Source organism: Cygnus olor, chromosome 14, assembly GCF_009769625.2.
Source record: "Cygnus olor isolate bCygOlo1 chromosome 14, bCygOlo1.pri.v2, whole genome shotgun sequence".
Classification (NCBI taxonomy): domain Eukaryota; kingdom Metazoa; phylum Chordata; class Aves; order Anseriformes; family Anatidae; genus Cygnus; species Cygnus olor.
In genome coordinates this window covers 8,878,578-8,933,912 of record NC_049182.1, presented here as the reverse complement: position 1 = coordinate 8,933,912, position 55,335 = coordinate 8,878,578, and the positions used below count along the sequence as shown (strand labels likewise).

The 55,335-nt window shown below is 45.4% G+C and overlaps 5 protein-coding genes across 5 annotated transcripts; all 5 read left to right on the top strand.

Annotated features, from left to right (window-relative positions):
• The first annotated feature begins 1,447 nt into the window (after positions 1 to 1,447).
• On the top strand, positions 1,448 to 14,010 carry LOC121077740 (ovoinhibitor-like). Its single transcript, XM_040573196.1, has 16 exons — positions 1,448 to 3,587; positions 4,374 to 4,393; positions 5,237 to 5,373; positions 5,559 to 5,619; positions 5,732 to 5,865; positions 6,298 to 6,358; positions 7,357 to 7,493; positions 7,961 to 8,021; positions 8,900 to 9,036; positions 9,482 to 9,542; positions 10,675 to 10,808; positions 10,891 to 10,951; positions 12,222 to 12,358; positions 12,757 to 12,817; positions 13,167 to 13,282; positions 13,819 to 14,010. The coding sequence occupies exons 1-16, from the start codon at positions 3,392 to 3,394 to the stop codon at positions 13,862 to 13,864; spliced, it is 1,560 nt and encodes a 519-aa protein (XP_040429130.1). The 5' UTR covers positions 1,448 to 3,391; the 3' UTR covers positions 13,865 to 14,010.
• Positions 14,011 to 20,939: 6,929 nt separating this feature from the next.
• Positions 20,940 to 30,863, top strand: LOC121078056 (ovomucoid-like). The gene is made up of 9 exons (XM_040573775.1): positions 20,940 to 21,189; positions 25,322 to 25,448; positions 26,429 to 26,448; positions 27,172 to 27,308; positions 27,843 to 27,900; positions 28,194 to 28,330; positions 29,041 to 29,101; positions 30,109 to 30,218; positions 30,682 to 30,863. The coding sequence occupies exons 1-9, from the start codon at positions 21,025 to 21,027 to the stop codon at positions 30,725 to 30,727; spliced, it is 861 nt and encodes a 286-aa protein (XP_040429709.1). The 5' UTR covers positions 20,940 to 21,024; the 3' UTR covers positions 30,728 to 30,863.
• A 1,561-nt stretch (positions 30,864 to 32,424) lies between these two features.
• Positions 32,425 to 34,732, top strand: LOC121078028 (ovomucoid-like). Its single transcript, XM_040573723.1, has 4 exons — positions 32,425 to 32,571; positions 33,412 to 33,428; positions 33,908 to 34,023; positions 34,533 to 34,732. The coding sequence occupies exons 1-4, from the start codon at positions 32,517 to 32,519 to the stop codon at positions 34,576 to 34,578; spliced, it is 234 nt and encodes a 77-aa protein (XP_040429657.1). The 5' UTR covers positions 32,425 to 32,516; the 3' UTR covers positions 34,579 to 34,732.
• Positions 34,733 to 38,871: 4,139 nt separating this feature from the next.
• LOC121078026 (ovomucoid-like) lies at positions 38,872 to 44,335 on the top strand. The gene is made up of 8 exons (XM_040573721.1): positions 38,872 to 39,831; positions 40,629 to 40,651; positions 41,227 to 41,351; positions 41,618 to 41,663; positions 42,543 to 42,670; positions 42,802 to 42,847; positions 43,548 to 43,678; positions 44,165 to 44,335. Exons 1-8 carry the CDS (start codon positions 39,675 to 39,677, stop codon positions 44,208 to 44,210), a joined length of 702 nt encoding a protein of 233 aa, XP_040429655.1. The 5' UTR covers positions 38,872 to 39,674; the 3' UTR covers positions 44,211 to 44,335.
• Positions 44,336 to 47,566: 3,231 nt separating this feature from the next.
• LOC121077851 (serine protease inhibitor Kazal-type 6-like) lies at positions 47,567 to 51,690 on the top strand. Its single transcript, XM_040573443.1, has 4 exons — positions 47,567 to 47,714; positions 49,765 to 49,790; positions 50,616 to 50,728; positions 51,515 to 51,690. The coding sequence occupies exons 1-4, from the start codon at positions 47,657 to 47,659 to the stop codon at positions 51,558 to 51,560; spliced, it is 243 nt and encodes an 80-aa protein (XP_040429377.1). The 5' UTR covers positions 47,567 to 47,656; the 3' UTR covers positions 51,561 to 51,690.
• The last annotated feature ends 3,645 nt before the right edge of the window (positions 51,691 to 55,335 follow it).

Sequence of the window (55,335 nt, the reverse complement as noted above, 5' to 3'; positions counted from 1 at the left end):
CTGGCAATAAGGGTTTATTAATCAGATTACAAAACTGCTAAGAAGGCCCACGACGGTGACTTGCTAAATCTGCCTTTGCTGTTGTTAGTGAGCCTACCAGAGGTAGCAATGGCAACTCTTTCTTGCTTTCAGCAGCCCTCCTTCCTGTCATTCAGCCTCCCTTTGCCGATCAGTCTGAGGTCTTACGGGCTCCAGCAGCACCATACGCAGCAGAGCTCCAGGTGGGACTCCATGTGAGTGATGCCACTTGTTATTTCTGTGGGGGTCCTGGGGAGGAGGACGCAAAAGCTCAAGAGGTGTTATGAATATATTGCCCTCTCCTTTATTTTGCTCTTGGTTACCCTTGGTGTTGACCTCTAATGCTGTAATGAGACTAAAAGAGCTCTCGATGAACCTGGAAAGGTACTAATACTCTGGGATGTCTTCAGTTTGCTGTAAATTGAATGTTATTAAGGGTGTCTTACTGCCAATGGGCACGGCCCCCGTGTGGTTCACAGCATTTCCTGAAGCTTTGCAGGACTGGCATTACAAATTGGCAGCTCTAGGCTGCTCACGAGTCTCCTGCCTTCTCACACAGTGTTTCCTCGAGTTCTCCTAAACATTGTCGGGGTTTTGAGCTCAACTGCTCCCTGCAGGGGCCTTGAGCCACTTGCTTTTTTTTGCCTGGAAAGTGTCAGGTACTTACATATCCCCAAGGGACATGCAAATGCTGCTCTGGCTTTATGCTGAGGACTGTTGACTCTGGCAGAACCTTTCGCAGACCTTGTACTCCTGTGCTGTTTCCCAATCCCCCGCAGCCTGTCCTTTTGGAGCCTGGCAGCGCTGCCCACCACCTCCTGTGGCCACCACAGCGGCAGGGCCTGTGCATGGTGGCAGGGCCTCTGCACGAGCCTCATGCCAGTCACGTAGGAGGGCCTTCTGCTGTAGAGCTATTTCTTCTGACTGCCTGGGTGTCCCCCTGATGCTGAACCCCTCCAAACAACTCCTGCATATGGGTTTCACCCTTATCTCCCTTGATTATTATAGGCTGTGCTCCATGGCCCACCTGCTTTGCCTCAGGGACTGGTGAATGGGCCCTCCTCTCTTTAGGATTCCTATTTAGCACCCATTAGCACATGCCTCCTGTCCTGCAAAGGTCTCCCTGGTACATGGAGCTCTTGTCCAGGCCCTTGGACCTGCCCTGCTCCAGTCTGCTGCAGGGGACATCCTGCTGGCCAGCCATCCAACCAGGACTGCAGCACAAGACAGGGAGCTGGAAGAGATCTCCAAAACTTTTCTCAAAATGAAGGTATGACCAACTCCACTTGAGTGGGTCACTCGAAACAGTAAGATGTAGATGCAACTTGTTGCAAGTTAAAAAAAAAAAAACAAAACACACATGAAAATTCACACTTTCCCTTGATGCTGAAGGTCCTAAAAGAAATACCTCAGTGTTAGCACAGGTGTATTGACATCTGCACACTTGGTTTGTGGATGGGAAACAGAAAAAAAATTCTGCATATATTTCTGAAAAACAGATGGGTTGGCTTCATTGCCTTCTGGCCTCAAAGGGGTCACATCCTTTCTTGGCCCATGTGAGTGAACGAGCACTGCATTGCAGCTGAGGTGGGGGGCAGCAGACATGGGCTACTGCTGAAGTGTTGTTTTCTAGATTCCAGTTCCTCCTCTAGATCACCGACAGGTGTTTTTTATTCTGTCCCTTTAATCCATCTCCTATTGCAAACATTCCCCGAATTTAATAACTTAGCTGGAAGACAATTGCTGTGATCTTGACAGAACATGCTGAGTCAATCTATTTTAACTGCAGATTTGGTTTGCAGATAATGTCTCCTTGCCGATAAGGTTCAGGTGTCATCTTTGTGGACATTGGCAGGGATTTGCTTGACCGTGACAGCTTTTACGGAGTCTGGCAATTAAGTTGTCAAGTTGCATTTTCCTCTGACAGGCAGCATTAATTGATGATAGACTTGGCTTCAATAAGCACTGAGAAAGATGGATATGGTGATCAGGATGAATAGAGAGCCTTGTACTTGAGAGCTGTGTTGGTCCAAAGCTCTGGAGTCCTTGACACTTGGTGTTGTTGAGATAAGGGACAGGGCAGGAGATATCTAGGCTGAATTTCGGGGAAGTAACGAAAGCAAGATATATGAATAGAGACCTCTGTAACATCACTAGGCATCAACATAGCTGGAAATGTTGGTATCTGGGGAGACTTTAACTTTGTAGATGCACACTGCAAACTACTAATGTTAGCAGAGCTCCTGGATATGAGGACCAAACAGAATTTTTGATTAAGTAATCCCCCAAATCATGTTATTGTGGATTTGCTTTTCAAGTGAGAAGGGTGTTGATGTCCTCCTCTTAGAAAAATAATACTGGGATGATTCAACCTGAGCTCACTCTGTTTAAATCATGCCAAAAATAGATCTGTAAATAAGGATTTTTACTACTGAGTACAGAATATGAAAGATTAAAACTTAAAAACTTGGAAAATCTAGGATCCCAACTGAGGAGACTTGTTTTGAGACCAATCTATAGAATTGACAAAAATCTGCTTAAATAAAGGAGAAAAACATGTTCAGGACTGATCTAAGCTGTGTTACTTTAATGCTGGGCAAACCTTCAGTTGAAGCTTGAAGAAAACAAGACATGAAGTGTAAAGGAATGATTAATGTACACTATGAATGTGCCGGAAGGTAATCGTGTATGGGCTAATATCAATCTTTACAAAGTTGGCTGACTTCCTAGATAAAGGAAGTACAGTAGATCTAGTCTATCCAGACAGCAAAAGCGTTTGACCTGTTACCCTGTGGGATGGTGTCATTTAGGCTTGGCGAGGTGGGTCAGGAACGGGCAACGGGGGAGGTGGTAGTGTGTGAACAGAGGGTACCACAGGAGTTATCAGTGAACAGCCAAAAAGATGGATTTGGGACCAAACTTCATGGTTTTGTTCCTTGCCTTAATACAGAGAAAGTTGGTACATGGAGTAGATCTCTGCTGAGTTTTTTTTTAAAGGCAGAAGAACAGGATTTCTCCCAGAGAGAATGGGGTAACCTTCTGGGCTGCAAGTGCCTGGGCTCAAACTGACATGGAATGTAGCGATGAAGAGTGCAAAATCATGCTCCAAGGTGAAATAATGAGAGTTTTGGCTACCAGCTAGGAGCTTGGTCGAAAACTACAGCGGAGGAGAAAAACCTAATTGCATTTATTCAGTCGTAGGGTAAATGAGAGCCTTCAATGTGCTGGGGCAGATCCGGGAGTGGAGGGGCCCTGGCATGCTCTCCACTTGCTGGCTCCCCTCAAGCCACACAAAAGGCCCCTTCCTGGCATACGTGCCCACGTCAATCATTAGCTAGAAATCCAGAGCTGGGTAAATACATTTTGGTTTCCCATGCTGATGACAGATTGGGTGTTACATCATAAGGTGGGACCATTTGATATGACAGTTCGCTATATATTCCCACTCCTACCTGTGCCCTTCCTCTCCCACACCGAGAGCGAGTGGGCTGTAGTGGCACTGCTGCTGTCTGCCATGAAGACCACCGGGCTCTTTGTGAGAGCGGCTGTAGCCCTCTGCTGCTTCTTAGGTGAGTGTTTCCTGTCCTATTGCATAGGTTGCTTTAGCTGAACCAGTGGCTGGGTGATCAGCAAAAGTACTGTGGTCTTGTAATGTGCAGGAGAGCCTTATTACATGAAAGAATATTCTTCCTGAGAGTGTAGCAAATAATTAGACTGAAAGATCCAGGTTTCAGCAAACCTCATGCAGATGACTGCTTTCATCTTGGTTTATAGGAGGAAATTGCTGAGGCAGCAGTCTTAGTGCAGGGCAGGAGCTTGCATGTGGAACTACTGGGTTTAAGGGCAAAGCAAAGCTGTTTGCAATGGCATCCATGTCGGTGTGAGCAACATAAGCGCAAACTTTAATGGCTAGAATCGCTCTGTAAACTTTACTGTGCCGTTCCCGGTAACTGAGAAGTTTGTGTCTTGGGATGGATAGTGTTGGTGATCAACAGCCATCTTAAATGCACATCTGAGCTTCTGGAAATCAAATACAAAATCTTTTAGAAGAGGTTAAACTCAGAGTGCAGAATTGAAAATGCCTATATCGCTTCCCTGTAATGTCTTAGGAACCGATTAATACATGTGGTCTCCCCCCTTCTATCTGCCATCAAAAGTGGAATGAAACTTTATTTAGTAACTTTTAATTCATCTTATGACCACTTACTAACATAATGTAAGACTACATTTTCTTAAACGCAATAAACCAATCAACAAGTCACTGAATTTAATTGTTTCATAGGAAGATTTGCATGTCATCTCTGCACATCAATATAAATGTATTTTTTTCTTTTCTCTCTCTACTTTTCTTTTAGATATTACCTTTGGAATTGAGGTGAGTTACAGATTTTTCCATTTATTCTGTTCTATTCTGAGCTTCTGGTAAAATAGAAACAGTATATAATTACCTGATGAGCAAGTGGATTAAATCTAATGAAATCCTGGCTGTTCAAATAATATTTCCCAGTGCATGATTGAATGATATTGCCAAATCATGAGAAAGTAAAACACCCCCCCATTTATACTATTTTCAGTTCATTAAGTAAAATGAAGAAAGCAAGAAGTAATTATACAATCCTATTATAATAACTCTTAAATATAATCGAGTTACTCTGAGTCAAAGGGCAGTATATTACCTCGTCAAGAGGAAAGCTGTCTTAAGACGATATGCTTGAAAGCATCAAAGACCATGATTCTGATATTTTTTTTCTATATGGTAAGACCCACACTATTGTGTTCTTTTCTATCCTTATATTGGGTTGAGGAAAACGGCAGGATCTGCATGATGGATTTGTCTGCAGGTTCTTCCCACGCAGTTACGAGACTCCTGTAACTCACCAGAGACTGTAGCATGATTGGAAACGATCAGGTTTTGAGCTGAGGGGCTCTGGAGTACGGCCAGGCTCCCAATTACCAGATGCCTTCATTAGGCACCGTCTCTCCCACAGCTGTCCTTCCTCCATGTCGTGCCTCCACCAGCCCCCAGCAGGAAGGTGTAATCAAAAACTTCTGTAGAGAAGTTTCCCTGCTCTTGACAGCTTGAGCAGGTTCAAAATGATACCTCTGGGTTTCCTCCCGGCTGGAGCTGTGGGCACTGCTGCAGGAGGTGGGAGGCTGTGTGGCTTGTCCTTTCTGGGCAGGAGCTGACCTTGGGGACGATGTTGTGCTGCTTTCACAGGTTGACTGCAGCCAGTATTCCAGCAGCATCAGCAAGGATGGGACCCTCTGGGTGGCCTGCCCAAGGAACCTGCAGCCAGTCTGCGGCACCGATGGCTCCACGTACAGCAACGAGTGTGGGATCTGCCTCCACAACAGGTGAGCTTTGCTGGAAACTCCGCGGAAGCGGCAAGGTAGGGGACTTGGGGTAAGGGTGGCAGCTCCGTCCCCCAAAGGTGGGCTGTGCAGAGGAACATGTGAGTTAGCACCAAGGTGTTGACACTGCCAGCCGGGTGGTGACGACTGCTCTGCACAATTCCTGACACAGGTCTACTTTCTTCTAGGGAGCACAGGACAAACATTGAGAAGGACTATGATGGAGAGTGCAGGCCAGATCATGTTACGGTATGCGCAACAGTAAGACAATGTCTTGCTCTGCTGTTGTCCATAAAGACTTACTTTTATTTAATTCTTTTTTTTATTATTATTTTTTTCTCTATTCCTGCTATTTTTACAGATTGATTGCGCCAAATACAGACAAACTGCAAAAGGTGGTAGTGTCCTGGTAGCCTGCCCAAGGATTCTGCAACCAGTCTGTGGCTCAGATAGCTTCACTTATGACAACGAATGTGGGATTTGCGCCTATAACGCGTAAGTCTTTTCTGCAGAACATCCTTCTGGATAATTAGCAATAGCTAAGGCTTTTGGAAACACTTCTGTAAAACACCAGGCTTTCTTAAGGCAGGTGTCTTGGTGAGTCTCTTTGAAGCTGGCTGCTTGTAATTCTCCAGCCAACTTCAGTTTTCTTCCCCATTCTCTCTCTGTGCTCATGAGGGGGATCACAAAAGAGCCAGAGCAGAACCATGAACAGATCAAATTGTTGCTCCTAATACCATGTGATATGGAAATACCATGCATTTTCTGCTCAGCAAGTGGTTGCTACTATCTGTGGGGTGCATCCAGACAACTCAGCCAGTTGCTGTGTTCTTTGTGGTGGGTGGGGCCTTTCTTGTCCCAGTGGCTAGAGGGAGACAGGAAAAGTTATTCTCAAGGCTCCCTAACCAAAGAACCTCTTTCTTCCAGAGAACATCACACCAACATTACCAAAATGCATGATGGAGAATGCAAGCTGGATATTGTCTCAGTAAGTGCAATAGAAATCAAAATCTCTCTCTTAGGGCTGTTTTACAGAGAGAATCCCAGTGATTTCTCTAGGAAACTGCAAGAGGATGGTATGACAGGACTTTTAAGGGTCCCAGTCCATCCTCTGGCTTTCTGCCCAGTGCGGATGTTTTTTGCATCCTCCCTGTCCCAAAGAGAGGGTCATTCCATATATTCCACATCAAAGGGACAGAAGAGGAGGCCCAAGATTTTCCTGGCATTGTGCTGTACAGGTTGGCAGTTTTCTCTCTGGAGATTCCTCCCTTTGCATTTCCACCCTTTGCAACAAGCATTCAAAATTCCCGTACTGGTTGCTTTCACAGACATAGTGAGATTCATAAGAGCAATGAGCGTACATATTTATAGGGTATAGCTCATTGTGTATTTATACAGGGCCAAGAGGCAAGTGCCTCAGGAAGAAATGCTTATATATTTCAGCACAAAAACTTGGAGATGCAGAAAGTTCATTCTCCAACTGACAGATAGCCGTTCTTTAGCCCTTCAAATCCCATGCTTAACTACAGGGAATTAGAATTAATAAGTAATCACGGCGCTGGAGAACTGGAGAGAAAACTAACACAAACCAAAACAATATTAGTCAGATTTCTAGCGAGTGAAAAATGTTTTCACGACCATTTTGTTTATGAGAAGGGATCCTACTATTTCATACATGTTCCTCTGCCTGAAGAATTCATTCTCCAAGATAGGTCCTTTTTCTCAGCTCCTAAAGAATTAGGATAATATTCAGCCTATTTCTGATACAGTTTAATTTAAGTGTGTCAGGGCTTTGTTCTGTCACAGAAACTACGATGGCTGTGTTTTATTTTTTTATTTTTTTATTTTTTTATTTTTTTATTTTTTTATTTTTTTATTTTTTTATTTTTTTTTCCATTCAGGTGGGATACCGAACGAAAAGGTTTTGCACTGACTTTTCCCACATAGCTAAGGCTCCACCGGGGCTAACTCTCCTTATTTTGGCAGATTGACTGCGGTAAATACCCATCAACAGTCGCTGAAGATGGCAGAAAATTAATAGCCTGTCCAAGGATCCTGAATCCGGTTTGTGGCACAGATGGCTTCACGTATGATAACGAGTGCGGGATCTGCGCCCACAACGTGTAAGTGCCATACGTACCCCACTCCTTCAAAGTGGCCAGCAGTGCTTCACAGTACTGGGAACCTCCCTTCTACGTTGCTGCCTATGCCTATGTCTTAAAGTGTGTTTAAAAAACAGATTATTTGGGGGTTTATAGTGAGTTTCCTTCTGTGACACCCTCTTCGTTCTCATTAGAGGAAACCTGCAAGAGTCAGAACATGGCTCCTTGGATCAGACTAGTAGGCTGGGCAGTGACTGAGCAGAGGAAGGAATAGTTCAGAATATTGCTTTAAATTAGATGTTATGAGAAGACGTGAGGAGCTTGTTAATGAGCAGAGTAATGCAGCTATCTTGATACAACCTTGTAGAGAGGCTGAAGCCCTGTTTTTTTAGGTATCTGCTTTAAGCTATGTCTGGTTCATTTTGCATGTGAGTGTGACTGAGAGTTTAAGCTTTTACTTACTCAACTTGATTATCTCTCTCTTCCAGAGAGCAGAGGACCCATGTCAGCAAGAAGCACAACGGAAAATGCAAGCAGGAGGTTCCTGATGTGAGTATACAATATAAGGCATATTTCTCCCCTTGTCTCTACCTACTGATGTATTTTCTGAGGCTACCTCTACTCTGAAAGTGAGCAGGCTTGAAGCCTGGCTCTCTCTACAAGTCCTTTAAGTCTTGTCAGCCCCTCTTGTTAAGGATGCCTACATATTCCAGTCCATCCTGATGCAGGTGTCCTTTGGGTCCTCCTTGCCTGCACAGCCCTGGCATATGAGAGCTATACACAGAGTTTACATTATGAATTGGTACCTACACCAACTTTTGCATTGAGGATGTATTCTAGTATATGGAGCACACCTGAAGTTCTGTACTGAGACAGTGAGTCCCAGAGCTGGCATCTAGGACATGCTAATGCGTGTACGACACACAAACAACATGGAACGTGGTCAGTGGAGGTTTAGAGCCTCCTTTGAAGATGACCTCCAAATGCATCACCAGCAAAGTCCATCTTGCTTTACTATTTTGTTTGCCTTTTTTTGTTTGTTTTGATAGTGCAGAATGAAAAAGAGACTATTTATTTATTTATTTATTTACTTATTTATTTGCTTTTCTGGCATATCTTGCAAACAGTTTTGGTCAAAATGTAACCTCCTTGGGTCAGAAGTGAAGTTGAATGGCATTTGGGATTGACTGAGCTACTTGCCCTAGTGATTTGGCATCTTGCAGACTATACAGTGCTGTGTAGTTCCTCCTGGGAATGAGAGGATTCATGCAGAACTGACTCATGCTGGTTCTGAGAGAACTGAAGTACAGCACAAATGTTGTTTCAGCATCCCAGTGTAAAAGATACAGAGACAAGCAGGAGATGATGCTAGGGTTTGTCTTGGAGAACAAAGGTTTCCCTAGGGCCAACACTCCTGCTTTTTGCAGATTGACTGCAGTCAATACCCAGCAAGAACATTTAATGGTGGTAAACGTATGGTACGCTGCCCACGGATCCTGCTCCCAGTCTGTGGCACAGACGGATTTACTTATGACAACGAGTGTGGCATCTGTGCCCATAACGTGTAAGTACTGCAGATAGGATTTACTTTTGGAGTGACTAGCCATGGTTAGTACTCCAGGTGGCTTCCCTTTTGATACTGGCATGTCTGCGTGTCTCTTTCTGTTCCTTTTTCAAACTCCTGAAGCTCTGTCACCTCTGTTTCCTTTCCTGATGTGCTGTCTGTGCTCCTCAGGGAGCTGTGGGAGAGCCAGCCACCAGCCTGAGCACCCTGTGAGGGCTGTGGGATTTGGGCAGAGGAAAAAGTGGATGGGACTGCTATGAGTAGATCTTAATGGTCTGTTACTGCTTAGGATTATGTTTGGTAATGATGGGTGGAAGCTGGTTAATTAAGCTGTCAGATGCCTCCTCTAACATATGCGCTGGTTAAGATTTTGATCCGCTCTGTGACTGCTGGGTGCCACAGGGCTCAGCCGGTAAGCAAGCTAACACTGGCCTCTCCCTTTCAGACAATATGGGACTGACGTTAGGAAAAACCACGATGGACGATGCAAGGAGAAGAGCGTTCCAGTAAGTGTAAATAGAAGTAGAATGAGTGCTTTCTCCTGCACTGCCCAGTCTCCAGGAGGAGCTGGGGGGTGCTTGTGCCTTGTGCTGGTGCTGCAGTGCTCCCTACCCATTTGCAGCAGCTGCGGCCAAGGGGCTGTACGTTTGGGCAACAGAGAAGGGGAATAGGCCAGGGCTTGGGAAACAAAAGGTCTCTGAACAGAAACTACCAAAGGCAGCCCAAGAACCATGCAGACCATTTTAGCACAGTAGGAGAGGACAGAAAGCTGTGTTAGATGTCTGTGTTTTCATTCAGTGCTAGGATTTCCACTGCAGTAGACAGGCTAAAAAATCCTTGTGCTGTGGTCAGCCAAGAAAAATCTGCTTCCAGGTATGCATACAGAAATAGCTGTATAAACATGCACAGTAACAATATGTGCTGATAACATCTCAGCACATTTATTCTGCTTATGCAGAGCAGCTATAAAACACTGAAAATAACTTCATGCGTCCCCAGGGAATGAGATATATTTTCTATAGTAAAGACATGATGTTATAATGCTGTCTTTGCTATAATTTGCTCTTGGACTGTGTGGGAAATATGGGTAATAAGAGAGACTACACTGGGGAAAATATGCAAAATGACTGTGAAGTGTCAGATGTTTAGCTAGTGTAGACTGACTTCCACAGTCATCAACAGATATTTGCCTATTTATCCTCAAATATTTGAACTGGTTGTAAAGATTTTTGCAACAGGAGCTGGTAAAACAGTTTCTTGTTGCTGTTTTCAAAATGCTGAAACAAAACCTCAGGTTTCGTTCAGCCAGGCTGGACCTAATGTCAAACTGGACCTAATGACAAACTTCTTGAATCAGATTCCTTTGGTCAAATGCTTGTTTTGAAACTTATAAACATCCTAGTCTAGGATAACTATCTTTTTGGTCCACTATTCCTTTCTTCCCTCTGTTAGCAGGCAATACCAAACCCAGCTACAATTACATAATTCATTTCTAATGGAAGACCAAACTTAAAACCAACCCTGATTTTCCTCTGGCAGAAGCTTTCAAAATCTGGAGGACCAGAGCCGGCAGACTGTAGCTGAGGCACGTTCCCAGCTCCCAGCAGCTGGCCCAGCATTGTTACTTTATCTCCCCAGCTTGATTGCTCTGCATACCTGAGAGATACCCCAAGCGGCGAAGCCATTGCAGCCTGCCCCTTCGTCCTGCAGGAGGTCTGTGGGACCGATGGTGTCACCTACAGCAACGACTGCGCGCTGTGTGCCCACAACATGTAAGCCCTGCAGGTCACCCTCTCAGAGATCACCAAAGTTGCTTGTTGAGCTTTTAAAACTCTGCTTTCTCTCTTTTTCCAGTGAATTTCGAACCAGCGTTGCCAAGAGGCATGATGGAAGGTGTGTAGAGGAAGTTCCCCAGGTAAGTGGGACCCAAAGAAAAATAAGAGCTTGAGGGGGTGCTTATTGCCTAATTGTAGGAGTGCTGGTTGGTTTTCATGGTGTAGCCTCCACTGGGTTATGCAGCTTCTGCTGCCCTTTTTCCTGTGGGTGAACACCACCCCCCGGCAGCAGGAACGCTGTGCACTTCCTGCAGTCTGTCATGGAACGAAAGAGAAGAGGACAGGTGAGGAATGATTTATGAAACAGGTAGCATAAATGACTTAAAGCATTACAAGGAAAAATTTGCTTTCCCACAGCAGTCTATCATAGCCACTGCAGGAACTTAGCAGTCTGTTTTGGCAGTATGGGAAGGGGACGCAGGTGACCCCAGCTACCTGGTGTCTTCTAGATACTCTTGCTTTGCAAAAGGATGTGCTGCAAAAATTAGAAAATTACCCACCTTTTGAGTTCCCATACCTAATGTACCAGAGGATTCAAACTTCTCTGAGGTGTTTTTTCTTTTTTTTTGTGTGTGCATGTGTGTAAATACAATATAATCCAGTGTATACCAACAGTGAATCTTGTAAAAATACCAGATTAAATATATTTGGCCAGCTATAAACTATTTACACTCACTGGGGAATAGAAAAACAAAGCCATCTCATTATCATGTGTTTGAAAGAGTCAACATCCTGAGTCAGATATTTCATTTCTATACAAACAGACTATGAAATGTCATTCCTTTGTTTCCTGGGTACGGTCTGTGCTCAGGCCGGGTGAGATACATAAATCAGTGAGGAAGACCTCACACTGGAGAAACTGGGACTGCTAAAACACAAGGCCAGTTCTTCAACTGGTGTAAATCATTTTTAACTGCTGTCAGTCCTTCTGGCAGATTTCAACACTCAGAGCCAGCCCCTTGCAACAAAAGGCCTGTCAGCACATCTCCTCTCAATTCTTGTGGGACGTGAAACACTCCTTGGTCACATTCAGCTTCTCTTGCAGGAAGTGCATAAATCATACCATTTTGATTTGTTGATTATTTATGAGCTTCATTTTGCAATATCCCAGTAGGTTCAGCAAGGTATAAGGGCATCATGATAAATACAGAGCTGAATGAGTGATGTGCACCTTCAAGCCTTGATTCAGTCTTCTCCAGCATAAGGCTATGAAATGAAATTGCTAGTTTTCAATGAAGAATGAGTTAATAAATAACCATAATCTGTCCTGTGGCAGATCCTAAAAGGCAGAGGCATAAACAGGGGTTTGTGTCTGGGCACCATGGCACATTTGCTGTCTTTGTTTCACAGCTTGACTGCAGCAAGTACCCAACTTCCACGCTGAAGGATGGCAGACAGCTGATGGCCTGCACCATGATCTACGATCCCGTCTGTGCTACTAACGGTGTCACTTATGCCAGCGAGTGCACACTGTGTTCCCACAACCTGTAAGTACTTGCCCTTCTCCTGGGGGGACCCACAGTGGCTGTGGCTGGACCACGTCCTTGAGGGCTGAGTAATGCACAAGGACTCTATCTGAAACACCGTGCTGGATGGGTCCCCTCTGTCTACCCTGTTGCCCTGTTTGCCATGGTTGGCATTTGAGATGGGCATTTAGCAAGGCCCATTGCCCGCAGAACTCCACAAAGAGTGTTCATTGACTGGGAGACCATTATTCCAAAAGATACACCCCCGCTCCGTAAAGGCACACTCTTGCTAATGCTATGCAGCTAATGCTAAGCTAATATTTCTGAAAATCTGTGTGCTATGCAGAAACAAGGCTGTGCTCTTGCACCATGGTTCTAACAGTAAAGGTTGCCTCTAATGTTTTCCCTCATTCTTCCAGGGAGCATCGGACCAATCTTGGCAAAAGAAAGAATGGACGCTGTGAAGAGGATGTTACAAAAGTGAGTGGGAAAAGATGGGGACAAAGAGCAAGGTCCAGTATCTGTTACAGTCATGGGGAGCTGTCCCCTGCTTTGGGTCACAAACCAGAGGAGCAGCATGCAGCCCTTGGGAATTTCACATTGGTCATAGAACAGCTGCTCTCCATCCCATCGCTCTGTAACAGTGCGGGGAAAGGATGTGGCAGTGGGTAGGAATAGTATGAGGTCACATCTGCCACCAGGAGGGAGCTGAGTTGGTTATTCTCATAATTTTCCAGGCAGTTTCATTTCTCAGTGGGGTGTCATTGCTCGTGCTGGGGGGACATGGTTTGCTCTCAGGCAGAGTCTCATGTCCTCTTTGTGTGTGCAGGATTTTTGCCGTGGCTTCACAGAAATCTCTCCCATCTGCACCATGGAATATATGCCCCACTGTGGCTCTGATGGCATAACATACAGCAACAAATGCACTTTCTGCAATGCATACCTGTACGTATAGAAGTAAAACCCTTCCTCTCCGCATTTAATTCCTGTACCTGCTACAAATGTAGGGCTGTTTTTGTAAGGCATTTTTGACTAAGTGCTTACGGGTGTGTGGAGGACATTTCTGGTGCACCATGACTTCTGCAAGGAGGTGGGGTGTTTGCTTTTTAAAGGAAAATGCAAAGCACTCACTTCTGGCAATCTGTGTGTGGCTTCCTGTTGTGTGGTGTTTTTTTTTTTTTTTTTTTTTTTTTTTTTTTTAACTTCAAAGACAGTTTGCTTAGTTTCACCAGCATGCAGTTTGTCCCACAAGCTCATCAGAGCATGAGAGAAGTACTTCACCAAACTAGCTGGATATTATCAAATGTTTAAAACCTGTCATCTTTCCTTTAATGATAATAATGAAAGTAAATATTTGGGCTTTTGAGACTGTTCTTTACCTTCTGTCAACATTAAGCCAACATTTGGGCTAGTGAAGAGAGAAACAGGGCTTCAGCACTGAATATAGTCTGTGTCTAATCCTTCTCTCCTCTTTTCACCAGGACGAGCAACAGGACTCTCAACCTCATGAGCAGGTCCTCATGCTAACTCTGCAGTGGAGTCCAGCACAGGAAGACAAACTGCCTTGCACATGACTTTTCATGGGCTGATCTTCCCCAACAGCTTTCCTTCAGCTTGTTTTGTCTCCTTAAGCTCCTGAAACACGTTTTGGTCAATAAACTCACTTGGCAACATTTATATGTCTTCGTGCTTTGTTTCATACCTTTTCACCCTTTTCCTCCCCAGCATGGTACTTGCACTGGTGCTCATTGATTCATCTGTTGATGTTCTGCTCTACCAAACAATGTGGGTAAAGATTTTCCTGCCAGGTGTCCATGCCATTCCCCCTCCAAAGAGGGACCTGGGCTCCCTTTGAATCTCTCTGGCATTTCCTTATGCCTCACAGTCTCTTTTCACCTAAGTTTTAACATCCCGGTGTGACCTGATCGTGTGCTCCATCTCTTTAGTCACTGCAGGGAGACGTTCACCTCAAGGGTGGCATGGTCCATCTCCTCCACAGGGCAATGTCTAAGGTGGGGTGGATGGTTTGCTCTCAAAAAGAGTGTTCTTTTGCTGTTGGCTAGAAAGGGAAACTCACGGAGTAGCTGACAGGTGCCCCTGACCTGGCTCCTGCTGCCTCCACTGCCTGTGCAGCCTGTCTTGTGGAAGAGGCAGCAACTGCTGTCACAGGAGGTGATCCCAGCCTGTCTCCACTGAACTGACCTCAGTGCCATGTGCTGTGTAAGATACAAGCTCCAGGAGGGGAATATCAAGCTTCTTTCAGGGTCGCAGAGCAGGAGTGTCAACGCATGAAGTAAATACCTTGATTTGTTGATGTTACTGGACAGCCTCAGTCCTGGTGCCTGAATCGCCCATGCAGTGGGGAACAGGTTGCAGTAAATCACTGCAGCCACCTGCCTTCTAAAGCCATTTGGGAAGGAAAAGGATGCAGGGGATTGCCTGTGACCAGATTTAACTGAATATGTAGCAAGTTGCAGGAAAGCATTTCTGCACGACAATTTTTTCCACCTACTTTTTTCAGACCAAGGAGCTTGGTATGCAGTGGTACAATTGCTGTCACTTGGGTCTGTGTGGATGTCGGGGGGGTAAGAGGACCTGGGGGCCACCCCCACCAGCTCCACTCTGGTTCCCTCAGCCTAGGGCTATTGAAATTCCAATGTTTGGGGGTTAAAGGATTTATTTTGGGCTATAGCTAAAGCCTCCCTCCTTCAATGTCCCATTGTAGTTTACCAGAGAAACACAATTATTTGGACCAGTTTGGAAAGTCACTCTTTGAATTGTCAGGCTAGATTAATAGGGCAAAGGCAAATGTTCCTGACTTGGAGATACTGTGGGTATTGTATCAGGGAATGAGGCCATAGTACCTCCATGCTATTAGATTCCATGCTGGCATGTACTTTTCAAGATGATTTGTAACTAACAATGGCTTATTGTGCTTTTCTTGAGTCTGTGTCCTAATGTAAACGTTCCTTTAGTTTATATAACCTTCTTGCCATTTGCTGTTAAGGTGTTTTTGCAGAACATATGTTGCTTTAATCTAGTTTAACTGTTACTTGGTTATCCTGAGGGATAAGACCTGAACAAAGTTTTTGTGGATTTGGCAGGCTTTCACTTGGACTTAGCTCCGATACTGGCTTTTGCAGGCCTTTTCGGTAAAGCAGTCAGGATCCAACTGAATGACATTAGTCAGGCACAGACGTGCAAAATCCTTCTCTGTGGAGCTCATTGTTTGATGACACCAAAGGCAAACATGAACTCAGAGAGGCACAAAGTTGAGGAGAAGTCAGGGCAATCCAGGGCAGAAGCCAAAGTGGTCATTAGACACAGTTGCCATGCAGTATTTGCCAGTAGGCTTTGTATAAAAGTACAAAATGGAATAAACCACAAAAAAATGGCAAAAGCCTGATACTGGAGTTTAAATACTCACCCAGGCTCAGGGGGTGTTTTATGAAGCAATATCACTCTATAAAAGTAGGACAGCTGCCGTCTCATGGACAGAGATGTTTTCTGTGCTGCACTGCTGTTTTTCAGCTGTTCCAGGATCACTTACTGAGGGTCTGTTAGTTAAATGATTTCTTTTTGTTTCGTGGTGATACAGAAGCAACGGCCAGGCAGAGAAGAGCACATTCAAGAGGAAACATTGAATTTTGGCGGCCTGGGAGAGAGGTAGAACAATACCAGGTCAACAGAGTCATGAAGAGACCTGAAAGATGGTTTTAAGGTACTTGGCTGACTTGGCTGGATGAGTGCTTGGCCATTGATAGCCAGAGGTTCCTGTGCTGGGGAGCACCAAGAGCTCATTTCCTGAGCTCAGTGCTCAGAAGCCTGTGAGATCAGAAGGAGCAACCTTCTCCAGCCCGAGGGCGATGGGCTGCTCGGCCTCCCGCCTCTTGCTTCTCAGATGTGCGATGCTGCAGACCCTGAGTCTGACTTTCTTACTCACCTGGGGCAAAAGCCTGGGCAGTTTCAGAGCGGTCAGGTTACTCTCAAAGACCTTTCAATTGTCAAGCTAAGCTTTTATTTATGTATGTATTTATTAAACTTGGAAAGAGGTGCTAAAGGATCAGATGCAAGGGCAGGGTTTAGTGAACTCTTATTTTTGCACTCTTTTCATGAACAGCAATAGTTGCAGGTGTAGCCTCATGCGCTCAGGCAAGGATACAGTGAAGGAAAAAAAAAAAAAACTGACTTCCCAGTGCCTGTTGCAAGTGCAACATCAGGCACCTAAAATTTGCTGCTAAAACACAGCAGGTCTGGCTCTGCACAGCGCCTCACAGCTGCTCTGGCTCTGGGGACCAAGGTCCTGAGCAGCACTGGAGCTGATGAACTCCCATGTATTTCACACTGAGAATGGTCCGACCTCAGGAATCGTGACTTGTAAATGCATATTGCAGAGGCGATATTGTAAAATTATAAATGTTTTCTCCCCTTCCTTATTTGTCAAAGTTATCTTTATAGCCTTATCAATGTTTTCTGAGACTGTAGTCATTTTTCTTACAACAAAAAAGAGGAGGAAGAATGAGGGGAATCATTTAATTTCTTGATTGATAAGTGGGATTTAGAAAACAGTACTTAACATAGTCTTTTTATATTGAGCTGTAAGATATTTTTGATCATTTATCAGCATGGTGTATATCAGCACTCACCCATCTGACTTGAAAAAAACCCTTTTCACTGACAGTCTCTGTACCTAAACATCATTCAAACTCTTTACCAAAAAAAGCTATAGGTTTCAAAACTGTTTGCTGATAATCTGCCTTGTTTTAGCTTTTCTTCCATATGTTGCATTTGCTAGAGGCGTGTGGATGGGCCTAAATTCTCTGTTGCTGATCGTGAGGGGTGCTTGAGAATGACGCAGCTCATCCCACTGATTTTTTAAACTGTTCTCCCGGCACAAAAATATTTCAATGATGTTGTTTTTACTACTTTTATATCGCTATATGTTCCTCAGGTAAAGGAAATTCAGAAATAATTATACAAACTCAGTGCATCAGTTGCAAAGGTCTACTTAACTGTCTGCTAGTAAAGGAAATAATTTGGGGGACTGAAAAAATGTTTCCTCAGCCCTTTATACTTAAAAGTACATATTCTGGTATACATTTATTTTGTCCATCAGCATGTTGACACTCAGAAACATTCGTTCTCTTGCTGTTATCATTTGATACAACTGTATTTGATTCCTTGCCATGCTCTGGACTCCGGTTGCATGCTCTCCACCGATCAAGATGTAGATAAGAAAAAAGCAGCACAGGGAGGGAGCTGATCTCCAGCTGGCACATAGCCACTCAGCCTGGGAGGGCTTTCCAGATTTCCACCAGCTGAGGTGCAGCCCCGTAAGTTTAAACACACTGTGAATTTGCAAACAAAGAGAGTTCACATAGCGTATTCCTTTCTGCCTGTTTTTCACTCATAGAAGCAAAACTTTAATTCCCTTCAATTCCTCTGAAGAATGAGGAATATTTGGAAATGTATTGCTTGAAACTTGTTTTGTCTGTTCCCTTTAAGGCTGAGCCACAAGGACACTGCTGAGGATGGCAGTCGGGGCCCCCTGGCCAAGCGCCGGACCAGGACCAGATCTGTGGCACAGATGGTTTCACTTACATCAATGAATGTGGGATCCGTGCCTATAATGTGTCAGCTCGATAGAAAGAGCATGCCTTCCGAGTGACAGTCCCCTAGCCCCTGGCTTCTCCCCATGCTTTTCCGATTCATTCTCCTTTTCTCCATCTTCACTTGCTGTTTTTGCTCAGGGGGATATCATGAAGATTTAGAAGAGAAAACAAAATAGCCGGAGTGGAAATCCAAATGATGCAGCTTATTCAGCTGTCATAGTTTTGTTGACTGATAGGATTATAGCAGAGATGCTCAAACGACTTCATTGTCAGTGGTTAACTCAAATGAACTCTCCTCCACTTGCATCATTTGGGGGTTTATCTACATTCCCAGCATCCATCTCCCTTTGGGAAAATGGGCACACTGGGTCTCTAATGGCAGACTTTCCCTCCTTCAGAGAATGCGGGACGTGCAGTGACAAGAAACATCAGGGGGCTCGGGCACAGCAGTAATCCCAGCGAATAAGAACGGACGCGAAGCACGAGGCAGCCCGAACTCCCATTGCCGTCCATGGCAGCATCCCAAATGATGTCAGCCGGATGCTGAGCAGGCAGCGTACGAATGGACATAAGCGATGCGTATACCTTCTGTTGACATTTCGTTTGGCAGTGATTTAATGCTAGCTTCCTAACACTGCTATTCTCCACAGGCTGTGCTCAAATATATGAAGAGAAGGATGGCAAAAAGATGCAAAATACGAGACAAGTCACAGAACTGTTTCTTTGCTATAGAAGCATGCACAAACAGCCTCCTCTGACAGCATCAGGAGAGCACAGCGTAACCTTTTTCAAGGCCAGAAAAGGAAACTCCCCAAACCTCTGCAGATACCAGTGCATTCAGCTCTCCTGATACCATAATTTTTGTCAGGTTGCAAACGGGGCACAGTGCCAAGCCAGCGGGTGCAAGGGCCATAGCATCATACACAGCACAGCAGTCACCACACACCTAGTAAGTCAGTATCTGCATTACATTGCTAATGCAATCGTTCAGAGGTGGTAAAAGACCTGCTACGTACTTCTTGTTCATAACCGTACCGTAGTAAAAGCCCCTAATTCAGCAACATGCTCCTTTCTGCCAGCACCAATGGCACTTCAGTTGTCCAGCTGCAAAGAATCAGCCAGTGGTCTCATTAAAACCCAGCTCTGTAGAATAAATTAAATTGTTCCTCTTTCTTTTGATGTTATCGATGAGGGAAGAAGTATCTGGTGGTTATGGTCCTGATGGTCTGCCAGCCATAGAAACCCTCTCCATCCAGCTCCTCCTGTTCCAGACAAGTGTCCTGCTTACAGCACCATGGTGCATGCTATCTCTCATTTTCATCTCCTTCTCTTTCCCACCAGGGAGAGCTGTGTATTTTCATTCTTAGCCACTCTGGAGAATATGAAATTGATATTGCACCCTGTCCCTCAGAAAGAAAATCCCTTGTTGCTTCTTTATTTACAAGAGCCTTCTTAAAAAGCAAACCATCATTCATCCCAAATCCAGAGGTTCCCAGTTTTCTTTCCACAAATGAAAGCAACCACCTTCATTTGTCTTTTTAGATGTTGTTACTCATAGAATTTTCGCTAGTTTTTTGGCTGAGATCCAGCAGCATATTTCTGTCTGATGCTCTCCTTGCTTCTGCTCTGCATTGCATCTGCCTGTGGTTTCCAATGGAAAGAAAACTTTGCCTATTCTGTGCATAAACTTCTGCCCCTCTAGCTCCCCGAAGGCGGGCAGAACCCCAGCTCACCCTGTGCTGAGCCTGCCTGAAGCAGGACCCAGGTCCTGGTCCAAGGGGCCACAGGTGGTGGGAGGGTCTCACTAGCAGAACGGGGCTGATCCCAAAGACTTGAGTCTAAGGCTTTGGCCATTTATTCAGTGAGTAAAGTTCCTCAGTCACCTACAAGCCCAGGTAGGACTCAGAAAAATATTTATTCCAGTGCTTCTGTTCCTCTGCTCAAGAACATCGCTTGTTTGCAGCCAGTCCTCCCCAAAATGCACGGACTTGGTGTGTAACTTACCAAGCAGAGGGAGATGTAAACACCAAAGGTTAATTACCCTCCTGTCAGAAACGCTTCGTGGTCCATAGACATTGCTGTCAATCTTATGAAACAGAACCAAGGGCAGGAAGCACTGAAGGCATGTTCCTATGATAAATTAATGAGACTTGGCAGATCGCTGTGAAGAGATGATCCCTGTGCTTCATGGGAGGCTGTAACCTGCCTCTCCAGCCAGCTTTGCCATCGCCTTCATGTGGTGGTCCTATCCAGGACACCTAGGTCTCTGCAAGCAAGCTGTGGGATGCAGCTGTGCAGGGATCGAGAGATCTTCCCTGAGGCCTTTAGTATTCCTCTTTGCTGCTCGGTAACACGTAGCAATTACTCATCCCAACCATACTGAATTGCTTCTTCCAGCCCTGCTAGCTAGTCAATAAATATATCTTATTTTTGCCTATAAGTCTCTCATGGCAACACCACTCTTTGGTGACTTATGTAGCTGTTTCAAATCCAAGGGACACAGCCACGATCCCCCTGCTGCATGCTGTTCTGGGGACACATGCTGCTAGATGACTGGTAGCACAAAAATGCCTCATCTGCTGCCCTTTAGAGACGTGTTCAACTATTCCCCTGGTTTACATAACCTCGGAGCAATTTACTTTCATGGCAGAACACACTTATTCACTCTATTTTAACTATGCATTGAGCTATAAATAATGTCTCCATGCAGATAAGAATCGATTTTTTTTTTTTTTATAATCTTTGGAAAAATATTTCCCCAGACCCCAGCTCCTGAAGGAGACTTTTGCAGCCTGAGCAGTGAAGCTGCCACGTTGGCTGTCTCCTGGTGGGCAGCACCACTCCCAGGCTGGCTGCTGCTCCCCCCAGCCGCCTCCTCAGTGTTACTGCTTGGGCTGTGGCGAAGACGAAATGAAGCACACAGCTGAGATCACTGAAGTGTCATGAAAACTGATTAAACCAATGATTTCCACTTCCTCTGGCCAGATGTAGGATAACATCTGCATTACCTCCAAGCCACCTTCCCTAGAGTATATTTACTCCAAAGAGTAACAGCCTGAGCCATTGCCTAGCCAAATGTCCTGCTGCTTATTGCCTTCCTTTTCTGCTGCTTGTTCCAGCGTTTTGCCTCCATTCACACAAGTAACACTTGCCCAATGGCATGGAGCCCTGACCTGCTGTCCTCATCACCCAGAAACCTGCCCAGAGCTGAAGCATAGCATGAGCTGGTGGGGAGTAAAGGTACGTCTTCAGAGCTGGTGGTTCTGAGATCTGTGTCTGCACCAGGCTGCAGTGCTGCAGCAAAGGGGTTGCTATTTTGGCAAATGATTTTTTTTTTTTTGGTGCAGATAATTTTTCTGTAGGTTTGAAGGCTGATGCTCTGCTGCAAAAATGTTGTGATGGCAGGAGGTCTGGGCTATAGCAGCAGTAGAGAGACTTTAGAATCATTGAGAAGTAATAATATTCTTGAATTTGAATAATTTTGTGGAGTTTGTTTGTTTGCTTTTTAACAAATATTGTAAACTACTCTTTTTGATATGCACACTATTTCTGGCCGTTCCCTGTAAAAATATGCTGGGAGCTCTTCGTACCTCTTACCCATGGCCTTTAGCAGAAATTGTAGGAAAGCTCTGAGGCTGTTCTGGGCTGTAGAGAGATTTTATGTTCCTTCATTAAGAAAAATCACCCACAGGAGAGAACACTTGTTTAAGTATTGTACACATAAAATAACACAGGTTGAAAAGGCTCTCTGGAGTTCTCTAGCCTGACCCCTGCTCAAAGCAGGGCCAAATCCAAAGTCAGCTCAGGATGCTCAAGACCTTCCTTGATCAGTCATGGCTTGAATATCACCGAAGAAGGAGACTCCTGTCTGGTTCCTGCACCACTGCTTGCCCACCCTCGTGGTGAAAGATGTTTCCTTGTATTCAGTTAGAATGTTGTCTTTCTTCTGGGCAGCTTCGAGGAGACTCTGGCTCCATCTTCTGTATAACCCTGTTAAGGAGCTGCAGATAGCAATGAGATCCCCACAGCCTCCTCTTCTCTGCGCTGAAGAAAGCCGGCTCCTCCAGCCTCCCCTGCATGCCCTGTGCTCCAGCCCCTGACCAGCCTGGTGGCCTACGCTGGCCACGTTCCCACTTGTCAACATCTGTCCTCGCAGTGGGGCAAGGTACATTTAATTCATCACATAAGTAATGTGAAACCATGTTAGCATTCACCTGCAGGGTACAAAGTTCTGCCCAGGGTCCTGTTAGTTCAGGAAAACATTCAGTGGTGTTACCTGAATCAAACTCTATTTAATAAGTTCTTAAACACATGAATATGTTTTCATAGTGATATGTTTTAATTATATCGATGACTTTATTCGCTTTATTGCTTTGCTCAAACAGCACCTTCAGGCACTAGGTGAGAGACAGATCTTCCATTTGTTCTGTATTGATTTCTCCAGACGTGTGGCTCAGTTCAAATGGTTACTGGCCACTCTGTGGCCAAAAGAAAGACAAAGACGGAAACTGCAGTTTGAGTTGTATTTAGCAGGCATTTTGGAGTGATTAGAGACAATTTCACAAAACAGCTACAACTAATCATTGTTATTTCCGCTTTTTACAGCGGATTGCTGATGAAAATAATGTGACAGAACCCGTGAATGTTTGGAAAAGTGTAGTTAAATCATTTGTCATTCATCTATTAGCGTATTACTTGCACTGAGTGGTCACATAAGTGCTGAGAAAATGCCCTAACTTCAGTTACAGTCTTCCAGAGAATATGACCTCAATGTTAATAAGAAATCATAATGGGAACTGTAAAACAAGAAATTCCTTGCATAGAAGGGAGAGGATGTTGCATAATGGCCAGATCCTGCCCTGCTCTCAGTCTGCTGATCCTCTGGAGTTCATAACCTTAAGATGTGACCCTGTCTTTACTTACAGTTCTCTGCCCTTGTGATGGCTTCTGTACACCCGAGGATTTCCCTTTAGCCAAACAGCCATTAGCCATATGCTGTACCTGACTTTGAGGACTAAAAGACTGTAATTCAGTGAACTGCAGCACAAGATCAGTGGCAGGATTGCAGATGAAATCCTTTCTATCTGTATTTCCAGGGGTAGCTATGAACAACCCACGTTATAGAATGATCTTAACCAACCGTGGGGTTTTTTCCCACGCTGTTACCAAAGGCAGGACAAGCTGGAGCCCTAGATGGGGAGGCTGCAGATATTGGCTGTGAGTCTGCTCCACGTGCTGATAGCGGGTGGTTTCTGGGTGGTGTTTTTGTGCCTTGTACCTGAGCGGCTCAAGAGAGAGCGGTGCTCCCCAGTCAGCTTTAATTCAGTAGATTGCAGTCTCCCTGGTGTGTCTGTGGGCTGAGCAGTGAGCCAGCGAAGGAATTGATCTGCTGAGTAACAGACAGGCATTGCTGTGGGCTGAGGAAACCTGCTGGTGGCTCAGGGCCAGGAAGAGCCAGATCCAGTGCTGAACCCGGGGCACTTGCAGTGGAAAATTTTTTTTCTGTGGTGTGTGCAGGCAATGCACAGCAGCCTTTGGCAGGCAGGTGCTCTCCACCCATCGGGAGAGAGGTCTGTCCTGCCTTGGGGAGCAGCCCTGTCTGGGGCAGGGAGCAGGCTGGAGCACAGCACAGCACTGCATGGGCATGAGGCAACCTGCTGGAAGCTGCCAGGTCTGGCCAGGAAGGATGGTGAGGACAGCTCACAGTGGTCTCACTGCATTGTTAGAGAAGGCAGTGCTGAAACTCGTATTTGGCCCAGAAAGGTGGACCTCCCTCCAGCTGTGCAACCATCAGCTTATGCAGGCAACGAGCAACAGGAGCCTTGGTGTGCTCCTCTAGGTACTAAGGGGAAAAGTCTCTGGTTCCCAGAGATGCGTTCCACAAGACACATAAGGACAATATATCTTGACGATGTGCCAAATCTCTCTGAAATATTCATGCATGCTTCCTGTAATTTATAGAAGCAAACCCAGCAGAAAAAAATGTAATGCTTCTCTCTCTAAGGAAACCCATCTTTTCATGTAGAAATGTAATCTACATATTCACACATCCGTGCTGTGGCATCCTTAACGTGCCAGTGCCCAGTATATGTGATTCCATGCACTATACTGTGATTTGTACATTTAAAGATCAAAGCATACCCTTTAGACTACTGCAATGCATCAGACACCAACATGGTTCCTCAGGCTTGCTTTCAGCGATTTCAGATGAATTTTGGCTGATTAATGGGTGCTGCCTTATTTGTTCAACGGAGCACCTGTAAAGCATCTCTTGCTCTGCATCTCCCACAATGCTGAAGTCCCTGTGGCAAAATACAATGGGTGTCCTTGCTATTCTGGACCTGTCAAAGGAAGCATGGTGAGAAATTTGAGGTTAAGGGCTGCAAAACTAAGCCTGCTAAAACAGCAGGGGTCCAGAGCTCCTCCCAGGAAGGAGCCACTTGAAGAAAGGTGGTGCGAAGGCTGGACGTGTGAGACAGACAGAAAAATTGGGACAGGCTCTATGTTTTTAGTATCACTTTCTGAAATGTCTGTAGGGGGAGAGGATCTACTGTACTTTCAGGCATAGCTGGTGCCTTAATGTAAACAAGTTCCCCAAACTTCAGAGTTGTTTGTTCTTAAGACTGCTTGGCAGAACACTTTGAATCAATTCATTTAACTGTGACTAGGTCTGTAAATAAGTGCTCCCTCCTGATAAGGTTCAAGTGACATTTTTAGTGGTGTTTCACAGAATTTAACCTGCTTTCAAGTCTTCTACTGAGCTCTTCTATTCTTAGGTGGTGAAACTGCCAAGCCCTTTCCATTATCAAATCAATGTTAAATACCATTAACTTCACAGGTTAGATGTGGTCCTGCCGGCCTCACCTGGCAATGGTTAATCAGTTCTGCTGGTGGCAAAGCCTTGCTGACCTGTGTTCATACCTAGTGGTGAATATCGAGGAATGCAGAAATTCATGTTGTACCCTCTGATACTGAGTAGGAAGCAGAGCTTTGTAGCCTGAGCTGCAGACAGGGTGGTCCTGAGCCTCCGCTGCTCGCTGCTGGGAGATGTCACTGCAGAAATGAATGAAAGAACTGCAGCTTGCTCTCCTCAATATTTTGTGCTACTTAGGTTTCTACTGCAGTCTTAAAGAACTTTTTTTTGGTCTAAAAGGCTGTTTGTTTGGTTTTGACCAATGAGAGCATGTGACACTTGTCTCAAGCTATTAACCGAATGTCCAGCCAAAATCAATTGCCTAGGAGACGCAGACCATTACCTGGAGGTCAAGACCTCAATAAATATTACCGGCCTCATTGTACCAGTGACAGATTCAGCTGGTTGCTTCATGTTACAGCTGAACAGTTTAGACACTGCGTTTGTATATATTTGCAGCCCGCCTCGGAGAGACCATCTCAGGAGCAGAGCACCAGCGGGCAGCCTGTGGACTCAGGCAGTACTTCCACCACGACCATGGCAGGCATCTTTGTGCTGTTGTCTTTAGTGCTTTGCTGCTTCCCAGGTGAGTAACTCTCAGGGTGCCGCAGAGGCTTTGTACCTGAGAGTCCTGGCTATCTCTAAGAGAATAGGATAGTGGCCATCAAATAGATTCTCCCACAAAAAGCCAGGCTGCCTCGATGCACTGGCATCTCACAGGATGCAGGAGTAGATTTCACGATGGTGTTAAATGGATCACTGTTGTAGCTAGGTGTCTGGAGTTCTGTGCTCCTAACAGATGTTATTGCACGTTTTACACTCTTGGCACTGTTACAGTGCTTACACTTGTTGTACAATTATAAAGAGTGGATAAATGTTTGAAACACAGCCGCAATGAGGTGGTCAGACCTCCAGCAACTAGTCACAAAAATATTGTAATGGTACAGGCAAGTTCTGTGTAGAAACCTGGCAGCTTTCCTGCAATGCTTTTGCTGCTAATGGAGAAACAAGAGATGCAAACAAGCCCGAGTCTGATGTTCTCCTTATGTATTTACATCTCATGAAATTACAAAATCAAAGACAAGTGGTGTTTTTTTTTTTTTACACTCGGCTTCTTTAGATTGTATATCCCTGACAACAGATGCTGTATATGTTTGCTTATCCTGTACGTGACTATTTGCATTTGCATTTATCTGTATTGATTCAGGTTTCTTTTCAGATATGCAATAGCTGTTTTCTAGGGTCAGAACGGATGTGTAAAAAGATAAGGAAGGAAAAGCTATTCTTTTTTCAATTAATAAGTCTACCTATCTCTTTAAAAGAAAAAAAAAAGAACTAAGCTATTCAAAAACACCTTTAATCAGTCAGCAATAAGAAACAATTATACTTATCACCATTTTTAAAAAGTCATACATGGTTTACTTAGTTCAGGAAACCAGTCAGTGGAAATCACTCAGTTTGGTCCTCTGTGTTGGAATTTTACATCTAGATTTCCAATTAACTGAGATATTATTGATCACATTGGCTTTGTTTCACTTTTTTTTGCCTCTGTTCTTTTTTTCCTAGATGCTGCCCTTGGGGTTGAGGTGAGTAGCAGATTTTTTTCTTTTTTTTTTCTTCCCTTACTTAATTAGTGTTGCTATAATCAGATCCTACAGTGTAAAATATTAAATTTATGCTGTTCTGCGCTCTACATCTATGCTGTATGTTAATAATGCAGTAGTAATATAAAATTGTTGGATTAATTCATTTCTGACCAACTCTAAACTGGTCTAAGCTTTAAGCTGGTCATATGTGACCAGTTATAAACTGATGTCAATAGACTATGGTACCAGAAACTACCCCAAAACAACCTACTGAAAGAACAAAATACTGTGACACTTTCCAGCTTCCAAATGCCAGGTCTTTAGACTTGTTCCTTTGATTAAAACTGTCTGTGTGTGTTGAGAAAGAAAGAGTATTAACGGAAATGCACTGGAGGGGCCATGAGAATGTGGGAGTGAGGGACCCATGCTCAGCCTGTGCAAAATGATGCCTAGAAAGCATGAGAGATCCCTGCTGGTTTATCCCTGTGGGGGGCTGCATTGCTGTAACCCTCCCTTCTTCATCCTCCTCCTCCTCCCTCTCTGCATGGAGAGGTCTCAGCAGGAAGGATTTGCCTGTTCCCAGAATGACACACCAACACACATTTGTGCTGTGGCAGTGATAAACCCACTGTGGGGAGCCTGGATCTGGTTGCTGCCACGTGCAAAATGAGAGATGATCATAAAATGCCTTCTCCATCCTGTTGCTGGTCATTCCTTTGACAGGTGGACTGCAGTAGGTTTCCCAACACTACGAATGAGGAAGGCAAAGAGGTGTTGCTCTGCACCAAGGACCTCAGCCCCATTTGTGGTACCGATGGAGTCACGTACAGCAACGAGTGTCTGCTGTGTGCCTACAACATGTGCGTACTGCGTAGGGGAGCTCATCCTGCGAGCAGACAGCGGTTCTTGGGGCTTCTGGCAGCACCCCTTCCCAACAAACAGTGATCTGTCATGTGTCACTTATGTCAATTCCTTTGGAATGAGCTTGGGTAGCACTGCGTGACACTCCGTTGCCTAGACATCGCTTTAGTCACTGTGTCTCTTTTGCTGGTGTAATTTATTCAGGCTTTTCTTCTCCATCTCGAGGATGAGCCAGATGACAGCCCCTAGGGCACATCTCATCCCAGCAAGAAGGAGCAAAAAGATGGAGAGATGCTTGACTCTGAACTATCCAAAATGGTCCTAAAGGTCTCAGGGTCTTTACATTCCTGCCAGCCACTCAGTGCCAGCTGGTCAGGGAGGACGGCACTACCTTCTCAAATGCGTATATACACAGATAAATTGCAGAGTCAGCCCTCCCCTCCCTTCCTTGTCTTAGGTACTTATTCCCAGCACCTAGGGTGCACCAAGAAGTCTTTGCTGGACTTCCTAATATTTGTTTTTTCCTTCTCCAGAGAATACGGAACCAATATCAGCAAAGACCATGATGGAGAATGCAAGGAAGCTGTCCCTGTAAGTGAAATCAATGGCAAAGGAAGGGGCAGGTTCATCTTCTGTGCAGCCAAAGCTGCATATTGATTTGCCTAATAAATAATTCAAACAGTAGATAAGAGAGCATATGATATGTCAGAATCTTGTCTTGGTCATCCTCAGGTGAACTTTCATCATAATGACACCCCTCAAAAAAAGCATTTTTCCTGAAGTGGTGGCATCCCAGAAGGCCAAATGATGCACGCGCTCTCCAGGTCTACTTGCTTCCTGCAAGCAAGCCCTCACTGGCGCTTTGTTGCATGTTCCCTCAACAGGTTGACTGCAGCACATATCCTAACATGACAAATGAGGAAGGCAAAACGATGTTAGTCTGCAACAAGATGTTCAGCCCTGTCTGTGGAACCGACGGGGTCACCTACGACAATGAGTGCATGCTGTGTGCCCACAACATGTGAGTACTGCGGGTGAGAGCTGCCTGGGGAGGCAACCGTGAGTCTGGCATGGGATTTCTACCAAGGCCTCTTCTGTAAGGCTCTTGGACTCCGGCCCTTCTTTCCCTGATACCTAGACCCTGTTTTCATTTGTGATTAGAAAGAAAACCGTGCCTTTGATCTTGAGAGAGAAGTAGAGGGCTGGGTGGGGACTTAACACAGGACTGAATGCTTCTCTTAACTAAATCAAAAGGGCCTGCGTGGCAGATACTGCCTTGCAGAGGACAGCAGCTAACTTAGGGTGCACCTGCATTGTCACACAACCTAGATCCTGATTTCCCCCAACACCCTGTTCTCTCGCTTGCCTGTTGCATCATGCAGAAGAGCAGCGCTCGAGAGGTGATGCCACGGCCTGCCAGTTATATCTCACACTTTGACCCAGTGCCACAGAACAATAGCATTTCTGTCTTTGGGACCATTGGGTACCATCCTATGTCTGGGGGGATCCAGGCCAAGTCCTGTGGGGGATGGCTGAAGGCAGCCTCCCCTGGAGGCCAGCCCTGAGCTTGCTTGGGAGGCAGGGGTGCTTCCAGGGCTGGTGTCTCAGGCAGTGTGAGCAGCTGAAGCTGGACATCTCCTGTACCTGTGGCTGATCAGCATTGCTGGGACATGGAGTGTAGCACAGCAGGATGCAGGCAGAGTTCCCTAACATGGATCTTTCTCTTCCCAGAGAGCAAGGGACCAGTGTTGGCAAGAAGTATGACGGCAAATGTAAGAAGGAAGTTGCTACAGTAAGTGTGAGCTGTCTAATGAAGGGTTAGCTTCTGGTCCTACTGATGTCAGTGGAAACACAGCCAGTATTTGTAATAGCATCAGGAGCATCACTTATGCTTCAGCACAGGGAAGATTTTGTCTTCTGCACATGCAATACATGTTATCCACATTAATGTCAGAAAAGGAAGAGGGTGAATGCACAGGAAAGGATCAGTAAAAGATCATCAGCAGAAATAGTCCATCAAGGCAGAACTGAGAGTAAGAATAGAGAATGGCATTTAGGGTCAGACCAGTGGGCCATCAAGCCCATGGTGGCTTGATGCAGAGCTCACTCTTAGGGGCCATAAGGACTGTGTGGGAGAGAGTAAAAGTAGGGTGAGTAAATACAGGTCTTCCTGAACACTATTCCAACCTCCAGCTATTTTCAGGTGATGGAACTCAGCTAGGTGTGATTGCTGTACAGTCAGTGAGCCTCAATGGATTTCTCTCCCATGAAATTCTCCAGCCTCTTCCTCTACCCATGAACTTTTTTTCCCTTGTACTACAGTGCCCCTCAGCAAGTGTAGTACCCATTTCACAAAGAAACAAAATCCCACTCCCATGGCATCTAGCTAAGTGCTGATATTTTAAGCCTATTGGAGAGATATGGGACCATTATACAGGTATCAGTGCTGTCTCTTCTCCAGACACCAGCATTTTTCCATTTAATTTCCTGGCCAGGTCAGGAACATGGTGCAATGTGACTGTAAGCACGGCATGTTCAGTGAGCAAGCTGCTGCTGCAGCTTGGAAATGCAGCAGTCAGACTGTGATATACATCTCTTAAACAGGAAATTATGCTCTATTTTTATATTATTAAATTCTGGTATAGGAGAATCACACCTCAGTCAATATCAGATTGTGCAAGGAAGTTAATTATTTTTAGTTAGATCGCTATCGTTAGCACTGCAGCCGCAGTTAGGGGTTCAAGCCCTTCTGCTATCGACTCCTTCCCACCCTTCGCATTAAGACTTCATGTTCTGCAGGTTGACTGCAGCGACTACCCTAAACCTGCCTGCACGATGGAATACATGCCTCTCTGCGGCTCCGACAACAAAACGTACGGCAACAAGTGCAACTTCTGCAATGCAGTCGTGTAAGTGCAACCGCGGGGCGCGTTCGCGTTGTCGGCTGCCTCCTACAGGCACCAATTTGCACGGTTTCTGCGTTCTTTGTTGACCAGGCATTCGGGGCAGAAAAGAATACCTGCCATTGTATCAACAGCTCGTTTTTACTGCTCTTTTTATCAGAGCGTCCAAAGAGCTATGTCTGGTTTATTAGTATGGAGGGTTTGAAGACAATTAACCTGAATGGAGTTTTTCTTGCTTATTGCAAAGAAAATTAAATTTGGAGTTTTGTTACAGTTCCCCCAAATATTTTTCAGAATGGGTTAAATGATTTCACTCACTTCATAATCAAATAGCTAATGAGACTCTGAGTCCCCCAGTTTTTGGCTCTGGGGCAGGATCCTAATGTCTTCTCTAGAAGCCAAGTGAAAGAACAGATTACAGCACGCAGGACTCCGTGTCTAATCCATTTTTCTCTCTCCTCACTTTCAGGGACAGCAATGGGACTCTCACTTTAAGCCATTTTGGAAAATGCTGAATATCAGTGCTGAGAGAATTCATCACAGGATCCCCACTGGCAAATCCCAGCTAGAGATCTCACCTCAGTTCATCTCGCCCTCTGGGGAACTCAGCTCACTCCTGATTTTCTTTCTCAATAAACTAAATCAGCAACATTTCTTTGTCATGTTTAATGCTCTGTCTCATGCAATGTTTTCTTCTGATTTGTTGAATGATGATGCCAGGCTGAATATGTTCCATGCTCATAGCTCTGGGATATAACAAGAACAACATCTTGCTCCCCTCACTGTCATAAAAGGCAGAAAATTAAATACAGATGCATAAACCTCAGCTGTGTGACTTTGCACATAAATGATAGTCTGACTACATTAGTGTTCAGACCCTTTTTAGACAGTTGAAATACTGTTCTGAACTGGTGATGCTAGCTGATCTCTACTAAGGTATTTCTAGTGCGCTTTCCCCCTGCAGGCATCGCCAGCAAAGCAGTTCAGCCTGGTGATGGGCAAGCCCAGAGATGATGCCTGACCTCCTGAGCACAGCCATTACCCAAAGGCGTAGCAAAGCCCATATTTTTCAGTCATGTGAGTGGGCCCTGCCTGTTTTTCTGGGACCTCCAAATGACGTTTTTCTAGATTTTCCCTCATCTTGGAATTTTATTCCACATATTTTAAAATAAATGTACTCTTTAAGCTTGTTCCTACTCCTGTCTCCTTGTCTTCTCAGTTCTTAATAGCATCATGCCCCTTGCCAGTCCAAGAAGTTTTTGCAATCCAAGGACAAAATACACTTCTGGTTTTAAGAGTGTGACCTCTGCCATTGGTACATTGTCTGTGAAAATTATTTTGCTTTTGTCCTTTGTTGGTGTATTGAATTGGTGGGTTTTTGATCCACACAAGAGAAACATAAATAAATTGGGCATATCCCTTCTAAAGAGTAATGTCTCCCATAAGTGTTCCTTTTCCTTGGTGGAATGAGGTCATTCAAAAAAAGGATGCTTTGGTGGTAAAACAAAGGATTTATGTTGAGATGGGCAGACGGATGAAGCACAGATTTCCAGTCTGGATTAAAGTTTTCTGGGATCCAGGCTACAGGCTTTGTTCTGTCATCATCAGGCTATCAGTCTGCTGCTGCAAATCTAACCCACGATGCTAATGGTTTTTAGGGAAAATAGCAATTGTTACTTCTTTGCAGATGCCTGTAAAAGTTTCTCATGTGCTTCTCCAGTCCAAGGACTCCCTTCAGTGTCTGGGACACCCTCTTGCTTGACCTCCCAGTTCACAGTTTCCCTGGATTTACTACAGTTTAATGATGCTTTATTGGGTGAGGCATGAAAATAAAAGACCTTTAATTCTGGAAGCCATTCATTTCAGATCAACAAAATTTTGCTCGTGAGAAAGCCCTGTGTGTAGCACTGATAATGTGCACATAGAGGAAATCTGACAGCATTTTCTCTTTAGGTTTGTACAGTTGTTCTTCTGCCCACAGGAATTTTCCATGGTCCTTCAGAAGGCACCTGTCATATATTTCACTTCAAATAATGACACAGAGGGCGTATCTAACATATTTAAACTTCTTGTGATTCCTGTTGATAAAGAAGCATTCTTTATGGTTTACAGCACGGCTTACCTCTGCTAAGCATCATCAAGATTTACCACCCTGACAACAGACCAGGAATGTTATTTCAGAATAAGGGTGGATAAGACAGATGCGAACGCACGCACACACACACGTATGTGCATGATTACGATCTGAGGGCAGCATTAGGGCTGCATTCACAGAGGAAAAGGTGGACAGACGCCCCAGCCACCATGAGGACGGCAGGCGTGGTGGTGCTGCTGGCTCTTGCCCTTTGCTGCTGCCCAGGTGAGTGGCTTTGCTGCCTCCTGCTCTGTGCTTCACTAAGTGCTGGCTGCCTTTAAAAACACAAAAACATCCTCAAACTGGAAGAAGCTTCATTCTACAAGGACTTATTTACTCCTAGAGAGATGGTGTTGAAAAGACTTGACATCAAAGACTATCACTTAGGGGGTAATATTTTAGCAACAGAACTGAGTGGGTAAGAACAACTGTGGGAACAGCTCTGCGCTCGGTGCTAGTTTATGCATAATGAAGGAGGTGACATGTACGTTGTACCACCCGGCGACTCAGACATCCAGTGTTTAACCTCTGAAACATTGCCGAATCACAAATTATTTTCCTGAATGGCAGTGAATATTTCTTGCAGTCATCCTGAACTGAGAGGCAGTTTGAGAGCCTGAGCAGTTGTAGAAGCTTTAGAGGAGTTACACCTCACTAAATACTCCTGTTATTTAAGCAGTATTATGGAAATGCATATAAGAAGCTGCCTCCATGTACCTGCCAGCTTTATGGCCCTGTTTTCCTCAATAATGTGCTTATCTTTGAGTATATATCCTTGTTCATCCTGTGAATCATGGAAAATGACTTTCTCTTTTCTTTCATTTTGTACACCCTTTTCCATCTAGGCTGTAACCCTCCTGAAAAAAATCACAGTACAGAACCAATGTTGTAAACATCCAATATGGCACGAAATTTTGCCTGAAATTCCTTTTGTCTAAGAGTCACTTGCTAATAACCACTGAATTGAAAGTTGTTTATTCAGGACATGCATTCAAAGCTTTCAACACTAACAGAAGAGATGAATTGCATTAATGTCATACTTCGACTTTTTTTCTTTTTTTCCAGATACCGTTGCACTGAAGGTAAGGGGCAGAGCTGTCTATTTTTTTTTCCATCATTTCTTTCCTGAAAGCAGTTTCCATATAAATCATTACTAATCGCATTGTGATCGAGCATTTGAAAATCCTGAGTCATCCAGCTGTCTGAACAATATTTGCCACAGATATTACTGGGTGAAATTGCCATTTTCATCTGACAGTTTCAAAAAAAAAAAAAAAAATAGTGCAGTATTCAGTTGGCATCCAAGTTATTGTCACGGTTACTGCAGCAGCGTTTATGATATTTACACAGGCTTTACATCAGTAGAGACTGAAAGGGCACAGCAGGAAAAAACCACCCTGTTCCTGCCCTCTCCCTAGGCTTCTTTTTTTTTTTTTGACGTCTGCTGATGGACAGTACTGGGGGAAGCCCAGGGGCGGTGGGGGTGTCTCATAACATCACCCTTCCTACGAGTCTGCTGTTGAGGGCATTTTTGTGAACACAACACTGCATCTATCTACAGGGCTACTGCAGTAACTACGTCGTACCCCGCAATTTCTGCACGCTGGAGTACATCCCACACTGCGGGTCTGATGGTGTAACATATGCCAACAAATGTTTATTCTGCAATGCATTTCTGTATGTATGAAAATAAGTCTCTTCACTAACTAAATGGTGAACCAACTGAGCTTAACCTAACTAATCTGTCTTGGGGACTGGTTGGAGAAGTAAAGTTGTTTTATTTTGTGTTTTCCTGTTCTCCTACTAGCAAGAGTAATTATTCCTTTTATTTATTTATTTATTTTTATTTTTTAATTTGGGAGAAGTATTAGGAATTTCCTTCTTTCAGGTATATAGAGGTAACATAAGTAACATTTAGCAGAGATCTCCATTTCCCTGTTAAGTAATTTGCTGAAGAGCTCTCTTCCAGCAAATAAAATCTATTTCCTACAGACTATTTGTTCTTCTTTTAAATTAAGTCTTTATCTTGTCTTTGAATGCTAGCAATAAGAGGAAAGAGCTGGAATAGCTTTGAGAATGTTCAGATTTAGTTAAGTTCCTCTGTGATGTATCCTTTAGCAGGGGGGGGGATGAACAGCAAAAGTGCAGACGTTCTTTCTCTGGGGTACTCCTTCCTTTCTCTGCAGGAGAAGCCGTCGGACTCTCAGGTTGCTGTACCTTCGAGAGTGCTAACACCTCACCAGGCTCCAGCTCAGACAGGAGACTCCTCCATGGCAATATTCCCTATGGCAGAGGCTGCCCTAAAACCTCATCCTGAACTTTGAGATCTCCTGATAAAGTCTGAAATGAAACTTTGCCCAATAAAACAAATAAACAAACAACAACAAAAGCCCTTCAGCATTTACGTCTTGTTTTAATAATATGTCTCATGATGTTTTTTTTCTTAAGATGTTGTGTGATTATTTCACTGCAACAGTCCTGGGGTGTGGGTATTAATGGGTAAATTAAAGGGAGAGAGAATGCATTGTCTGATCTACAAAGAAATCAGCTCCATCTCTGAAGGCAATAAGTTTCTTTGAGGGCCTTCACCCAGATTTCCTAAAGACAACCAGAGCTGGGGATGCAACCTGGTGCAATGCTCCAGTGGATTTATCCTGCTAAGGGCATCCTGTACAGACACTCGCTGCCTCCCTAGCAGCTGAGGAGAGAGGTGGTGAAGAAGGGCACTTCCCAGCTGCATTTCCCCCTGTGGAGGTGGGGTAGGACACACCTGTAGGTGGGGGAAGCCTTTTGGCAGCCACTTTCTGTGCCTCCCGGAGCAGCAGGATGGGATGTTTCCCCAGGCAGGGGGCACCTGCCTGCCTGCGTTCGTGCTTGTGACACTCATCGGGGTGCGGGTGATGTTCAGAGGACTGTGAGCGGGAGCTTCCACAGCCCGTTTTGGCACCTCACCCACCACTTAGCTGCTGCCTGTAGGTAATTGCGTCAGCTGCCACTTGTAGAGGATCCTTTGAGATTCTTGGGCCTCTGGAAATCTTGGCTGATGAAAGGAAGGGCTCAGAGTCATAGCGTTAATTTATTATTCATTACCAGCGAAGTGCCGGCAGTGCAGCGGGCTGTACAGGCAGCAGTCTCACAGCCAAATAGTTAATGATCTTAAATGACAACGTGCCACTTTCCAGAGACCAGACAGAGCAGCTCTCTGGAGGGAGACGATTTATTTCCAGAAGACGTGACTATGTGCAATAACTCAGCACCAAGCCCCTTCCTGGGGCTGGGATGTCCCTCCTGGGGGAGGGATGTCCAGGTGCGGGGAGGCGTTTTGGTGCCAAGGGCAATGCTGAGGACCACGACAGTGCGGTGGCAGTGCTGGGGGTGTGTGTGGCAGGCACCGTGCTCCTGTTTGTCCCCTCTGCTGCACAAGGGAGTCAGGTAAGAGATCACCAGCCCCATTGCTTGTCGTTCTTTCTGGGGAGCAGCAGAGAGGAGGAGGAGGAGGATGAGAATGAAGGTGAAGATGAAGTTAAGGAGGGCCCCCGAGGAGCTATGCTGTCTCAGTGCCAAGTGGAGCTCCCAGCTGCTCTCAGGATCCCAGTGGTCTTCAGAGAGCATCTTCCAGAGGCCATGCCCACTAAGCAGGATAACCCAGGCAATTGAGGGGTGACTGTGAGCAGTAATGAACGGGGACAAATCCTCCATCCTGACATGGAGCTCTGGCATGCAGCACTTCTGAGGAGGTGGCAGGGGGCACAGCAGGACCCCAGCATCACCCCTGACCCTCTGCACCATGGGCAGCTCTGCAGGATGGCAAGCAAGACGAGACTCTTCCACAAGCACTGTTGAAAATGATTTTTTTGTCGCTGCTCAATAAAATCCTGCCACAACAACACAATATCCTCTCACCATTACTAATCTAACTCTCCCTCCAGGAAATTCAAGGCAGGAAACATTGCCTGCCAAGGTGTTTTATGGTACAATTCTTTGAGTGGTACCTCAGCCCTCTGTGCCATTGTCTGATGTTTGTGAATTTAGGAAATGCCATTCAATTACCCTACAAACTGATTAACATGTTGCATTTAGTTATTTGGTTCTGCTCTATTTTATATCAACACTTCTCTTTTAGTGTATTATCCTACTTGTTGCTGGCCAAAGCACACCTCGGGCCAGTCTAGACCTTGCTCTTAACGCAGTTTTTCTCCAAGGCTTCATCGGCATAAACGGTTTGTTACTGTGTTCTTCCTCAATGTGGGGAAAAATAAAATGTTTTGAAAGAAAATTGCTTGGTGATGCCGTCTGGGGGGCTGGCTGTGTCAGAGCTGCTGCAGTGAGACCGAGCTGGGACTCGCCGAGGAATTTGGATGTGAGGAGCTGGATCCTCAGCGCCCTGCTGTAAGCGTACGGCTCCCAGACAGACAAATTATTCCAGACACCCTTCCTGCCTGTGATATCATCTGTGCTTAAACGGCAGGAGATATGCAGGCAGCAATCAGATAGCTGAGCTGCGAGGAGAAATGTTACAAGAGTGCGGCTGAGAGCAGGGGCTTTGCTTGCTCCAAAATTGAATTCCTGATCTCATAGGAGATGTAGTCCTGCCCCCGTGTGCACAGCTCTGGTAACAGCACTCTGTTTTGTTAGATCCTGCGTGGGGCACAGCAGCAGTGGGTGCGAGCACTGCGCTTTGCATTCGGCCTGCAGCAGTTCTGCGTTTGGGACTGCAGAGCGCTCTCCTCCAAACATCCAGCTTTTTGGGGTTCCCCCCCCCCCCCCCAAATTGAAAAATATTATTTCTTTTTGTAGCCAAGTGAAGCCTGTGACAAGTTTTAAACTAAAGCAGGGAAAATTAATGAAAATTTTTTTAGGTCGTGGTAGATTATGGATTTGTTTGAGGTAGGGAATCTCAAGACCAGAGGAAAAGATTCCTGGGAAGTATCACTGTTATGGGATGACATAATTTTGTATTAGAAATTGGGTAGAATTTACAGATTTGTTGGAAATTTACCTTAACACAAGGAGGACGCATCATGTAACTACCAGTGTTTATCCCATTCATGTGGCCACAACCTTCTTGACTAAAAACCTGGACCATCTAAGAACTTGAAATAGCAGGAAGTGTTTTATTTAACCTTTTCTGTGGATCTCATATCATAGAAAAAAGGCTAGAAATAATCCTATGCTCAAATTCACTTTATTGAACCCACCATCATGAAACTTGCATATCCCACAGGGATTTTGACAGGTGACTTCACTCTCCTCTTCCCATTTGCAACATGTGTATGACATTTCCCGAAGCTCCCTCCTCCAAATGTATTGAGACAGTTGTTTTTCACTGTTCCTAATGCCTGTGTCAACCCATCTGCTGCTCGGCAATTACTTCTGTCCCATTCCCTTCTGTTTCTTATTAATCGAGCTCCTTGTGCAATCCCACGTCACACCTCGCCCAGCAGCTCCTGCTGCCCTGCCCTGGCTGCTGCCAATTAGCTCCCATCCTTTCTCATCAACCCTGTAGCAAGACTCTGTCGTCGCACAAATCGCTGGAGGAAGAGGGGACAGGAGCAGTTCCAGCGCTGTCCTACCTGCCTACCCAGGCCTTCAGAAGCAGCAAGCGGATCAGAGGGGGTCTCCCAGGTGGAGCTTGTTAGTCAAAGGGCAGGTGCTGGCCACACAAGAGAATGACACCATTCCCCACCATATAAAAAAGCCCTGAGAGACCAGTGTGATTTCTTGCTTCAGGCTGAGAGAAGAGGAAACCAGAGAAGCAGCATGGTTTTTGGTAATTTGGGCTTTCAGACCTAGAGGTGGTGGTGCAGGGTCTGGGGTCGTAGGGCCGAAGAGCTGATGGACTGCATTCCTGCAGCCTCACCAAGTGCTGCAGAGCCAGCAGGTGCCATCTCCTCTGATAGCTGGTATGGGTTCTGAGGAAACATTTTCAGCTTAGGCGTTCTTGTCCCTGGAGAAAAATCAATATTAATGCTTCTGTGATTACTGCTTGCCTTCCAAATATGCTTATGATCAGTTCAAGAAGTTTGACAGTCACGTCACTCAGGATGCTAAGAATACAACAGAAACAGCTTTTAAATGAACCCTTCAACTCTTGATATTTGTGAATGAGATCCAAAGAACATTACTCATTTATTTTTCAGGAAAATGATTTCATTGACACGAACAGGCCAAAGCCTGCAAGCTCTATTTTGTGATTGCGGTTCCCTTGCACTTTCAGCAACATTTTTATGATTTTATGTGCCCATGCCAAGACTTGAACATCTCCCAGGATAATAAGAAAAACAATTCTGATTTTCTATTTAAAACTCAGGCTGCTTTTAAGCCACGTGTGCATGTATCAGGCTTCTTCTAAAACACAAATGTGTTCTGTCCCTCGCTTCCTTTTGTGACTATATTCAACTCAAGAAGTATTTTATGCAATATTTGTTTTGCCATAAATCTGTGACAGAGTTGAAAAAAACCTTCAACAGAACCTTTATTCTTCACTTAGCTGAAAGTTGTGTTTTAGGGAAGATGATGCTCTCTATTTAATGCCATGTAAAGAGAAAAGAAGGGGGGAATGTATGGACTCACCTTCTGTTTTCAGTTGCTGCAATTTTTTATGAATGACTGTGGTAATAAGACCATTTCACCTGCACAGAACGCTACTTGCTTGTCATTAAGAGGAAACAATGTCCAGGTTTAAGGCTGGTTATTCTCATTGTTTCTTAATCAGGTTCATGCTGATCATCAACAGATGAATAATTCTTCCTTGTACATAGACATGTCTCAAACTTCTGGAGTTTTAGGTCATGTTTCCCTGTTGTGATGACTCTTGCTATCCCATTAGTGAGAAATCCAGTGTACCAGGAAAATACAGAAGAGACTATGGAGAGGTTCACTGTGCAGCATCTTCAAAAGACACTGATGCCTGCCAAACCCCGGATTTTATTTCTGTAAAAGCTGAGGGTGTCCCACGCTGCCATCTCATCGCTCTGCGGTACTGCGCAAGTCTCCCAGAGCCCAAATACATTGTAGTGTTTGTAATATGGTGTGCACCAGTTCAAACACTTTCAACAAATTAGCTTTTTTGCTTTGCCAACTTCCATATGTAATTTCACAACATCTAGTGTTGAGACAGTGCTCTTGTTTGGACAGTACAAATCACTCATTGTACAGCAGGGCGCCTTTGTTAACAAGCTGGGTGTAGCTCACATTTTTGTTTAATTCTTCTGGGCATCTCTCTAACAAACAAGTATTCTTTAGGGCTCAACTCAATAATCAATACAGTTTTGTTAGTTTACAGAGCAGATAATTACTTTATGGGATGACTTTACAAGGTCAGGGAGATGTACTTATATAGTCTGGAGAATGAAGGCAGAGAAACATCTCTACAGAACTCAACAGCAACAGATTTGCAAGTAACAGACTACACAACCTTTCCCACCATGAAGACAACAAGAGCTGCTGCCCTTCTTGGGCTACTGTTTCTCGTGTGCTTTTCTGGTAAGTTGTTTTTATTATAGTCTCTCCTTATATCTCTAGTCATCTTGAACTCCATATAGGTCAGCGTGCCTTAATATATATGTATCCTAAAATAGAGCTCAGCTTACTGGAGAAGTAATGGTTTAGTAATGCTGTTTTTAGTGAACTCTCTTTTAATGAACTAAAACTAAAACTGAACTTTTATCCCTGTGCAAATATTACTACAGGTCTAGTAGGATGCCTCTGTCTGATTTAAACTTATTAGACTTAGCGGGGATAATAGTGCTGCAAAAGGAGAAAAGTTTATATCCTATTCCTTCTTTAGCAAGTCAAAGCTTGTATTTTCACCAGTGATTGATTATTATTATTATTTTTAATCATAGGATATAACTTCTTGTTTACTTGGACTGGATAAAACATTTACAAAACAAGTAATTCTCAGTAGTAAGAAAGTGTATTTAGTTACTCTCTTGGGAAATTAATAATGCCAGAGAAATTTTAATCAAGGATTTATATTTATATTTATATTGTATTATTTTATTTTTTATATTGTATAATCTCCATTTATATTATTATAATATAAATATAATATAATTTTATATTTATATATTTATTATATATTTATATTTATATGTTTAATTTAATTTTAATTTTATTTTATATTATATATTATTATAAATAATATAAATATAATATACTATAATTACATATTTATATTTATATATATTTATTATAATATTATATTATTATAATATATAAATAATATATATGTGTGTATATATATATACATTATATTGTATAATCTCCATTTTTTGTAGATATTGTTTCTGGTCAACGATGGGTGAGTAGTAGATCTTCTCTCTCATTTAGTCTTGATTTCTAAGTGTAGATGAGTAATTCATACTCACGCTGTATCCCAGGGGAGTCTTGTGGGAGAATAAAAGAAAATGGAGAGAGCAAGGAAGGAAGAAGAAAAAGTGCCCCCAAGAATTATACCACCTCTTTTTCCCCCAAAATAAGAAAACATCTTTGTCAGAGAATGACACCTTATCAGACTGGTGATAAAAGATGGTAATTAATAATGTAGAGTAAGAGCCAGCATGGCACAGAGGGCCAGCAGGAATTCTATATAACTTTTGAATAACTGCCTAAATATCTTCCCTGTCCTGATTCCCTAAGGAATGATCACTTTTGTCAGTCATGCATGTCTACAGTGCTGAACGTCTTAATGGTGAAAATGTGTTTATGCATACTGTAGGAAATGATATATTTTGTTCCCTCCCTTCACCATGGAGGAATGACCGAGGGGGAAAAAAAAATGACCACCTGTAGCATCCCTATGCTTAGAAAACATGATGAACATGAGCAGACACTTCCCTCCCCTTGGAGAAACTGCACGTCTGTCCTTTTTGACAGGCCTCCTGCGGCGTGTACCGGATGTCAGATAGGAACAATCTTGCCTGTCCCAGGGACTTCCAGCCGGTCTGTGGCACCGATAACGTGACGTACCCCAACGAGTGCTCGCTCTGCAGAGAAATCTTGTGAGTACAAGATCACCTGATTACCCATAATGATGGTTCAGGTAGCAGACGAAAGCCTTTTGAATTGTGACTAATCGTGGGGTGGACTGGATTTTTCATAAGTTTCAGCCTTCCCTAGTGCGCAGGATCTCGTCAGGCTGTGTCTCTTCCGTGTCAAAACTCCTAAGTTTGATTAATTACTGGGGCTTTACGAGTGGAGAGACTTAATGAGTGAGATGACTACACGGCATCAACAGGTTAATCCTTCCTTTCCTTCTCTCTCCTAGTCGTAACAGAGTGATTGACAAAAAGCATGACGGAAGATGCATAAAGGTATGGTCTAAGATCGACTCCTAAGATATCCTAAGATACTCTAAGATACAACTTCAAAACTGCTAAAATTTTTACGAAAATGAAGAATTTCATATCTTCAAGTTTTTTTAATTTCATTTTGAAAAATGCAAATCTGCTTCAACTGTGAATTTTGAAATGTTATCTTATGCCTAACACCTGACGGAAAAACAGAAGCCTTTGATTTAAATAATGCTTCAGCATTGTCAAAACATTTCCCTTTAGATTTAGAAAAAAAGTTTGTTAAAACTCAGAAAATCCCAGAGGAAGTTTGGATTTTGACTAAACCATAATTTGTAACAGGAAAAAAAAAAAGATTCTATCAAAACATCTATCATAAGATTTGTTTATCAATATATAGAGCTACCATGAAGTGGAGAAGTGGCTCTATTTTTAGATTAGTGAGATAATGTAAAGAAACGCTCTGGCTGTGCAATTTACCATAATGCTACAATTTTCATTTCAGTACACTCAGAGTAATTACGGGAACACTGAGGAGAGCCTAAACTCCGTTTTCAAGCGGGGCAGACGTTTCACAGCAGAAGTTGCCGCCACCTAAGGCACATTAGGCACAGATCCTGTGTGACTGTGTTCAGGGTGGAAACCCCCAAGATGACACTGACGAAACCCATTTCAGGACAGGAAAAAAAAAAAAACTAGATACTGCAGGATCTGCCGCACCCACGTCCTCCCAGGCAGAATTTCACCTGTTTGTGCTCCCTCTACCTCACCCTGCCAGGCTGGAAGCTTGCATCCCTGTACATCTCTGTTTGCTGCGAGCATGGGGAGAAGGAGAAATATCTCTTGCACCACGCACCGTTACACAGGAGTGATTAAAATGCTGTTCTGTGACTGTTTCAGGTCGATTGCACTGGCTACATGAGAACAACGGGTGATCGGGAGTCTCTCTGCACCCGGCATTACAACCCATTCTGCGCCACCAACGGGGTTACCTACAGCAACAAGTGCAGCTTCTGCACGGCGGTGGCGTGAGTGCTGGGCCGGGTGGCTGGCAGGGTGGCTGGGTGCTGGCGTTGGTATCTGGAGGGTAGTGAGGGGGCTCGGCTCCTGAAGCAGCTGCGATGTGCTTGTTCATTCTCAATGCACTTTCTTCCCAAAGGAATGGAGAGGACATCGACCTGTTCATGCCTGGAAAATGCCCCAAGGTAAAGTTCAGAAGTCTCCACTATGAACTGTTGTTATAATGTGCTACACGATGAAAATTCAGTGAGTCATAACTACGTAAGAGAAATGCCTGCACTCTGCTGGCATATTTGGCCTGGAAATAGGATTTGACGAAAACAGCTGAAGTATGCCAGGGTCAAAGGACACTGAACAAAACCCATGTCTCTGAGGTGCAGTCTCCACCTGCACAGCTTCTGACCTGGGAACAGAGCAGCCAGGTGATGCTAAAACCTTGATTCACTGGGAGAAGAGACGTGCCTGAGGAAGGGGTGCAGACTCAACCCTCCCAGGGGAGCGCAGGGGCTCAAGCCGCCACCAGCACCAGCAGTAGGTGGGATTCCTCTTGTGGGAGAACTTTGTACCGTGTACTTTGTAACACCCCACTTTTCGGCACCCCCTCTCTGCTGGGCTGCTGAACCAGAGCAGAGCAACCAGCAGGAGGGACAGCCTGGAAGTACTGGTGTGGCCATTTCACTGCTCTGAGGGTATTTATGAGATTTCTTTCCCAATTTCTCACTTTGTACTCTGCCAGGCAAGCATGTTAGGCTTTTCAGAGTTGTTAGAACAAGAGCGCCCTGCACCTGAAAAACGTTTTTATGCTTTGCCATATTGTAAACATTAAATAGACATAAAGCAGACATAGGAAAATACGGGGAACAAAAGCTTCACAATGTGTTGTAGCTCCGTAACATGCAGATTGACTGCAGTGGATTCAAGAGCACCGATGTCTACTGCACTGCTGAGTACATGCCCCTCTGCGGCTCTGACGGCAGAACGTATGGAAACAAATGCCACTTCTGTATCGCAGTTCTGTAAGTACAGCGCTCAGCACACAGCCATGAAAACACTGCTGTGCCCGAGCCCCAGCACTCCCGTTAGCCCCTCAGTAAATCCATCTCCGCTCCCCGTCCCTCTCGTGACGCTCCCTCTCCTGTGCCCCTGCAGGCACTGCAGATCTTAAACCCAAGTGAGTCTTCTCCCCTCCCTTACCCTCCCCTCACAATTAAATCCAGATTCCCATTCACAGGCTTGTAGCGTTCCTGACTCCCTCCCTGCGAGAGTAATTTAAACCTTAACTGTAGGATGAGTATCCAAAATTATGGGGTTTGTCCCAAATCTTTCCCATGACAAAACATGTAACTTGGGGAACCAGGAGAGAGGTGAAACTGTAAGTGAGGGACTCTGTAACTTGGACAGCACGGAGGGTTGGCTTACATGGGTAAAACTAGCAACAGCACTGGCGGGACTATAAAACTGCCTTCCACATCTGTAATTTTTGATTCCCTCTTTCTCTTCAGGAAGAGCCGGGGATCCCTGACCCTCAAGCACCGTGGTAAATGCTGAGTGCTGGCACGTAACCTTCACCCTTGCCTTTCTCTTACAAAGCCCACGACTCCAGTGTGCTCTTCCCTGCTCCCTGTTGTACATTGGTTTCTGCTTTGATCCATCAATAAATCAAAACCAGCCACCCTCTTTGCCATGGACTTTTTTTCCTTCTTCAGGATAGGGATAATGGTCTTCAGGCTTTTAGGTACTTATCTGTCAGGCAGGAGAAGTTTCGAAATAAACCACAATAAAGACCAAAGTGTAACGCCCATCACACAACAGCCCAAGCCCTCATGAGAGTACGTCACTCCATACCAAACCATCAGAGGAGAAAACAAGCTGCTATAAAATACAACTGCTTTCCCAAGTTCTGTGTTTTACTGCATACAAATGGATTTGTGTTGGACAGACAGAGCCTGGCTTTGTAACAGCACTGAGCCTTGGAGGAACTGGTCCTTTTAGGAGCCTTGGCATGGGGGAAATGGCCCTGGGGTAGTGTGAATGGGAAACATGGGGCCAGCCCTACCTGGGCATGGGGCAGGTCTGGCAGTGTGTTATAAGGAGGAGGCTTATGGCAAAGGGAGGAGACTATCTCATGGGGAAGAAAATTAGGAACTACTGCTTCCTTGAAGGGTGTGTCCCTTGAGACTGTGGTGATCAGCAGAGAATTGCAGCAAGCTGGGCAAGGCTGTAATGAGCCTAATGAGGACCCGAGGAGAAACTAGACTGGGCTCAGGCTTTTGGCTTCTTGGAGAAGAGATCTGAAAAGTTGTGCTTGGGGTGTTTGAGGCAGAGGAAGGATAAGGGGCCCTTAAGGATAAAGGTTTTGGATTCTGTAGCCATAGGAAAGAAGAGCCAGAAAATGTGCTGGTAGCTCCAAGGTGGTTTCTGCCTGGAAAAAAAAGGTAATATATGGAGATAGTATCTTTGTGGGAGCCTAAAAAGTGCACTGGAAGAGCAGTGATGTATGTGAATGTTCATGATGATGTGCCATCTTTCTGGGTGAGTCAAGGAATGAGTATGCAAACAGCACAGGCAAAAAGTCCCAAGTGCCCCACTCATGCCCCCTTCCCCTTCCTTTCTCCACCCCCCATTTTCTTGTTACATTAAAAGGCAGTTGCCTGTTAAGGCTGATATTGAGGACAAAATCTGTGACTTCCAAGCTTTTCCTCTGGGCCTCTTTTTACTGAAGTAGGCCGTTTCTTGACCTAGAAAGGTTGTGGGTGCTTCCCACCAGAAGACAAGAAGCTGTCTTTCCCTTAATAACAGGCCAGAGCAGCGCCCTATCCTAGGAAGAGGGATGGAACTTACATTAAATTTTTTTCTCGTATTAGTACGAGCAGTATAAACCACAGCATGCTTGTGAGTCTGCTGGTAGGAAAATACAGACTGGAGAGCCATAAGCTCACTGCTAACCTGCCTATGAGGGAAAATTTCAAGAAATACTCTACCTGGTGGATGTGAGCAGGGACCTTCAGCAAAGGTCACAACTTGGCTGTAACTTCTTGTTGGCCAAGAGGTTTGCTGAGTGGCCACAGACTAGCAGTTATAGCATTGGCACGAAAGTATTTTCGACAGCAAGATCCTATGGTGAGCCTCCTCCATAATGGTAGTTTGTGCTGGAGGAAGCCAGATACTTGTGTAGGAGCTCAAAAGACTTTGGAGAAGCTCAAAGAAAAGCTGCCCTTCTAAAGGGAAATGGAGGGCAAATGGCAAGTACAGGGTACATGGCCATATCCTAGGTGCCTTGTGAGCCTCCAGACAAAAAAATCTTTAGAAAATGGTTAAGGTTTGTATCACATAATCCTAGAGATTGGCCCAGCACAGGTAAATACTCAGCTTGGTAGCTGAGAAAGGCTGTACCCATTTGACTGGAAAGCAAAGCCCAGGTGCCTTTGTCCTGTCCCATTTCCTGAGAAGTCAGAGGGACAGAGGAATTCCCCACCTCCAGCAGCAAGTGTCCTCCTTCACGTGTTATAAAGAAGTGGAAAGAGGGGTAATCAGGATAATCACCTGTTTGCTAATTTAGTCTCTTCCTTTCTTCGGCCCGCTAGGGATTGGCCCCTGTAGTACATTTTCTAACCAACCCAATCAGTTATGCTGCAGCAAATGAAACGTTTGGGTAGATAAAGAGCTGAGGTATTAGTGCTGGGGTGGCTAGCAGTGATGTATGAAGGTAGAAAAGGCAAACAAGTGATTCTGCGAGTGGCAGAACCAAGCGTGACTTTGAACGGCGCTGCGGCTGGCGGGCTTGATAACTAAATTATACGAGAGGCTGCATTGTGAGCTCACCCTTAATAGACATCTGAGAACTCACCTGTCAGTCACGGTTCCTCTCCTGTGTGGGTTTTATGATGTCTAGCGAGTGGCAAACTAATGCTTTTCCAGATGTAGGGCAGTCATGACATTGCTCTCCTGCAGAAAGGTTCCTTTGCCAGATGAAGACATTAGTGGAAATCTTGGTTGCTAGAAAAATGTATAAAGTGCTTTATTTTTTAAAATTTTTTTCACTCCTATGCCAAATGTGGTTAGAATTAGTTGCATATTCAGAATTTACTGGGGAAATGAATAAGCAGATTTCTCCATACATGGTGCACTGATAACCCTCATCTCCTTAGGAATGCATACTAAAATTTTAAAAGATTATTCCTATCTGAACAGAAATTTTGCAGATGGTGCAGATGAACCCAAATCTTTGCACTGAATCAGCTGGAAATGGAGCTCAAGTCTCCCAGTTCTCCATCAAATTCCGTAGTTGCCACTTGCCGTGGGAGCAGAGCCCTAGCATATGTTTGCGAATGTGAAAAACTGGCAAACATTGACAGCTATAGTTTAAATAGTTCAGGGAGGAGAGGCAGCAGTCCTATGTGGGGCTCTGCACAGAGCTATGAGAGCATCAGTGTCCTTCTCCACCCCAACCCAACAAATTTAGAACCATCCTCAAAAATAGCCAGGGAACAACGTATAATTGGTTTCGCAGACAACACATTCTCATGCTGTGATTTATTTCGTAATGTCTGGTGAGTGTCATCACGCCGCACTCAAAGCCTCGGAGCTGGCATTCAGCGAGGACCCAGAGAATGAAAATTACCAGCTTCCCCGATGAATCACCGCTTTGAAAATTCACCCTTGTGAGAATCCTGTGACTATTTAGAAGGAGAAAAAAAAAAAAAAAAAACAGATATTACAGGCCCGAGTCTATCACTCATATAATTAGCCCTTTCTAGGTTTGATGTGGACAGGGCAGCATTCTTAAAGCACCATAAACATGGACAGGACCAATAATGGCTTTAGAAACGAAGTGGAGAAGTTCTCACAATTAAGGTGAGGAATGAGGACAGCTATGGATGGGTGCATAAATACACAGAAAGGCAGGTCCGCGAGCACACTGTGGGCTCTGGGGCTGAGACAACACATCCCGAACAAGTCGCTTGCCGTGGACTAAAGAGCTAGCTGCCTGCAGCATGAAGGCAACAGGCACCTTAGTGCTTCTCAGCCTGCTGCTTCTGTCTTTCTTCTCGGGTAAGTTATCCTTCCTGTAGCCTAGAAAGAAACTTTCCTGACAAGAGCAAACTTCAGAGAGCCTTGATCACCAGATGACGGGCTTGAAGATAAAGCTGAGCAAGTAGAAAATATCTGCGGGACTTGCTCACTCGTGTCACATATTTCCACTCCCTGTGTGCCTCCGCAGTCAATAACACAGTGGAGGTGTCACCAGGAGACAGAATGAGCAAATTGTAAGCGGCTCTTTCAGCAAATGTACCAAAGCAGAGTGTAATTACGAGTTTTGGTACAAATGTTCGCTGGAGAGTTTTGCTGAACCAGTTAGAGAAGAAACTCACACCTCAGGGTCATCAGCTCCTGTTTTGATCCTAAGCATCCTGGTATTTGGTGTTTTCCTTAGAGATGTGGAAATGTAATTAGATGAAAGTTTCAGCTTCCAAATACGTTGCAGAGAAAAGCTTGAAAATTAAATTCAAATGTCCTCGAGGAGCCAGAACAAAGAGGGCAAATTAAAACGATCCAGCATTTATTTATCTTGAGATTTACACGTCTCTCTGATGATCTGGGGAAGCTGACTGATGGTTTTTGAATGTATAGGGCACACCAGTGCCATCAATTGCTTGTGTCCAGCTGACCCAGATCTGGAAGGTTTGTGGCGGCAGTTATCGAAGACTGTGCAGACTGAGAATTATTTATACTTGTTTTTCTGTGAATAATTTGAATAAAGAATTCACTGGAGAAAATTGTGGGCTGTGCATGGAGAAAAGAGGTGAATTACTTTGTACGCATTATTCATTATGAAATATTCATCTGTCTCTAATTGAGTCTTAATTGGGTCTGGGTTCCGTCAGAGTGCTGAAGCTTCCTTCCAAGGCCAGGCAGAATAGCAGCAAACTCTGTGATCTCATATGAAATAAGCAGATGCCAAGAGACATCCTCACAAAGTCTTGTGTAGCTGCATGTAATATTTATAAAAACTATCTAATGAGCTATTTTGTAAATATCCAGATAGCCATAACGGTGGCTTCCCAAAGCAGCCTAGCCTAACCCAAATGTGACAGATGCACTGGTGGCAGGGATAAAACACTGAGAGGCACGGCAGTTAGCAGAGGAATTTGGGTGCGCTGACGGGTACTGGTTTGGCTGTGAGTGGGATTTGCAGCCTGCGTGGCGTAGCACAGGGGCCTCCCATCCTCTTGCCTGGTGCTGAGCACGCTGCTGCAGTGCCCCCAGGCCAAAACCCCAGCTGCCCAGCTTGGTGCTGGCTGTTTGTCCCTCAGTATCAAGCCCCACCTCCTGCAAATCTGCATGCGACCTTCCCCGGGCTCCCTGGCACAGGCACCACAGGCTCGCCCACCCCGTGGACATGACTCGAGCTCCGTGCCTGGCTGCGGTCTCTGCAGCGAAGAAGTGCGAAGAGGATGGGCTGATGAGCCTCCAGACCAGAGCCTGTGCTTTCAGCGGGTGTTTCTTCTCTATCGCTGACTGTCACTGCCTGTTCTGCTCCGGATCACGCCGTGACATCCCTTTGTGTCTCGCTCGGGATGAAGTTGTTCTGGGAGTGTCTCGGGGCTGTGCCGTACTGCGGATGGCTGTAAAGCTGACCGCAGGGTCTCCTTTGCCACCTCCACGGTGGGGTTTTATTAACAGTACCAGCCAGTTTTGTTATTCAGAGGTGCAGGAGCCTAAAAGCCTTACAAGTCAATACAGCTTGAAAATTTCTGCCGAGAGTGGTTCAAATCCGATACGGCAGCCTGCTTCCCCGGCAGTGGCTGCCTGCCAGGGAGATGGGTTTATGTGTCTGCGGTGCAGTTAGCAGCTGAATGACTGATTACATGGTATTTTAGTAACATTTTTTCAAAAAGCAAAATACCGAAAAGCAATTCAGATAATGTATTTCCTACCCCCTCCTCCACCGCACAGGATGGCAGAGCAGGGAAAACCTGGTGTACGTTGCACTGAGCTTTGCAAAAGGATTTCTGACTTTGGTTCAGCTTCTCTCAGAAAATAATGCTGATATGTATAACATCTCTGAGTGTTTATTTATTTATTTTTGTTTAAATTCCAGATGTAGCAGCTCAAGACATTGAAGAGGTTAGTGCAGCTCTTTGCTTATTGAATCTGCATTTTTTTCCTGATTCTAGAGGAATGGTTTTGTAACGGATCTTGGTGCACGGTAAACTGGTTTTGCTGTTAGCTGGGAGTAGGTTGGGCCTTTCAAGACGCTCCAACGCTTTGGGAAATTCCCCATGGTACAGGGGGTGTTACGTGTGGCCACACTAGCAAATAGACCAGGGAAATGGACAGCTGGTTCAGCAAATGCTTCCCATGATTCAGTCCAGAGTGCATGCACGGGGCTGGGTTTGTTTGCAGCACCGCTTTTGTCCGCTTTGCTCCACTGTCCAATCCCCTTGTGTAACAAATGGGATATTCAGAGCTGGTTATTCCCCCAAACTAGGCCCATCTAGAGGAGACCTACAGACTCTGGTTTTCCTCTCTCTCTGCCGGGGAGGCAGGGAGCTCCGCGAGCACAAAGCCGCGTGTGGTTGCACAAGGCGCGTGATGCCACTTTGCTGTGAGCTGACTTGGGGCCAACTGCCTGAAAGAGTATCAATGCTGACTCTTCTCCGACATGCCTAGGCTAATCCACTTGTGTCTTTGGGACATCAGGGTTTCTCCCAGATGGCTACAGTTTCCCTCATCAATCACAGGGCAAAAAATTCCCCTGAAAGAGTGCTTCTGCTAGTTCTGGCAGGCCTTTTTCTTCCATGTAAATGGGCCATGTCATCACTGCTGCGCTAGTCCTCTGGGCGGGAAGAGAATTACATTAGTGATCTTGTTTCCTATTTGGAAAGCAAAAGAGAGAGTATGGGAGACCTGGAAAGATTTTTTTGGTCATTTTTATTATTCCTTTTGCAGATTTGTAAAGAGTTTGTAAACAGGAGCGTGTACTGCACAAGGGAGTCCAACCCTCACTGTGGCACGGATGGCGTAACGTATGGGAACAAGTGCGCCTTCTGCAAGGCAGTTCTGTAAGTGGAAGCAGAGGGAGTCAAAATGACAGGTAGAGCTGGCTCAATTTCCATGTCCGTAACGCTGATCTCCATGGAGGGTGGCCCCACATCCAGGCTGCTCCTCTTGTACAGACCAGCCCCTGGTCCTTGCCAGGAGGAATATTTCCTCCTTGGAACAGAACTGCATGAATGCAAGTTAATTTTAGATCATTTCTAGGCTTTGTATGATGCTTGTCACAATGCAGAGAAACAGCACAGGGACTGGGAGGTAATTGTACCTGCCTTTATCTCCTGCATGGACTAAATCGGTGCACGTCTTCCTCTGTGTGCCAGAGGCTGAAACTCTCCCTGTCCACACCTCTGGATGCAGAAAACAGTCTGGAGGAATGCAGGGGACGAGCTGTGCCACATTATGAGTTGAAAGTTTGAATGGACTTTGTGGAACAAGGCACAAAATCTGAGAGGAAGAACTGGAGAGCCGCCTTTTCCTGAGCTCTGTCTCCTTTTAAAGGAGATGTGATAGGAGTCAGCACTTCTGGACTGAATGGACTTGCAAAACATCAGTTTCCCCTTATCAGTCCTTAACATTTGGTGCACTCTGAAGGCTGCCTCATCCTAGGGGAAAGTAGAGAGGAGCAGGGAGAGGAAAAAATGGCTTAATGCTCCCTGTGAGGCTCTGGGGTACTCTAGCATGAACCAGGCAAATGGTCCTGTTCGGATGGATGAGCTCCCTGTCCCACACTGCTGTGCTCGTGCTGTCTGTCATATGCTGCTTTCTCTGAGTCTGTCTTGCTCCTTTTACAGGAGGAGTGGAGGGAAAATAAGGTTGAAGCACATGGGGAAATGCTGAGTCCTCACCATCTCCGAGCACCGAACGCTGATCCCCCTTCAGCGGCGGCCGCAGGCGCCAGTGCCTGGGCATGGCAGCAGCTTGTCCTTGTCTCCACCGTCTCTGCTCAATAAAACAAAACTCAGCACAATTCTTTGGCTGGATCCTTTTTTCCGTAACACCCAGAAAAGTGCTTCCATGCAGCCATGCCAGCACTTAACGTGCGGCTTTGCTGCACTGTGCTGTTGCATCACGCGGGCAGGAGCAGTGATTCCCATGGCCGTGCCCTCCTCCCCGCACTGCCATAGCTCCTTGGTCCTGTCCCCCTGACACACGGGCACGTGCCTGCTGGGCACTGGGGGTGGCATCATGAACCTTTGCTCTTCATCAGCATCCTTGGGTGTCCTTCTTCTCCTTCTTCTTTGTTCTGAGAGGGGACTTTGAGTTGAAAACTGTGAACCCGCCAGCATTCGCTTCCTGTTCCAAGTAACTTCTCATGCTAATAAAATTGTATTTAGAAGAGCACAGATTGTATAAGTGTCAATAATTAAAAAGAAAATTCCCTGGTGGAGAAAAGCTGTGGGTTTCCTCTCACCACCTCTAGCATAAACTCCCCCTGAATCACACGCACCCCTTGATTTTTCAGGGACAAGAATTTGTACTTACTTACGAAGGGGAATGCACACAAACTTTACTAATTTCTTTACTTTTCACACTGCTGCACTCTCTCTTCTTAATGCTGGTTGGAAAATCCTTCTTTGTGAAAACATGAGAAAATAAATTCTAGAGTCTCTTCCCATTCACCATGTAAAATCCACACAGGGAAATACCTGTGGCATCCCCTTGTTAAAACGTTGGCAGCAGATCAGTCGGACATTACTTTCTTAATGTTAAACACTTACCCTTCAAAGGGAGCTTTAGATTTTATCATGAGCCTCAGGGGTCAACATATTTTGCAAGCACCTGGGTGCTGAGCATCTCAGCCTCTGGATGGTGTTTGGGCAGAGCTGGAGTGTTTGCCTGTTGTGCCATAGTGCAGGCTTTGAACTGAGCACAATGATCTATAGCCAGGGAGAGAGCCCTTGTTTGGCTCCAAATTGTTGCTTTAGTAACTCAACAGCAAGATATCCAGAGCATGGGTAGGGCCGAGGGGAGTGAGAAGCACCTCCTGCACAAGGATGGGTGGTCACCAAGGACACTGCTGGGGGAGTGGAAAGACCTTCCTCCTCCTTCCTCCTACCTGGAGCAGGATGACCATGTCCTATCCTGCCTGAGCTGTCCTGTGATCTGTACCGTGGCTCTGGAGCAGCACCACAGTCAGATCACAGGAACAAAAATACTGTTTTTTTTTAAGATGGGAAATGATGTTTTAATGAGAGAGATATGGGACATCTCTATGCCTGAAGTGGCCCTCAGTGACTCCAAAATCTTCACAGCATCTCCCCATACCTAATCCTTTTTAATCTGCAGGCTGGAATAACAAGGACAGATCACAAGAGAACAGAAGCTGTGAGACTTCTCTATTCGATAATCATCGTGTATTTTGCTCTGACAGTGCAAATATCGCATGGAAACACCTCTGCACCTCTACAGACCCAAGCACCATCCGCACCACCTCTACTGGCAGAGTGGAAAAGGGGTCCAAGAAGTTGTGAAACTATTTCCCCATGCTGGTATGGACCTACAAGTGCCTGGAGCAGGAGCGGGCACAACTCACTGTCCTTTGGTCCGTCACAAAGACACCTGCCAGCTGCAGAGGACAATCTCAGGGGTGAGGACTCGGTTCATGGGGATCCACGGTGTTGTGCAAACAGAGGTGACATTACGTCCGTACAGAGCAGATCTCAGTAATCACCCAGATACTCATAACTGTAATCATAGAATGCAATCGCACCTGGAAGTATAAAGGCAAAACGATACCGGGAAGTTCTTCCTGACGGCCCCGGCCATGCAGTTTTGGAGCGACTTGCCAAGGGAGGGGAGGGCGCTCGCAGCGTGCGTGCCTTTGTCAAGGGGTGCGCGATGTGAGAGCCCCAACAGCTGTTCCCAGCCCTCAGTCTCAGGGTGACAAAGGTTGTTCGGCTGTAATCTGCTCAAGAGAGGGGCCGTGAGACACCCCACTGACCTGGCTAGAGGAGATTTCCTGGGAGTTGCACTGAACCCTCCATCCCGGAGGTCTTTAAATATCCCCCGGGTGCTTGTCCTGGCTCTAGGTCTTTCACAAGGCCTGTCCCTTTCAGGACAGTGCGATGAGCAGGCGCTGTGCTCCTGTGTCCGCAGGAAAATGTCATGCTGCTCAGGGCATGATGGGTTCAGCAGCTGCCAGTGGGAGCAGAGGGAGCCGGCAGCAGCGGGGTGGGCAGGCAGGTGCCACGGGCCCCATGGGGGCACAGCCTCGGCCTCCACGCCAGGCTGGTGCAGACATCCTCCCCAGGGAGAGGCCAGAAGAGGCAGTGCTGCATCAAGTGAAGGGTCCCTGCCCTGTTTGCTCTCCATTTTGGAGCATGGCACTTGCTTTCTCTGCAGGACGATGGATGCTGGGGACAGAGCAGGGCTGCAGCTGTGGCCGCTGCTGTTTGGGCAGAGCTCACTGCTGTGTCCGGCCTCGGTCCCAGACACGTACTCAACCAGAAACCAAATGTTCAGCCAGTATTTTTCCTTTGATTCCTTCCTCCACATTTTAAGTTGTGAGATTATTATTTTTTGTTTGTTTTGTGTTTTTTTTTTCTTCTTGGTTTTATTTGACAGCTTTGAAAGATGAGTGAGTCATGAAACACTTGAGATCTCTCCGCTATTTGATAACACGAGCATCTCTGCATCTCTGCAGCTTTTCCTCTCCCCGGGGAGGGAGGTCCTCGGGCACGGGGACAAGGCTGGGGTGGGAGCTGCCCCAGCACCTCGGTGGCTGCCAAGCCCTGCTGCTCACAGGGGAGCCCCGTGCTCCCTGCGCCTGACCCAGCCCCCTCTGCAGTTAAAATAAGGAAGAATTACATCCTTGCATGGTTGCTCTAGCTGAACGAGAGATGCTGCTCACAGCTGAGCACCCTGCTGTGAGCGGGCTGCCCCCGACAGAGGGGAAGGATGCATTTCCATCTCACAGCTCTGCTCTGCTAGTGGTGCGGCTGATATTTGGTGTGCCGGGGCTCTAGGCCCATTTAACTGGTGTGCTCCACCGCTCCCTCCTCCTCCCCAGCACTGGCACATGGCCCTGTCACAACTCAGTCGAATCCTTTGTCCTACTTCTTTCTTTGACATTCACAGCATTTGATGAGGCTTTTTGAGCTGCCACGGTCAATTTGAGGGTGGCGGTGCTGGCTGCAGGGTTCCCACAGCCGGGCTGGGGAGGGAGCTCTGGACTCGGTCGTCCTTCCAGTTCACCCTCTTCTCCCTGTGAGAAGGCAGTCTGGATCAAGATAGGTCGGAAGGGACTTTGGGAAGTCTCTAATCCAGCCTCCTGTTATGGCAGGGTCAGTTCTGAGGTTAGAGCAGGTTGTTCAGGGCTTTATCCTTTCTAACCTTGAAACCCTCCAAGGGTGGAGAACACAAGATCTCCCTGGGCTTGGTCCCAGGGTTTGGTTGTCACCACGGTGAGGAAATTTTTCTTTGTCATGTCTCCATTCTGAGCCTCTTTCCTTTCAACTGCCTCTTGTCTCCCAGCCATGCACTGCTGAGGAGCCTGGCTCTGTGTGCTCAGTAAGCCCCTCACAGGGATGGGCATGGGCCATCACACCCCAAAATGTTCTTCTCACCACCCAGTCCACCTCCCTCAGCCTCTTCTCACAGGGGCTCCAGCCCC

Excerpts from the sequence above, each read along its gene's own strand:
- LOC121077740 (XM_040573196.1), top strand. The coding sequence starts at position 3,392 with ATGCTGATGACAGATTGGGTGTTACATCATAAGGTGGGACCATTTGAT. Across the intron at positions 5,620-5,731 it reads GCAGGCCAGATCATGTTACG|ATTGATTGCGCCAAATACAG; the intron begins GTATGCGCAACA and ends CTATTTTTACAG. Across the intron at positions 12,818-13,166 it reads GTGAAGAGGATGTTACAAAA|GATTTTTGCCGTGGCTTCAC; the intron begins GTGAGTGGGAAA and ends TTGTGTGTGCAG.
- LOC121078056 (XM_040573775.1), top strand. The coding sequence starts at position 21,025 with ATGTCCTGCTGCTTATTGCCTTCCTTTTCTGCTGCTTGTTCCAGCGTT. Across the intron at positions 25,449-26,428 it reads AGTGCTTTGCTGCTTCCCAG|ATGCTGCCCTTGGGGTTGAG; the intron begins GTGAGTAACTCT and ends TTTTTTTCCTAG. Across the intron at positions 27,901-28,193 it reads AATGCAAGGAAGCTGTCCCT|GTTGACTGCAGCACATATCC; the intron begins GTAAGTGAAATC and ends TTCCCTCAACAG.
- LOC121078028 (XM_040573723.1), top strand. The coding sequence starts at position 32,517 with ATGAGGACGGCAGGCGTGGTGGTGCTGCTGGCTCTTGCCCTTTGCTGC. Across the intron at positions 34,024-34,532 it reads TTATTCTGCAATGCATTTCT|GAGAAGCCGTCGGACTCTCA; the intron begins GTATGTATGAAA and ends CTTTCTCTGCAG.
- LOC121078026 (XM_040573721.1), top strand. The coding sequence starts at position 39,675 with ATGTACTTATATAGTCTGGAGAATGAAGGCAGAGAAACATCTCTACAG. Across the intron at positions 41,664-42,542 it reads ATGACGGAAGATGCATAAAG|GTCGATTGCACTGGCTACAT; the intron begins GTATGGTCTAAG and ends TGACTGTTTCAG. Across the intron at positions 42,671-42,801 it reads AGCTTCTGCACGGCGGTGGC|GAATGGAGAGGACATCGACC; the intron begins GTGAGTGCTGGG and ends TTCTTCCCAAAG.
- LOC121077851 (XM_040573443.1), top strand. The coding sequence starts at position 47,657 with ATGAAGGCAACAGGCACCTTAGTGCTTCTCAGCCTGCTGCTTCTGTCT. Across the intron at positions 49,791-50,615 it reads CAGCTCAAGACATTGAAGAG|ATTTGTAAAGAGTTTGTAAA; the intron begins GTTAGTGCAGCT and ends TTCCTTTTGCAG. Across the intron at positions 50,729-51,514 it reads GCCTTCTGCAAGGCAGTTCT|GAGGAGTGGAGGGAAAATAA; the intron begins GTAAGTGGAAGC and ends CTCCTTTTACAG.